The following is a 60,948-nucleotide window of genomic DNA, read 5'->3' as shown; positions in this document are numbered from 1 at the left end:
TAAATATAGCAAAACTTGAGCCCATGCTAGGAGCCCTAAATCTAGTTAAAAACATGCTAAAAGAAGGCACCTCAGCTTTAAAGTTTGCACCTACTGCCTTGACAAAATTAAAAGTTGATGGACTGTATAAGTAAAATTAAAAGAATGGCTGTTGTCTGATATCCTTATGGTTTATTCATCTTTTATTTATATCATTTAGTAAATAATAATATAAGTCAAAGATATAGACCTTCGCATATGGTTAAGTTCTTAGCTATGCGAGTCTTGAGCTTACGTTTGACAGTGGTGAATGGGCTGTCAAAATCTAGTTATATAGCTTTTAGATGTTTTTCGGGAAATTCTTTATTTTATTTTTGTTTTGAGTGACAAGGATGATATGCAAGTGATACTGAACTATTTTATTTGGCATTACATACAGCCATGCATAAGGTCTTATGCCTCGATTATATACTTCGGAATTTGTTCAGCAATAATAGGCTTTGCAATATTCCCTGCAGTCTTGCAAATCATCTACATGAAAAAATGAAAAAGAAAAGTAAACTCTGCAACCGCCAAAAGGAAAAAAAAACTGTTAGGTAGAGAAAGTTTACCTTGTCTAAATAAGGCAACATACAATTTGGTGGTGCGGCATTCATATTCTTTGACAAAAGCTAAGAAGTTTCATCTAATTAGAAACAGACAACTAGCTAGCTAGCAAAATGATGCTTTTACCATCCTACACAACTACACGTCAATTTGCTAATTAAGTACATACATTCCTACAAGGTACAGTATTCCTGCAAGGTACATAAATAAACTCATGAATGCATTCACACCGTTACAAACCAACAACATTTCAATTTCTAGCACAACCGCATTATTTCAACCTATACTCTCCTTGTTTCAACCAACTTCAAGCTAGTATGCATTATTTTTCCTTATAACATTTAACAAATGTACCCTTCTAAAACTAAAATCACAGATTAAAACTTATATTTAAGACCACGTTCTTAAAGAAAGATATGAAATGTATTAAGATCTTATAAAAATAGTATTAAAATTTACATTAATGTAAGAAATGAGACAAAAGAAAAGATCTCAGTGGTATTGATCTCTTTTTCATAGGTAAAAATTAGAACTTTGTAAAATTCTTAGTTAAAGATAATTTATACATGTTATAAATAATAAGTATGAAGATTAGGTAAAAAAGATTGAACTCTAGTGAAAATAATGGTGTTGTATATAATTTTAGCCAACATCTTAAAGTTGCGTAGATTGACTCTAAACATCTAATCATATTTAACCAATCTATATAATTTGTTATCATATTAATATATAATAATATTTAAATTATAGTGAACCAAACTAATATAATTAATACAATCCGAACAAAATCACAGATGAAGACCTATATTTAAGACCAAATTCTTAAAGAAAGATATGACATGTATTAAGATCTTATAAAGATAGTATAAAGATTTACTTTACTGTAAAAAATGAGACAAAAGAAAAGATCTCAGTAGTTGGAGCATTTGAACAAGTATGCTAGTGAAAATTTGTTGCAGGAGCAGAGTGAGGCTAAGGCTATGCTTAATATTCATCATTAGATCATGGTACACGTGCTTTCTTGGTTTGTGAGTTCAATATATCGGTGTACCAAGCTTATATCGTTCTTCATAATTGTCTTAAGTTTTGTGTAAGTGTTTTTAAACTGCATGGATACCATGAACAAACTCATTATATGTACTTCCTCATTTGATACTTTTATTTTGTGTTCTACTTTTAATTTATTAATATAATCGTTTTGAAGTTATCTAATTAAGAGGACTTTTTATTATAAATAATTAATTAATATAGTAAACATTATGCCAAATCATGTATTCCGAAGTGGCCGTGAAAATGTCTTAATATTTTTTATTAAAATCTACATATACCCGTAGATAAAATTGTATGGAGTTATTATAATCATATGATTATAATTATTTTATGTGTTTTGGATTCACGCTAATAATAGATTTCTTCTTCTTCTTTTTTTTTGAAAACTAATCACTAGATTTCCTGAAAATTTTTGGTGAGCCAATGTCATATCATTTAAAAACTTTATTCTTTTAGAAAAGGAAAATATTAATAGTTAGCAATTAGATGACTTTGTATTCACACCATATAAAGGTTCTTGTAGTTCCGAAAAATTATCAAGAGTCTTATATTCTATTCACGTACCTTTGGGTGGATATTGTTATCATCTTTAATAAGACATGGTAAGCTGGTCTAAGATAAAGGGCATGGTAATCCTCGCCACAATGAATACGACATAAAGTAGATAAATATAGCAAAACTTGAGCCCATGCTAGGAGCCCTAAATCTAGTTAAAAACATGCTAAAAGAAGGCACCTCAGCTTTAAAGTTTGCACCTACTGCCTTGAAAAAATTAAAAGTTGATGGACAGTATAAGTAAAATTAAAAGAATGGCTGTTGTCTGATATCCTTATGGTTTATTCATCTTTTATTTATATCATTTAGTAAATAATAATTTAAGTCAAAGATATAAACCTTCGCATATGGTTAAGTTCTTAGCTATGCGAGTCTTGAGAAACAGACAGCTAGCTAGCTAGCAAAATGATGCTTTTACCATCCTACACAACTCACTTTATAGAGAATATTGATAAATAATGCACCTCAGACCTAAATCTAACCGAACCTGGTGGGGCCTCCTGTAAATTGATTCCAAACTACACGTCAATTTGCTAATTAAGTACATACATTCCTACAAGGTACAGCATTCCTGCAGGTACATAAATAAACTAATGAATGCATTCACACCGTTACAAACCAACCGCATTTCAATTTCTAGCACACCCGCATTTCATTTTTTAGTCTTCCATATGTCTGAGCATTCAAAATTATCAATTCAGTGTTTTTTCTACTAGAAGATATACATTTTTTAATTAACTACAATGAGTCCTAAACAGTTGGCTAAAAATTATGCCTCGTGCAGGTTCATATACTTGTGTGGTTTAGCTATCTTCCTCATATCATGTTTTGGTTGCACTGGAGCAGCAACACGTAATGGCTGCTGTCTGTGTTGCGTATCCTTACGGTTTATTCTGCTTTTATTTATATTATTTAGTAAATAATAATATAAGTCTAATGTAATGCTTACATCATATTTGATAATGTGCAAGGCTTCTGTGGTAGTTTGATGGACACATTCTTATTGTTAGGTCTAGATTCTTGTTGTCTGACATATATAGAGAAAACTGGTTTCATCAAAGATATAGACCTTCTCATATGGTTAAGTTCTTGGCTATGCGAGTCTTGAGCTTACTTTTAATAGTGGTGAATGGGCAGTCAAAATATAGTTATATAGCTTTTAAATGTTTTTCGGGAAATTCTTTATTTTATTGTATGTATCGATATTATTGTTTTGAGAGACAAGGATGATATGCAAGTGATACTGAACTATTTTATTTGGCATTACATACAGCCATAAAGTCTTCAGAATTTAGTTATTTGAAAATTGGTTTTTTTAAGATTTGATAGAGTTAATCTTTATGTGACATGATGGGTTGGTATATATTTTGGAGTAGTTAGCTGTAGATTATGTTGGTATGCTACAATTGCTCTTCATAAGTGGTACTCCCTCCGTCCCTTTTAATGGTCACATTTCTGTTTTTGTTGGACAAATTGACTAAATTTTGATCAAAAATTATAAATCACTCTTTCATTATTTTAAAAAACTGAAAATTACGTCTTAAACTAGATTAAAAGTTGTACCTTAAGTCAGTGCACTATTGCTGTTCTTGTTAATCTTAGTACAACTTGGTGTTGCGGGGGCGGATCTGCGGCTGGGCTGTGGTGGGCTCCAGCCCCGGTCACCTCACTGGTTTAAGAAAACTTGCTTCTGTTATCAGACGTAACATGAGATTCAGCCTGGGCAATCTAATGATTTTTGGCTAGGTTTTAACTTGATGGGGCCACAAAAACATGCAGAATCTAATATTATTTATATAATTAGCTATATGTCTAGTTTTGCCGAGTTAATTTAGGTACCTAGCTCAAAATTTTAGTTTTGAGATTATGTTTTTGTTTTTTTCACAAATATTAGAATCATTGCATGATATTCTATTTATTTTGATAATATATTCTCATTTATTTGAACTTTTAAATTTATAGTCTATATTCTCATTTGATTATTAAATTCTGAATAAATTTTTATATAATTTATTAAATTTGTACATTTATATTTATAACCCTTCAAAAATCTAATAATTTTCAAATATCACATGGTTACAATTTAATAAATATTACTTTTATACCAAAAATTTTTTTCACTTGAGATCTATATTATATAGGTCTATCATACTAGGACCGATTTTTTTTTAATTATCTATAAAAAATTTGAAAAATATTAATTCATACAGTCTCTCGACTTTCTTTGAAGATCAATGTCTTTCCATTTTTACCAGAACAAGTGCTGCACAGTGCACCCTCACATAATACAGTTTATGAACATCGTTTGATTTTCCAGAAATTCTAGACTAGCTCGGGGGACCTAGAATGTCTAGATCCGCTCATTCATATTCTTTGACAAAAGCTGGAATTAAAGAAGTAGGTATATACCTTTATTACTTATTATTTTTTGTGAAAAGATCGAGATTGTTTCAAAGATATGTATTGTCTGTTTAGAGAAAAATTATATTTGCTAAATTACATTCCAGACTATTATATTTGCTAAATTACATTCCAGACTTGTAGCTCCTCTTTCTGACTTGCAAGAAAACAAGCTCACCTCAAAACCTAAAATAAATTAGATACATGGAATGTGTGTCAAATCAAGAGTCATTTTTTATTCTTAACGTGAAAGTAAATTTGATGAGAAAATCAAAACTACATACTCCCTCCGTTTTTTTATATGTCACTTTTAACTTGGGCACGTAACTTTAGGTGGGTTGACCGGCTAGTAAAAATTATTTTTTTTAATTGATTTTTTTTTGAATTAAAATTTTGATTATATATTTTTATTCAGAAAAAGAAAATTTTAAAAATAATACTTTTGAATAGCCGGTCAAAGCACTTAAAAGTTTGTGCCAAAAAATCAAATATCATATATTAAAAAACAGAGAGAGTACATTGTATGTCAATTCAAATCAAATAAAATCAGTAGAAAAGTTTGATCAGAAAAGAAAATTACATATATCAAATATCAGCATGTCATTGCTAGTGTCTCGCATTCTTAAAGCGAAGTATTTCCCAGAGGAACATATTTTGACTGCGAGGAAGGGAGCCAAAGGTAGCTTTCTATGGACTAGCATTTGGCAAGCAAAGGAGCTCTTAGCGAATGGTTTTCGGTGGGTCATTGGTGATGGGCAATCAGTAATGGCAACTAGAGATCCTTGGTTAGCTCAGAAGGCAGACTATAAGGTAGATAAGATCCAGATGTATGAGGGAAGGGAAGAGAAAGTCGCAACGTTGTTCCACCCAGGGACCAAATACTGGGATGCTGAAAAAATTCGAGAGTTGTTCAGTGATGTTGATGCCAATGCTATTCTGGCTACGAGTGTGCCGCAACAATCAGTTGATGATAGAATAGTATGGGCCCAGTCTACTAATGGTTTATACAATGTGAAGACAGGGTATAGAGAATGGCAAAATCACTTTGCGGGTAACTCAAGAAGCATTCAATCAGGAGGGTGGAGTCGTCTTTGGAGGTTGTCTATCCCTCACAAAATAAAAATATTCATCTGGAGATTTTGTCGTGATAACCTTCCGGTGCGTATCAGACTTAGTGACAAAGGTGTGTCTCTTCCTATTACTTGCCCCATATGCACTGAGGATGTTGAAAATTTGCTTCACCTATTTTTTGATTGTCCGTTTGCAAGTAGCTGCTGGCTTACGTCTAATCTGGTATATGATATGCACGATGTGCAATCAGCTCCTCAATGGGTGCTCAACAAGTTGGAAACGGCGAAGCATGAAGAGGCAGTAAACATTTGTATAATACTGTGGGGAATCTGGTTCTGGCGCAACAAGAAAGTGTGGAACAATCAAGTGGTGAATCCAGCTATGGCAATGGAACACAGCTTTAATATAGTAAAAGAATGGAGAACAGCTAGACAAAAAACACAGCTCCATTCTTCAAGTAAAAAAGCTGCAGCTACGGAAGATAGAAGATGGAAACCTCCTGCGGTGGGGACTCTCAAGCTCAATGTTGATGCCTCGTTTGATCCGGGAGCGAGCACATTTTCTGTTGGTATGATAATTCGAGATTCTGAGGGGGGTTTTGTAGAAGGGAGAAGCATGACTCTTCCTCGGCCAGCAACTGTCTTTGAAGCTGAATGCATTGGCGTCAGAGAAGCTTTGTCATGGTTGATGAGTTACCAAGATCAGCCAGTTATAGTGGAAACAGACTCCTTATTAACTTTCAGAGCTCTCTTCATGGTAGCAGCAAGAACCTGTTGGAAGTAGGGCACGTCGTTGATCAATGCAAGATGATGCACCAGAATCTGCCTTTAGTTTGTGTTAATCACATAAGGAAGCAAGCCAACAAGGTGGCACATAGCCTAGCTAAAATCCCCTGTTTGTTAAACTGCTTCTTTGTTTTTTCATCTCCTCCAACCCATTTGGTGGAGACTGTTCTGAATGATTTATCTCACTAATGAAATTTGATTGCTTTCAAAAAAAAAAAATATCAGCATGTCATATGCTCCTTGAACCGGTTTTGATAGTCGATTGTCAAGAACCAACATCCAATGTAAAAATATAATAATGTTCTAGAAATGATATCTTTCCTATATTCATATAAAAATCTCGACGAATCAAAATAAATAAATAAATGATATCTTGTCGTTATTGTGTTATTGTGTTTGATCGTTGTTTCAGTAGGTGGGTATATGCTTCGTTAATCCCTCATCAATTCTCTAATCCAAAAATAACACGCACTAAATAAATACATCATGATAGTGTTTACGTTTTACCCGCATCATTATGTGATAATTAATCAAAACTCTCAGAGTCTGAACAGATACTCATCTGTTTTGTTATAATTAGTCCGAGATGTAAAATCAACAAAATATGCTCCCTTAATTCAAAATTACATGTTCAGTTTTCAAATTCTTTTTTTACAAATTGATCCTGCGCAGATTATTTTATTAAATTATAAGTCTCAAAATACAATTTAAAATAAATTATATATATTTATAACAATATAAACTTTTAATTTTATAGTAGGCATAGTTTCGTTTCTTTAATTAAAGCTCAAGTTATCTCTAATATATTAAAAAATTAACCTAAAATTCTCCCCTGCACACAAGTTCACAATGGCAAAGTGGCAAATGGCAAGTGATATAATATCCACAACATGCACTCATCACATTCTATGTTTAGTCACCATCATGTGTGATTGGAACTATGGCAAGACAATAACGGGTTTTACTTGTTCTCGATCGGTTAGTATTATCCTTTCTCTTGCAATAAATTTTAAAACTATTTATCCTCCTTCTCCTTCTCCTCATTATTATTATTATTATTATTATTATTATTTAAAAATAAAATAGTACAACCTTTTAAATTTAATCTATTACCACACCAAAAGCATACTTTATATATATTTTATCCCAAAATTTTAGTTTATATTAAAACTCTATTCATAATAATACATATTAGTCAATAAAATTATTAATTACTAATCAGCGCATACGAAAAAACTCAAAAAAATTTTATCGAATATTTTCCTGTTTCACACTATGCCCAAGCCCAATCATATATTATAAAATTTAATATGATTTTTATATAATATCAGAAGATTTTAACATAAATCCTCTACAACACTCGCCAGAACACTCGCCAAAACACTCGCCATGTTTTTTTTTTTTTTGGTCAAATCAACAATCAGGGTTTTCAGGTATGTCTCAGAAAATTAATTAGGATTCTTAATGTCTAATTGTCTGATTGTTTGCATGTATATGTATACGTTATCAATTTCGCAAATTTAGTGTTTGATAAATTACCTTTGAGAAATCGGAAAGATGATTGTACACTATTTCGGTTTAATTGTGTGTTTTTAATTGAAGTGTATGTTTGTGTGTGATTCTTCACTGTTTGAGTGCTAAAATGCTTGATTTGAGATTTGTATCGGTACATTTGTTGTGTCATTTATGGTTGGTTTGTTAAACATGAGTGACCGATGATGATAACCACAGATAGTGCATCTTCCTCTTCCTATTTTAAGACCCTTAAAATATATAGTTTCACAGCTTGTATTTGATTTTTTTTTCTTTTTTTATAAAAATTTAAATATTAAACTTTTATTCAGAAGAAATGAAGTTCAAAATAATTTATTAAACTATATTTTATGAGAAAATTAAAATGTATGTCGACCTCTCTAATTTTCTTTTTTTGAACAAAAATTTAATATAAATATCAAATTTTCCCCGATACTAATATTTAATTAGTACTCTAGATTTGATCTCCGGTGCCTGATAGCGACCTATGAACATTAGTGCAAAAGTGAGATGATTCGATACGTCCAAATCTAATGAATACGACATAAAATAGATATATAGAGCAAAACGAGAGCCCCTACTAGGAGCCCTAAATCTAGTTGAAAACATGCTAAAAATGGCAGCTAAACATCGACCAATTTAATACTTGACGTATACTTCTTACCCTTACATGTCTATATTATCCGAGTATATATTCTTACCAAAACTGTGGACGGATCCAGAATTTCTGCTCATCTTGGCTAAACCATCTAAGAACATTAGGTACAGTGGATGCGAAAGAAAAAAATTATTCCGTCTCGTCTCGATTTATAGGTTCTTTTTGGAAAAAAATTTGTACCAAAATACTTGTTCCTCTCTTCTTTCAATACAAATTTATCTCTATATTAATTATAAATTTTTTGAAACTCAACATTATTCTAATTTCCCAATGCACTAAATCTCTATATTTATTGTGATTTTTTTGAAACTCAACTCTATTCTCCCTTATCAATGTACTAATTAATGATACATGTGATAAAATTATATCTAACCAACTATTTTCTTAATATGCGTGTTTTTTTCAAAATGGACCTATAAATTATGACGGAGGGAGTATCATATTTTAATGATAGATATAAAATTTAAAAATTTCATGTTATCTTTTTGACGGACTCTCGTATTTTTTTCACTAGTTAATGGATTCCGAATTCATAATATTTATATAATATGATATATATAGATTATATATTTATTTATAAAATTTAAAGTATAAATAATGATTTTACGTTGAATATAAACTTATATAAAAAAATGAAGATTTTAACAAATAAATACGAACATAAAATTATAATATATTGAAAATTAAAATAAATTTTACTTCACAATTGTGTTGACATTTAGATTAACAGAACAAATAATAAAACAAAATGACAAACCTGTTTATATTTTTAATTTTTGTGCAATATTTATATTAGTGTTTTACACCTTAGAAAAAAAATTCATTAATGAGAATACATTACAAAACAAACAATGATAAGTTATGCGCAAAACTACTTACACTTCTAATTATTTACATCGATTAATATAATTATCTTTATTTAGGGTCAAATAAGTAGATTTCTACCTTTTACCATACTGGACTCCATTATTAATTTGATCTACACGTTAAAACCGCAACAATAGATTATATATAAAAATCTTGCTGCTTGGCAAAAGAACAGCATGAACAAGAGTGGCCAAGAGCTTTGTGCATGAAGACATAAAAAGACTCATTATAATACAAGAAAAACTGGGTATTTTTGACCGATTATTTTTTACCGGCTTATTTTTAACCGCTAGCAGTTAAATTTATGGTCAAATTCGTATGATATCAGTTAAAATTGACCGACTATTTCTGACCCCCTTCATATTTGACCAAAACCAGTCAAATTTAACACCAGTCAAATTTATTCGGTCATATTCAGTATACGGTCCCTCAAAAAATAGGAGGGAAATCACTCATGAAGTATTGTAAATCACTCAATGATCTTTCCTATGGTTTGTAAGGTATACACAAGGAGGGCCAATATAAATGAATTACAAAACGGATTAGCAAGATTATTTCCTTCGCCAGGATATCGTGTTAGGTCAGTTAGTTTTTAGACTAAGGGTAATAGTTTTTCTGATGAATGTCCCCCTTGTTATATGTTTAGTTTTCTCGTGCAATAGCGGTGTAGCTCCTTCCAGATGCTTCAGCCTAAACTAAGCTGCTTTAGTCAGCCCAACTCGCACATTGTATAGAATATAGGAAATTTTCACTCAGTAACATAGAATAGGATTAGAGGCATTATATGCAAGCTGGGCAGCTGGATGCCATAGCTCCGGGCTCCAGAGTGAGTGGCAAAAAGAAGATATAAATTATAAGGCAGTGAGGCTTTGTCTATTTTAATTTTGTAGCTCTTATGTTCATGTTTTGTTTATCCCTCTGTGTTTTATAAGAACCCAATCGTTTTATTCTTGGCTTTGCCTCACAATCTCCTAGAAAAACATGAATACAGTCAACCTTAACTTCCTATACACCTTTTGGAGTTACATCATTGTAGAATCCTTGGGGCGTTATCCTAACAGAGGGCAGACCTTGTATTAACATCATCTCATTGTGCATTCTAAATTAATTAATTACTTTTGCAATTTTATTCTCACGGACTCATAGAGAGCATTTAAATATCAGTAGTCACTGTAAAAAGCACCATATTCAACATTGGCGACTCCTAGGGATGTCAATCGGGTCGGTCGAAACGGGTTTCAGAAATACCAAATCCAAACCCGAATTTTTTGACCAAACCTGAACCCGAACCCAAACCCGAAAAAACCCGAACCTTCAAACCCAAACCCGAACCCAATGGATTTGGTACGGGTTCGGGTTTACCCGAAACCCGAAATATATTTGCTACTCAATTTTTTATATTTTTTTAGTCATAATTTGCTACTCAATTGTATTACTGTTAAAAAGAAAAATCTTTTTATGTGAAAGTTTCTCTACATTTCTCCTACTTGATAAAGTTCTCTCAGTTCATAGCTGCGAATAAATCTTAAAGCGTCCCTAATGATCAATATGAGCTAATTATTTGACAAGTCTTGACAGGTTAATTATTTACAAAGTGAATTTGTTGTATACTGTCTTAAATTATACTATCTTCTTATCTATACCTAAGAAGAAAAAACTAATTCTTTTATTCTGTTTGAGTTTCATACTTCTTGTTTAAATAAACTAGGGAGCAGTTTTGAGAATCAAGCACATATATCATACGAAAGCTGTGAGACTTTTATAATTTGGATTATTATATCTAAAATATATATATGAAGTAATAGACATATATTCATATATATATATATATATATATATATATATATATATGGGTTTCGAATCGGGTTCGGGTTTGGATCGGGTTCGGAATGGGTTTCGGTTTTCGGGTCGGGTTCGGGGCGGTATGACCAAAAACCGAACCCAACCCGAAACTAGTTCGGGTTCTAAAAATAAACCCAAACCCAAATCCGAAACCCGAAAGTTCGGATTCGGTAAAACCCAAACGGGTCGGTACGGGTTGGATATCCATCGGATCGGTTTGAATTGCTATCTCTAGCGACGACTCAATCACATAAGAAAGAGAATCTTTAAGATTTTAGTAGAGTAAGACATACAATGAATTTTACGTTTATAGACTATATGTTTGCTTACACGATAATAATGATAATTATTGTTTATGTTGTTATTAATTTAGTTATTGAGTCTAGAATATTTCACAACACGTATCACTTAATTTGATATTTATTAATTATATTTCAATATTAAGGAAATATAAATTGAAAAGGGATTTTAGATAAATTAGAGGAAAATTTGTGTTTATTCTGTGACAAGCCATATCACGAGTTTTAAAAGTCGGATTTGGGTGATATAACAACTCACACAAAGATAACGAAATTTCCTAATATTCTAGATCGGTCCAGGTAGCCAAATCCAATTGCAGCAGCCCATGAGTAGAGGAGAAAAATCAACTACTACAATTTTTCACTTAATGGAGTTATTATAGCATTCATCGTAGAGCAAAAATGTTGACATTGTAGGTTGTAGCATTCTATAGTTTTTAGGAATCTCTTCTTCCGACTAAATTTCATCTTCACTATTATATCTTAAAGATGGGCTTGAGTGTTAGGAGGATCGGAGGATCCACGTAATGCAGCCACACGATTCTCAGAATGCCCCAAACCAAAATGCCTAACTATTAAATGTACAAATAACTTTTTTGGATAGCCAGTATTGACAATAAATAATTTAGGTTTATCTTAGAAGGTCAGGCAGAACTTAAGACTACCTTGCTCGCAGTTCTTCCCTTGAATTCCTGTTTGTAACTTTCTACTATATTCGGGGGCTTCAGCTTGTATTGTTTATGGATCCTGTGTCAATTTCTTTAAACTGGGTTCATGGAGTAGGTGTTTAATTATATAAGAACACGGGCCGGTGACATGCACAGATAGAATTACTGGCAGAACCAAAATTCCAAAAGACCTGGGGATAAAGATTTTAAATGTTAGAATAAATTGCACACAGACAAACCTATAGTTTGGTTCGCGAGGTATTTTATATACTTTGTCGATGGAATAGAGTGGGCAGGCGAATCAAGACATGAACATAAATAAGGTCTTTCGTATGTGTTTGCATCGCCCGGCTTCTGAAAGTACAACTTACTTTTACAAAAGGCGCCTCAACTTATGCTGCCTTCTGACTGCTCTGTATGTTTCTATTTCCGGACACTAAGTGACTAAATATTTCAGCACACTGAAGCTCTTAGGTTGTATTCATAGCAGTAACTTAAGATAAATATAATTTATCAAAAATATCGTTTGAAAAATTGTAAATTGGAATCGCATAGCCCATTGTTGTCAGTTTAAACTTATTTGTTTGGCCTCCCTACTAACATCACACTTCAGACATCAGTTAGAAATTTCTCTGATGTTAAAGATACTTTCAACATCATTTTCACTTAAACTGATGTGTTAAGGTACTTAAGACATCAATTATTTATGCAACTGATGTGTAAGGAACGTGTTTAAAAAAAGTACGTGTTTAAAAAAAGTTTCCACCCTTCCCACCCTCATTTCCCCTTATCAAAAATTTCATTCACTTATAAAATTTCAACTTCCCTCCCTTAAACAATTTCATCTCCCTCCAATATTCATAAAATAAAACTTTAAAATAAAATCATTCAAATACAAACACAGACATATATATATATATATATATATATATATATATATATATAATCAGAAGAAATCATATATATATATATATATATATATAACTTTAACATATTAAAAATCATTAAAATACTCAAATCATATATATTATAACTTTATATTCTAAAAGTAAATATTAAAAATTATACTTATTCAACTAAAATATAAAACTAATTAAAACTACTCACAAATACATAAACTAACATAAAATTATTCCAACACATTACAAATATAAAACATAAAACATAACTACATAAATAATAACTTAAAACATAAAACATACAAATCATTCACACACTCATTTTAAACAAAAATGTCCCGACACAGAGGAGAGCTCAAGAACCCTAGAAATCGGCCGACACTAATCCACCGTCGTTCCTCGGCCTGCTATGTTTGTCGTTCCTTTTGCTGGCTTCCCGCTTCTAGGTATTGTGAACTTACGACGGATATTAGGCTTAATTTCCGTCGTAAATACCCTGTTTTGTTGTAGTGTACCCCCCCTATGTCTTCCCCTCTTGCTCTCTTGTCATGGATTTGTATTAACTCTTTGGGATGGATTTTAGATATCTATTGGAAGAACGAGCATCGTTTGATGTGTACAGGCGAGATCTGCACTGCTGCCGAGAGAGATCGTTATGAGAAAGTCGTAATTATCTCTTTCCCTTAATCATTTGTTTTTATGATTATTTATTAAATTGCACCTTCAATTATTTGAAATGTTGATGTGCCTGTTATGAGTATGTGCCCGAATTTCTAATTGGGGGCTTAGATGTGCTCTTATTAGTTGATTGAATTGATTTTGTTTTGGAGTTTGTGATTTTAGCTTATAAATGGCTGTGTGAACTTAGAACTTGTATATTTGCGGTGAGTTTAAGGTCATCATCAAGTCTGGAATCAAAAGGATCAAGTATAGAGATGTTATGTAGGAATGTCATATGGCCAAAGGAAGGGGGAGGATTTGTTAATGGGAATGGTGGAAAGACAGCTGATCCATCAGATTTGGTGAGTAAACCATGGAGGCCACTCACCCGCAAATTAAAGATACCAGCTGCTGTTATCAGCCCATACAGGTGCAGCTTTTTTTCTTGCTCATTTTTTCTATCTACTTATTGTCCAAGGTTGATCAAATTTATGAAAAATCTCTCAAGTACCAGCTTGCAGAGTCTGTTTAAATGGTAAAACGTAATTACTATGGAAATCTATTTCGGCCATTATCTTAGCATGTTTCTATGCAAATCGACTTAAAGTACACGACATTCAGCTCCCTTTAAAAGATGTCCAACTATAACGAAGAACTCACAGACTTTATGTTGCAAGTTGTGTCTCATATTCCTTACTAAACTGTTCCTGAAGCAGCCTGCCTAGTCTACATAATTTTGTTCTCTTTTTCATATATCTTTGCTATTTATGCATTCGGTTTCTGTAGTCAGATTGTTCTTAAAGTTTACAAATCTACTGACCATTAATCTTTTTCTATATAAAAATTTGTCAAAAGTCAAAAAGCCTGACATGTTTTTTCTTCTCTAGTCACGTTTTGGGCAGGAGTGCAGGAGAAGGGAGTATCTTTGCAATTCCTCGCCGTTCCAAGAGATGGAGAAGGATTTTGACTCCACAATTAAAAGGGAGTGCATCATTTGTCTGTATAATTTACACCTCACTGCTGCAAGTTGTCTGTGTTCGCCAGGAAAGTATTCTTGTTTGCAACATGCAAAGCAGCTTTGTTCTTGTTCTTGGAGTGATCGAGTTTTTTATTTTCGTTATAAGATTCATGACTTGTACCTTCTTGGTGAAGCTTTGGAAGGAAGTCCAGGTGCAGTTTAGTGACAAAAAAAAAAAAGAAATCCAGGTGCAGTTTATAAATGGGCTTCAGCAAATCTGAAAATGAGTATTGATTCCAGAGTTCCATATGATGGCTCACCAAGAGCATCCGTACCTGACAACTTAGTAAAATCAAAGCACACAGAACCTCGAGAACATAATCCATCTGCAGCACGAGCCTCAGATAAGCTGAAAGATGGAGGAAACATAACTTTAGGTACAATAACTATTACAGAGTCTGTTTAAATGAAAATAAAAGGTAATTGCCTATAATATATACCTTGTTTCTACTTTCTAGTATTTTGGTAGGTGCAATAGAAGTTTTTATCTGCGAGTAGTTATCTGTTTTCATTGTTACAATACTGCTCAAGATTATCTTGGGTGTTCTTGTTCGATAATTGAGTGACTTTTTATATATCCCTGACACTAATAAAGGGATGAACACGAGGTGCTTACACTAGAAGAAAAGAAGGAATAACTGGATAAAGATATTGTAAGAGAAACAGAGGTTCGTTTTCATTTCTGTCGCTGCATAAACCTCTGAAATTAGCTTATATCATGTGTTTTGAAATTTAGTCATATTACCTGCTTTGCTGTTACTTTTACAGTTTTGAAAATGGACATCTAAAAGGGCAGGGAGTACTAGACAAGTGTTGCACCCTCACATAATACAGTTTATGAACAATGTTTTGATTTTGAGAAATTCTAGACCAGCCCGGGGACCTGGAATGTCTGGGTCCGTTCATTCATATTCTTTGACAAAAGTTGGAATTAAAGAAGTAGGTATATATCTTATTACTTATTCTTTTTTGTGAAAAGATCGAGATTGTTTCAAAGATCTGTATTGTCTGTTTAGAGAAAAATTATATATGTTAAATTACATTCAAGACTTGTAGCTCCTCTTTCTGACTTGCAAGAAAACAAGCTCACCTCAAAACCTAACCCTTGCTCTTGTGGTGGCCAAACATCATTCATAGTATAAAAGGTAAGTTTGATGGGGAAAATAAATTAGATACATGGAATGTGTGTCAAATCAAGAGTCGTCCTTTATTCTTAACGTGAAAGTAAATTTGATGAGAAAAACAAAACTATATACATTGGATATTCTGGTATGTCAATTCAAATCAAATAAAATCAGTAGAAAAGTTTGATCTGAAAAGGAAATTACATATATCAAATATCAACATGTCATATGCTCCTTGAACCGTTTTTGATAGTCGATTGTCGAGGACCAACATCCAATGTAAAAATATCATAATATTCTAGAAATGATATTTTTCATATATTCATATAAAAATCTCGACGAATCAAAATAAATAAATAAATTTATTTTATCATTTATTGCCCCTCGTGTATTTTTGAATCCTGGTTGCGATAATTGACTGTCTTAAAATTGTGGCAACAAGTCGTTATTGTGTTATGTACGAATCTTAGCGTTGTTTGATCTATTTGTATCTTGTTATGGCCAAATATCAACTCGACAGATGATTGCGTAGACCTCGCCTTAATTCACGGAAAAGACCGATGTCCGGAATCGTCCTCGCCCACTGCATGGACCTCGCCATCTATGTGGCCCAGAAAGTAAAGACCAGCAACAGATGGACTCGGGTCAGCAGAAGGGTCCTCGCCCAGTAAGGGTCTTCGCCCGATATGGACCTTCGTCCTAGGCATGGGTCAGACCTCGCGGCCCAATGACTAGCGGCCCAAGTCTTCAAGGAGTCCTCGCCCATTGTTGAAGGACCTCGCCCAATGCTTACCTTCCTCGCCCAATGCGGAAGGGGCCAAATACGCCTGGTTCTCAGGCATAGTTATTATTGTTTTATCTTGGGCCCAAGCTGTTCGGTGAAATCTACACGCAAGCGCACGTGATCATAAGTAATATATTTGTTCGTTCCCACAGAGACTGGTGAATTAAGAATACGCACCTATGCAACAATGTATGATCAATTATCACTGCTAAGACAATTAACAAGGAATGGTTTCTTTTATACTAATAACTAAAATTACTAATCAAATTCAGAATAGGATAGCACATGGGATTCTAATTTCATTATCGAATTCATCTAGAATTGAAATTACTGATTAACATGCGATTGTTGATCCTAATCAGACAACACGAAAGTAATACATGCCAACTCTCGTTGCACACATATCATACCAATCAAAATCCGCAATTAAGACAGAAATCTCATGGACACCAACAAAGCTCAGACCCTATATCTCTATAGCGGTAGTGTAAGCAGAGAGGTTTAATAACAAGTCGTCTATCGTGATTACACAGGGTGATAAAAATAGTTCAAGTCTATCACAAATTATGCTTCATTCACATAATCCTATGTTTACATGGCAAGGTTCTAAATTCAATCATCCACTCTCGCTTCAGAAAGAATTAACAAACAACTTAGAAGTTAGCTACTCTCCTAAGAAGAATAAGTACGGCTCATGCAAAGAAATCAACGTACATCACAAAATCAATCCAACAATCTCGTTACTAAACTACATCGATAAATCCATTAGAATCCCATGAAGGCGGTTAGTTCATAATCGAACTAATCGACATCATGGGTTCTAATGAAAACATGATAAATAAAAGACAAGAATTAAATGGAATAAAAATGCTTGAATTAATAATAAAGATCACACGTTACAGATTTGACGTTCACGATCTCGCTTGAAACTGTCACTTCCTCGCGAAGAACGATCTAATACAAACTGATAATGTGCTTGAATGATAAACTAAATTACGATATTATTCTCTACTAAAACTACTTCTATACGGCTAGGGTTTTACACACGAGAAATAAAAATACATTGACCAAGTCACACGGGCCTCGACCGCTGCGAAAATCCACTAAAAAGCTGTAAAAATCGGCCCGGGGAAGTTCTGCTGGGCGCGGCCGCGCTAACTTAGCGCAGGCGCGCTAGTGGTTGCAGTCTGTAGCGCGGGCGCGCTAACAAGTAGCGCGGGCGCGCTACTTTCTGCACTGGTGGCCCTGTTTCTTCGTTTCTCGCTCGTTCTCGCGTGTATGTCCTTCCTCGCTTCTAGTACCACTTCCGTAGGTGATCACGGTTGCATTTAGCACATGCAACAAGCCCTTTAAACCCCTAGATAGCTCTAGTGGACGAGTGTGCTCTCGTGAGGGTTTGTAGAAGATGTACCCACAAAATCCCAAGTCGTGAGGAATCCACAATTCTCTATTCTTGCAAATAATGCACCAAAACCAACCTAAAATGATAGAAAATCACTTCATCACCTCAACTCGTGACCTGCACAGAAAAACAATAAAAACACATCAAAAGACACTAAACACTTAAGTACAACCAACCAATTTAAGTGGAAATGAAGGCCTATAAGTGCGTATAAATACCACTTATCACACCCCCAAACTTAAACTGATGCTTGTCCTCAAGCGTCAACGACACTATACAATAATACAATGCAATGCATGAATGCAACTACGTGATGAATGAGTGAACTATGAAGTAATTGCCTTGTCAATTATAATACCTCAGATTGTGCTAATGTTCTCGAATTTCACTTCTCTCGCTACCAAGTCAATTACTCTTCTATTTACAAGTGTGGAGTGCCAGTGTGTGCAAGCATGCTCCTTTATTGAGACAAGACAAAAACTACTACTCCCACAGAATCCCAATCAAGAATCGTAAAAGTTTAAAACTAACACCCCGTCACTCAAGTCCAACTAAAAGCCAAGGTCCCAAAGAATGTCCACACCCTTCTATTTTATTCCTTATAATATTTTTTTTTCTTTTTGTTGGTGTTTAATTGCTCGGTCTAAGGTTAGAGCGCTTCGCAGTGTAAATGCGTTACGAACACCACAAGACTTCACACACCAATTATTCACTTTATTCTAGTGGTTTATTTAACTGTGCAATGGTTGAGATCCCTAAAGATTTATACACTAGTACCCATGTAGCGAGTGTTGGGTCAACAATCCCAAACCACGAAGGGCTTTAGGTTGTTAGGCACAAAGTCCCCTCAGACTTAATTACTCGAGTACTAATGAGCTCAACCTAGTTAATTCTACCACTTATTTTTCTAGTGAATTTATTACTACTAATTTTTCTTTTTTTTCTATCCTTTTTTTTTTCTTTTTCTTTTAGAAAGGTATATCTACTCCTCAGTTCCCCCAAACTTAAGATTTACAGACCTAAGCTGAAGGGTGTTCAATTCAATCCTAGAATTCATGGAATTTCGTCTAAATCCTATCTCAAGAACATATGTGAATTACAATTTCCAACACAAGCAATTTCCAAGTACTAACCTAGCATTGCAATTGAAATTACTAATCAAGAACTACGCACATAACTCATCATAGGCAATTAACTTGGCTTAACTTCATAATTCATGCAAATGCTCGTGATACTAGCTACGACAATTACTACTAAACATGTAAAAATAAAAAAAAAAAAATGAGAAAAATAGAAAAACGTGAGAAATAATCAAAGCAAAATAAATAAAAAAAAACGTGTGAACTACATGAACTAACTAACACATGCAATAATAAACTACATAATAATATGCTCTTCCTTAGATTACCACCCCCAAACTTAAAATTTTCAATGTCCCCATTGAAAGTGATAAAAAGGCTAGAGCACCCACATACCTACTCGGAGTCCGAGTCCTCCCCCTCCTCTGCTGGAGGTGAATCAGGTGGAGTATACTGCATCCCTGCTCCGAATACTGGCCACTGAACTGTGACCCCCTGTGCCTGGAAAGCACTACCTAGAGCCTGTGTCAAGTCAAAAGCAAACCTCTGGTGGATGTCATGCATGGTATCCATCCGTCTCGCTAGGCGGCGATAATGAGCATCTCCCATCGGTTCGGAGCTCCTCTCCGTCTGTGAAGTACCAGCTCCAGAAGCTCTAGGCTGCTCCCTCCTCACAAATGCTGGACGTCCCCCTGGCACCTCATCATATATGTACCCGAGGCCTCGAGGGTGGGGAACTCCTCCATCCCACTCCGTCATCCGACTGATCGCCGAATGATCAATAGGTGTTCCCGGCAACTGTAGTTGCTCGTTGGCTGGCCAACGAACACCGCTTGATCGACAGAGCTTCGTAACAATTGTGCCATATGGAATGGCACCAGTGGTTCCTCCCCGTAAGAACCTCAGCATCCCCTGATGAATAACATGTCCCAGATCAATATACTTGCCTGAGACAATCCCAAAGAGCAGAATCGCTCTATCCACTGTCACCTCATGCCCATGAGAAGATGGCATGATATTAGCACAGATGAAGGCATTCCATGCCTTCGCATACCGGTTCAAAGCGGCTGCAGGAAAAGAAACATGTGCCGGCAAAGGAGGTGCAGTCATCTTCCAATGCATGTCCGGTACACACATGTCATACACCAACCGCTCAAGATCAATCGGATCATCATCAAACCGGCGTTTGGCACGCCCAATCCTCTCAACAACCCAATCTTCTTCATTACGGCGCTTGGCACGCCCCCCAATCACTCTACGGATCGCCTCCGCACTATAATCAACTCGGATTCCCCGCACCACCGTGAATCCATCGCGATTCTCCTTGGCATTAGCATAAAACTCTCGAATAATAGCCAAGGGAACCGCCTCCGGAGCCTCGCAAAAAGACTCCCAACCCCGCTCTTGAACCATGTTCAAAAGCTCACCATCTTCCGCCGTGGGTAAGAATCCCCTCTCCTTGACTAACGACTTATTCATAAGCCGTTGAAACTCGGTTCGTGCTCCATCGGAAGTAAACTCAACCTCACCCATCGAGGAAGAATCGCTAGATGTAGGGGCTTGGGTGCTTGTTCCTTGTGATCTTCGGGCTCTTTTGGGTGCCATTGGTAGAGATTTAGAGTTGCAAGAGATTTGTGTGTAGTGGGTTTGAGAGATTGGATGAAGGTTGTGTGTATGGATGTGTATATATATTAGGGTTTAAAGAATTATAATGGGATTTGGAGATGGGTTTTGTGTTTATATAAGGATTGGAGAGCTGAGTTAGGGTTTAATAAGATGTATTTCGGGCTAGGCATGCAAAATTAGGATTGTGGGCTTTTAAAAACGAAAAGAAAATATTTTTGGGAGAAAATTCGCCAGCCTCTGCAGTCAGTAGCGCGGCCGCGCTAAGTGTAGCGCAGGCGCGCTGTGCAACTTAGCGCGGGCGCGCTGGACACTAGCGCGGGCGCGCTAGTGTCTGACCCCGGAGGCTGATTTTCTCGATTTTCGTGTTTTTGAGGTTTACAATGGTACAATGTGGTTCCAATGCGTGGGTTGCCTCCCACGAAGCGCTTGTTTAACGTCGTTAGCTCGACGTGAAGTCCAGAATTAATCCGATTCCGACGAAGTATCCTGTGGAGGATACCTCGTTCCATAACCAAACGAATCCCAAGTAATATTAACATCTAGTGCCAAGAATGCTTCAGCAAGAGAGTCTGTTAATATATCAGCAAAACGACCAATTCGTTCTTCCACTGCGTCAATACGCCTGATTATCCTTCGGTACTGTGCTTCATTCAATGTTGAATCAGCAGATGTTTGAATTACGGATTGGTTACTTGCATTGGCCGAGAGTAGAGGACAAGTGTCTCCACATGCATTAAAATTTGAGTCTGAGTGAGCTCTAATTCTGTGCCAATTAGTCATCTGATTTTCCTGAGTGACTTCGACCGCTTCATCATTCTCTGATTCTTCCTCTTTTGGAATTTTCCACTTTAGGTCTCTGTGCTCAGCAGCAGTCAGGTTCTCTATCAGTTCGTACGCATCATTGAAGCTTTTACTCCACAAGCTTCCTCCAGCTGCCACGTCTAACTCTGCTCTACATTGATCATTAAGACCCCTGTAGAAATAATGAATTGCCATTCCAGGAGGCATACCATCTTCATCGAGATTTTCGAGAATCTTCTTGAATCGGTCCCAAGCTAAACAAAGATATTCTCCCGAGAATTGAGAGAATTTACTTTCGGTGTTTCTGATAGCTGATACTTTAATTAGAGGATAAAACCTGGTACAGAATATTTTCTCCAACTGGTTCCAGCTATTAGTAGTGCTTGCCGAGAGAGTTAGAAACCACGATCGTGCTACATCACGTAGCGTGAATGGAAAGAGTCTCAGCTTCACCAGATCCTTAGGTCCGATATTGAAATCCAATGCAGTAATGAATTTCTCGAATTTCCTTAAATGCAGATTTGGGTCTTCGAGAACAGAACCCCCGAATTGAATAGTATCTTGCAGCTTAAGAATGATTGATGGCTTGATGCGAATACCACTGGCTGATATCGCTGGTTCAATTGTGTCAGCCTGATTATCATCGATTTTCAAACGAGAAAATTCACGGGACGCCTCACCAACTGCTGTCCTAGCATAATCCATTGTTTCAGAATCAGAAGAAAAAGATGAATTCATTGCTTCTGACGGGGTTGAGAACTCGTTAATATAAACGCGATCCTCGTACCTGAAATAAAGAAAAGAAGAAAAGTGAGAAGAGAATAGAATCCTAGTCAGTGAATTTTAATGCACACTGATGACAAGTACATAAACTAATTAATTAACACCGAGTCCCCGGCAGCGGCGCCAAAAACTTGTTCGGTGAAATCTACACGCAAGCGCACGTGATCATAAGTAATATATTTGTTCGTTCCCACAGAGACTGGTGAATTAAGAATACGCACCTATGCAACAATGTATGATCAATTATCACTGCTAAGACAATTAACAAGGAATGGTTTCTTTTATACTAATAACTAAAATTACTAATCAAATTCAGAATAGGATAGCACATGGGATTCTAATTTCATTATCGAATTCATCTAGAATTGAAATTACTGATTAACATGCGATTGTTGATCCTAATCAGACAACACGAAAGTAATACATGCCAACTCTCGTTGCACACATATCATACCAATCAAAATCCGCAATTAAGACAGAAATCTCATGGACACCAACAAAGCTCAGACCCTATATCTCTATAGCGGTAGTGTAAGCAGAGAGGTTTAATAACAAGTCGTCTATCGTGATTACACAGGGTGATAAAAATAGTTCAAGTCTATCACAAATTATGCTTCATTCACATAATCCTATGTTTACATGGCAAGGTTCTAAATTCAATCATCCACTCTCGCTTCAGAAAGAATTAACAAACAACTTAGAAGTTAGCTACTCTCCTAAGAAGAATAAGTACGGCTCATGCAAAGAAATCAACGTACATCACAAAATCAATCCAACAATCTCGTTACTAAACTACATCGATAAATCCATTAGAATCCCATGAAGGCGGTTAGTTCATAATCGAACTAATCGACATCATGGGTTCTAATGAAAACATGATAAATAAAAGACAAGAATTAAATGGAATAAAAATGCTTGAATTAATAATAAAGATCACACGTTACAGATTTGACGTTCACGATCTCGCTTGAAACTGTCACTTCCTCGCGAAGAACGATCTAATACAAACTGATAATGTGCTTGAATGATAAACTAAATTACGATATTATTCTCTACTAAAACTACTTCTATACGGCTAGGGTTTTACACACGAGAAATAAAAATACATTGACCAAGTCACACGGGCCTCGACCGCTGCGAAAATCCACTAAAAAGCTGTAAAAATCGGCCCGGGGAAGTTCTGCTGGGCGCGGCCGCGCTAACTTAGCGCAGGCGCGCTAGTGGTTGCAGTCTGTAGCGCGGGCGCGCTAACAAGTAGCGCGGGCGCGCTACTTTCTGCACTGGTGGCCCTGTTTCTTCGTTTCTCGCTCGTTCTCGCGTGTATGTCCTTCCTCGCTTCTAGTACCACTTCCGTAGGTGATCACGGTTGCATTTAGCACATGCAACAAGCCCTTTAAACCCCTAGATAGCTCTAGTGGACGAGTGTGCTCTCGTGAGGGTTTGTAGAAGATGTACCCACAAAATCCCAAGTCGTGAGGAATCCACAATTCTCTATTCTTGCAAATAATGCACCAAAACCAACCTAAAATGATAGAAAATCACTTCATCACCTCAACTCGTGACCTGCACAGAAAAACAATAAAAACACATCAAAAGACACTAAACACTTAAGTACAACCAACCAATTTAAGTGGAAATGAAGGCCTATAAGTGCGTATAAATACCACTTATCACAAGCCCACCATCAGCCTCACCCTAAGAGAGGACGGAGGGCTAGCCCATACAGCTGAGTCTGGGGAGGTCCACGTGGGCTAGTGCTGGTCAGCCCACCTGTAATATCCGGGATTTCGACATGTATTTGCTTATGCCAGTATGCGAATATTCTGTGAATATTATGTGAATTAATTGTGAATTATATGTTAAGTGACTTGTTGAATGATCGTTTATGTATGTTATGACTTGTGAAATTATAATTTTTATATGATCAGATCAAAATATGGAGAATTTAGGCACTCATTTGGCGAATTATGGATTATTATATGATTTGATATTTGATTTAAGGATTAATTAAGTATATTATAAAATATTATTATTAAATTGATTTTAAACCCGTTTACTCGATAAGTAAACCCCGGGGGGCTTCCGGGAAAATTTCGCTGGTTTGTTATTTGAGACATTCTGAACCACTTTCGTGTTTTAACTTTTCTAATCTGGTGTACGGATTTACGTGAAAGGATTTCGGAATGATTTTACGAATATTTTATTATTATTTTACCGTATCGATAAACGTGTACGCCGGATATTTTTAACCCCAAATTATTTTGACTAAAGCATTATATTTCTCGTACTTCGTGCCAGACAAAGCTCGGAGCCCCATACGTTTCTCGTAATGTGTGTATTTGATATTTATCTTTAAAATCGGTCCCGAACGGACCAGTTTTATTAATATCTAATGATTAAGAAGTGTATTTTATGTCCGGTATGATCCAAATGGGGGCCAGTTATCTGTAATTATAAATAGGATAATTACTAGTTTATTTTTCATAATTATCATTTCAATACACGAGAATCGAGAGAAACTAGTTATTCGTTTTTCGCGTTCTTGAAGTTCAATCGAAGGTTTGAAGGCGTTATCGATCTCAGAATCAAGCATACAAGTAGTCCAAACGAAGGTATCGACGCGTAGAATCCATATCCAGCATCAAAAACTATCATAGATTCACAGTTTGTAAGTAATTTTACTTTTTAAATTCGAACCAAATAGGGTTTAATTAGGGCTTTTTGATTATGATATGATTTATGTGATTTTATGTTTCCATGATGTAGATAATCTTCTCCTGATCATTTTGGTATATCATATGCATGATTTGGAGTTCAATAACATGTTCAAAATTGAGTTTTATGTTCGAAATTGAAGATTAGGGTTTATATGCGTTTGAATATTTTCAATTGGAATTGGGACTTTTTGATTCATTGATTCTGGGTATAAATTGAAGCCACGAGCATGTTTATCTTATTACAAGCAATCGTTTCATGCTAATTAATTGTGCGTTGGAGGTCGGAATCGACCTCACCGGAGTTGGTAGTGCACGGCGGCGGCGGTGATTTCGTTTGGCTTTTCCGGCCAAACGGCCGCTTGTCTGCCGCCTCTACTGCCTGGGATGGATTCCCAGTGGTCCATAGATGCGATCTGCACCGTATGGACGGATTCTGGGCGTGGCAACGCCGTTTCCGGCGATCCGAGGTGGCCGGCGGCATAACTGCTGCTTGGTCACCGAGGTTTTGGAGATGGTGAAGTGCAAACCTTGCACTTTCGAATTTTGCAGTTTAACCCCTCCCTTAAGTTTTGTTTTCTTACACTTCAAACCCTGAAGTTTCCAAACTTTTAAAACAGTTTTATTTAAATTATTTTAATTTCGAAAATCATTTAATTATTTTCAAAAATAGTTTTTAATTATTTCTTTATTCAAAAACAAATCTAAATTAATTTATTAATTAATTTTAATTAGTAATTAATTATTATAATTAGTCAGTTAATTTAAATATTAATTGATTAATTGTTTTAATTATTTATTAATTGATTTATTAATTAGATTTAATTGTTTTAATTGTTTTAAAAATCCAGAAAAATAGTTTCAAGCTTTAGAGAATTATTCTAAAGTACATTGAAGGTTTGTTAATCGATTTCAAGTGATTTCAAACCTTATTTCGAATATTTGGACTTGTTTATTCAGTTATAACTTGATTCTTTTACCCGTTTTTATTCCGAAAAATGTTTAAAAATTCATAATAAATGCCAGAAAAATCATTTTAACCCCAAACCTTTTCTGAAAAGCTATTTTATTGATTAACTTATGTGTTATGTGCTATGTGTTACTTGATTGATATGTGAAATGCTTATGAGAACATTGTGTGATTGTTTTATTCGTATCTTTTTAATCGTAAGTCGGATTTAAGTGAAACGAAGGGTAGATAGAAGCTTGTTTCGACTATGAAACAAATAGAATGATATGAGATTAAGTATTGATAGATGAATATTGTGATTATCAGAGAAGGACAGGCTTAGAAAGGGAAAGCAAGTAGTATTGGAGTGATTCTGATTAGTAAAAGCTATAGAGAGAAGTAAAGCTTCAGAATAAGGCAAGTGCTCTATTCTCAACTTGTACTTCTGTAAACTCCTTGAGTTACTGTTCTGCATATAATGTTGTTGTTCTGGAAAGATTTGAGAATACATCTGTTGATATATTGTGCTATTGATCCTGATTATTGATAAACCTTATTCAATCCTTTCGACACCTGAATTACAAGCTGAACCTTGACTTTGATTTCAATTGAACTTGTACCTATTTCTTTGAGACCTGGAAACACAAATCATTTACTTGATATTCTTTCATCCATAAATGACCAAACAGTACAAACCTATATGCTACAATACTTCACCAAATTATACAATGTCTTACCAAATACCTATATTACTCTTTCGAAGAATGTTCACACATATACACCCTAACACTTGAATTTCCTTTAAGATAAACATAATTGGAACCCTAAGTCAATCTCAATTGCATTATTTCTTCTACAAACACCAGATTGTCTTCACCATATACTTAATCTTTCTTTCGACTTCAAGCCATTCTTCGAACATATTGTGATGATACTTGAACCTAATTCTGAATTGTCTTTTAATCTTGATAAATATTGCAACCCTCGTTATAATGATTCTGATTTAACGATTATGATTCTGTTTTGGTAATATTGCTTCTGTTCAAATGGTATTGATTCTGGGTTATTGAGATATTGTTGATTTCATTATATTGTTAAACATTTGGATTGTTTTACAAATGTGGACCAGATTCGTGGTCAGACCAGATTCGTGGTCATTAGGCCAATGTGTGCCTTGGATCCAGTGATAGAGCTTGGTATGTACCTGGCTCGGGGTTAGTGCGTGACTGATCAGCAGCCTAACCTTGATTTTTAAATAAAAATATGAATATCCAATTCTAATCACTGCTTTAAAAAGAGATTTGATATCCTGATTCATTCTCATTGATAATTGTTGAACTTCAGTTTATTGTTTATATTGCTTGCTGAGCTGTAAGCTCATTCTTGCGATTCTTTATGTTCTTTTCCAGTGAAGAAAGAGAATACTGTTAGCGAGGACCCGCAGACTAGTCATCAAGCTAAGGTATCAGGATGAGTGTTGGAGAGCCTTGCTAGGAGTTGCTGATATTATGAACTTTTGAGTATCTTTTGTGTGTAAGCACTGCGTTAAGGTTTGTAAGTTGTAAGATATTGATTGGGATTCGATGTATTGTAATATAATTTAAGTTGTGGCTTGTTTCATACTATAACCTGGAGCGGTCCGTGGATGTTTAGGGTCATTGCATATATTATTATTGTTTACAGGTTTATATTGTGGTGTGAACCCCAAGTCTATGACCCGGATTTGGAGGGTGTCACACCACCTAGTTCCATGCATGCTCCTCGGAGGAGGCTGGGCTCCAGAAGCCCATATCCGTCTGATCTATGGCGGTGGCCCATCGCTAGAACCAGGGAATGAGAAACCTATTCTGATTAGGTTACTTGTTCCCCAAGAACTACGTCTGGCTTGATCCCTATAAATAGGGTACGTAGGCACATCGTTTGGGGATAAGTCACAACCCTTGCAAGAACGAATGCTCCTTCGATCTTGTGAGAAACCCTGATTCCCCGAACGATCTCAGCCAAACCCAAAATCACCACCCATACTCCGTCGTCCGCTGTCATCATCCACCACAAGTTCCAGCAACCCTCCCCGAGTCTTGTTATCACCAGATTCCTTCGTTAATAATTGGCGCTAGAAGGAGGGGCTTTTGACATCTATTGGAGGAAGGATGTCTCAGGATATGAAGAACGATGTTATGGATGAGAACCAGAAGGCTAAGGTAGATCCAACCGTCATCGAGATTACTGATGCGCCACCACCGCCACCATCCGACAATCAACAATTCCTACTCAATACTCCCTTGACGACCATACAGGCACCCATCATGATGTCCAACACCCAAATCTTCGACACCTTCGCCGCCTTCACCAATACCACGAAAGCTGTCTCCGCCCGCATGGACTCCATGGAAGAAGTGGTGTGGTCGTTGCCAAGAGACACTGGGAAGCCACACGAGCAGAATCGTCGTCACCACTCAAGAGGAGATAAGAGCAAGGGAAGATCCTCCAGAACCAGCCCGAAAGAAGGCTTTGGTTGATTTTTTTTAATTATGAAAATAATGATTTATTTTTTACAAATATTATATTTATAACCATTATCCCATAAGAGGCCATTTACATAACATATATAGCAACCTAAGAAGCTAAACATTCAGATTTCTTTTCATCTAATTAGAAACAGACAGGTAGCTAGCTAGAAAAATGATGCTTTTACCATCCTACACAACTACACGTCAATTTGCTAATTAAGTACATACATTCTTACAAGGTACAACATTCCTGCAAGGTACATAAATAAACTCATGAATGCATTCAAACCGTTAGAAACTCAATTTCTAGCACAACCGCATTATTTCAACCTATACTCTCCTTGTTTCAACCTACTTCAAGCTAGTATCCATTATTTTTCCGTATAACATTTAATAAATGTACCATTCTAAAACTAAAATCACAGATTAAGACTTATATTTAAGACCACGTTCTTAAAGAAAGATATGACATGTATTAAGATCTTATAAAGATAGTATTAAGATTTACATTACTGTAAGAAATGAGACAAAAGAAAAGATCTCAATAGTATTGATCTCTTTTTCATAGGTAAAAATTAGAACTTTGTAAAATTCTTAGTTAAAGATAATAATTTATACATGTTATAAATAATAATTATGAAGATTAGGTAAAAAAGATTGAACTCTAGTGAAAATAATGGTGTTGTATATAATTTTAGCCAACATCTTAAAGTTGCGTAGATTGACTATAAACATCTAATCATATTTAACCAATCTATATAATTTGTTATCATATTAAAATAATATATTTAATTGATAATAATTTAATATATAATAATATTTAAATTATAGTGAACCAAACTAATATAATTAATACAATCCGAACAAAATCACAGATTAAGACCTATATTTAAGACCAAATTCTTAAAGAAAGATATGACATGTATTAAGATTTTATAAAAATAGTATAAAGATTTACTTTACTGTAAAAAATGAGACAAAAGAAAAGATCTCAGTAGTTAGAGCATTTGAACAAGTATGCTAGTGAGAATTTGTTGCTGGAGCAGAGTGAGGCTAAGGCTATGCTTAATATTCATCGTTACATCATGGTACACGTGCTTTCTTGGTTTGCGAGTTCAATATATCGGTGTACCAATCTTTTATCGTTCTTCATACTCCCTCTGTCCCCCTCATTTGTTTACAATTTTTTCAAACTGCTCGACACGTATTTCAAGACGCATATAAAACATAGTTCTACAGCTTATTTCAAAAAATTTTCTTTTTTGTATAAAAAATTAAACATCAAATTTTTATTCAGAATAAAAAAAAGTTCAAAATAATTTATCAAACTACGTTTTACGAGCGCATTAAAATGTGTGCCGAGCCCCCGTCCCCCAATGTAAACAAATGAGGGGGACGGAGGGAGTAATTGTCTTAAGTTTTGTGTAAGTGTTTTTAAACTGCATGGACACCATGAACAAACTCATTATATGTACTTCCTTATTTGATACTTTTATTTTGTGTTCTACTTTTAATTTATTAATATAATCGTTTTGAAGTTATTATTAATTAATATAGTAAACATTATGCCAAATCAAGTATTCCGAAGTGGCGGTGAAAAGGTCTTAATATTTTTTATTGAAATCTACATATACCCGTAGATAAAATTGTATTGAGTTATTATAATCATATGATTATAATTATTTTATGTGTTTTGAATTCACGCTAATAATAGATTTCTTCTTCTTCTTTTTTTGAAAACTAATCACTAGATTTCTTGAAAATTGTTGGTGAGCCAATGCCATATCATTTAAAAACTTTATTCTTTTAGAAAAGGAAAATATTAATAGTTAGCAATTAGATGACTTTGTATTCACACCATATAAAGGTTCTTGTAGTTCCGAAAAATTGTCAAGAGTCTTATATTCTATTCACGTACCTTTGGGTGGATATTGTTATCATGACATGGTAAGCTGGTCTAAGATAAAGGGCATGGTAATCCTGGCCACAATGAATACGACATAAAGTAGATAAATGTAGCAAAACTAAAGCCCATGCTAGGAGTCCTAAATCTAGTTAAAAACATGCTAAAAGAAGGCACCTCAGCTTTAAACTTTGCACCTACTGCCTTGACAAAATTAAAAGTTGATGGACTGTATAAGTAAAATTAAAAGAATGGTTGTTGTCTGATATCCTTATGGTTTATTCATCTTTTATTTATATCATTTAGTAAATAATAATATAAGCCAAAGATATAGACCTTCGCATATGGTTAAGTTCTTAGCTATGCGAGTCTTGAGCTTACGTTTGACAGTGGTGAATGGGCAGTCAAAATCTAGTTATATAGCTTTTAGATGTTTTTCGGTAAATTCTTTATTTTATTATTGTTTTGAGAGACAAGGATGATATGCAAGTGATACTGAACTATTTTATTTGGCATTACATACAGCCATGCATAAGGTCTTATGCCTCGATTATATACTTCGGAATTTGTTCAGAGATAATAGGCTTTGCAATATTCCCTGCAGTCTTGCAAATTTTCTACATGAAAAAATGAAAAAAAAAAAAGTAAACTCTGCAACCGCCAAAAGGAAAAAAAAAACTGTTAGGTATAGAAAGTTTACCTTGTCTAAATAAGGCAACATACAACTTGGTGGTGCGGCATTCATATTCTTTGACAAAAGCTAAGAAGATAAGAAGCTAAACATTCAGATTTCTTTTCATCTAATTAGAAACAGACAGCTAGCTAGCTAGCAAAATGATGCTTTTACCATCCTACACAACTCATTTTATAGAGAATATTGATAAATAATGCACCTCAGACCACTACGCCATAGATGGGCAAATAAGACACTCAAAATCTGTTACCTTAGACACGTTTTATGTTACAATAGGGCTAATATAACGCAAATTTACCATTTCATCCGCTAGTGCTACCATTGCTATCTAATGTAATACTTGTTATATCAAGTGTAACACACCCAAAAGCAATACGTTAGAGATATAGAGTAACATTTATTTAACCAAACGTAACAGTTATTCAGTGTTACATCAGCTTGTGAGATTCTCAGGTGGGGCCCACATGAATAGACTGTCACGTAGACAACCACGTCATAATGTGGGACCCACAGTGGAAGCCACGTCACCAGGTGACGTCTGCGCAACGTGTCAGCCACGTAAGCATGTGGGTCCCACAAGGTGGGGCCACAGAAGTGGGGCCAACAGAGGTGGGTCCCAGACACCCTGGCAGCCACGTCAGCATGTGGGGCCCAGCCACGTCAGCATGTGGGGCCCAGCCACGTCAGCATGTGGGGCCCATCCACGTCAGCATGTGGGACCCGGCCACGTCAGCATGTGGGTCTAGCCACGTCATAGAATTTGTGGGTCCCACATGCCACATCAGCAAACGGGACCCACTCCCATTTTTTTTGTTGGTAATGTAACACTTTATTAGTCTAATGTAACACTTATAATTTGCAAAAGCGACACAATTTAGTTTTCTGCAACAGTAATAATACTAGCTAATGTAACAGTAAATAGAAAAAATTCTGAAATACACTTTTCATAATACAATAAATTCCATAATTCCATCAACAACCCAACAAATCCACCAACCAAAATACAATTTCCCCAACCAAAGTAATCTTTATACACCATTTCACCAGGATAATTCTACCATTCACTTCGCCCAAAACAGTACCAACAACCAAACAAATCCAAAATCCACACAATCCCAACCAAAACATCAACCGCAACCCCATTTTAACTAAGTACCAAAAGTTGTAAACCCACAATTTAAAGGCAAGATTAAATATTCGTCCATACTAATTACATAAAAAGCTAAGAAGTCCCGGCTGTCCCGGAAGTCCCTGCAGTCCCGGCAGTCCTGGCACTGAATGGTGTACCATTTTCATCATCCTCGCTTGCAATAGTAGCACCAACTCCTCCGATGTCCATATTCAGACCGGGATTAGCCTCTGCCATCTTTTTGAGGATCATGGACAAGTTATCCTGGACTTTCTTGGAAACCTTTTCTTCCAATTCAACCTCAAGTTTTCCCCTGATCTTTGTGGTCAAATCATCCAAATAAGTGTCTGCAGGAGCCGAATCTGATTCCATCACTTTCTTGTTCTTTCTCTACAAGAAAAAGTTTGTAAAATATTAATCAAGTTTACCATAGAATTATACAACAGAACTGTCTACAGGTTTGCATTTGGGTTTGCATTTATTGTACTGTCCACAAAAAAATAAAGTACTTACGCATCTTTTTTTCGATCCAGCTGTAGTCTTGTATTTTCGGCCATCTTCTCGCTCACGAGATTCCAGATATATATCAGCTTTTGATGGCGAGGCAAGATTAGGATCACCTTTTTTCTATCATAAAGCAAAAAAAAAAAAGGTTATCCTTGCTCATAGTTATGCACAAAATCCAATAACAAAGGTTAGTAGCTATTATTTTGAGGGCATTTTAACAACACAATTAAATAATCAGGATCACTAAGGCAAAAAAACATCTCAGATGAAATCCATAAAAAAAACAAGGAGAGACACATACCAACTTCTCTCCAACTTTTGCACTACTGTTGGCACCTAGAGTGTGTGGGTCAGTTAATGAAGAGCAGTGATCTTTGTTATCATCCGCTAATACCTGTAAAAAAAATATTGCACAGTCCAGTTCTGGTGATCTTTCAAATCACAAAAACCATGTTGAAAAAATGTATGTAATGTACCTTAACTGACTCGTCTCCCCAGTACTTCACCAACATTTCAAAATCCTCGAGCGGAATATCCTTGGGCCTATTTTCCATCCTTTCCTTATCAGTGGCATGCTGCGTGTAGTGCTTGGTCTTCATTCGAGACTTGTAAGTCCTCCAGCATCTATTAATGGTCTCGTAAACCCAATGCTCAGCTTCGTTCGGAATAATATAATGGTCCTAATATATAATTAACTCAAAATCAATAATTTCAGTGAGTAAACATAAAGATAATTGAAAATGAGGTTTAGGCAATAGAATTATTCTTTTTGTCAGGATTTTAGGCAATAGAATTTACCCGAGTATAGTCCCACATTTTCTTCTTCAGTTGTTCAGGAACCACTTTCCAGTTGACATAAGTCAGCGAGACATTGTCCTTTGCAAGTGTCCCGAGAAAATTACTCAGCTCTCTAGTTAGTTTTGGGTTACTCGCAACAGGTACATTTTTTTTGTTCAAAAAAATAACAGGTCTTTCATCACGTGTCCTTGCGTGAACAGAAACCATTTTTGTCCTTCATCTCCATTTTCTGGGCTTTGGTACTTCATATTACATGCACACAGTAAAAACAAAATTAAATTACTACTTTTTTTAATCTTGAAATTAATCAATAAAGTACATAATGAAACAGAATATATATGTGCCTACAGATTTTAACAACTTAACAACAATTTCATATAATCTAATTATATCTAACACACCGATCCTACAGATGTTAACAACTGAACAACAATTTCACACTAAGCTCCATAATCTAAATTAAACCCAACTTAATTTAACATTCGATGCATGATATTAACAGATGGCCAATAAGACAAAAACTAATTCAATCTAATCACATCACAACAAATCTCAAAACTCAAACAGAAAACAGACATGATTAATTTCATCAAATTAGACATGAAAATATTAAATTACCCGTTATTTTACCTGATTCAGTTTCTTCCTCAACAACATTTTCCAAATTAGAAGTGTCGACATTCTCGGGTGTTGGAGGAGGGATACCCTGCTTCTGACGTTCCCGCAGTGCCAAATAAGAAGCTACAGTGCCACATGGTTCTGAATTGCTTGCTGATTTTAAAATTTTGCTGCAAGTTGGTTTCAGGGGCTTAAATGAACTAGTCATTTTCTTCCCAGATGTTTTACCAGCTTGCGGTTGTTCATTATCTGTTGCAGCTGTTTCAGCCGTGACATTAGCTCTCGAACGAGTTCTTGGTCCAAGGGGGCCATGAATTAGCTTCTTTTTCTTCACAACAGTCATTTTCTATAATTATTAGGAGTTTATTATTAGGTTGACAAATTTAATGTGATGCCAAAGCACTAAGGATAAAATAGAGAGTAACATATCCATAACTAACACCAGTTCAGATTAATATATCATCAACCATTTATATTTTATTAATATATCCTTATATCTTAATTTAATTAAACCAATAAATAAAAACTACATCACAAACACTCCTTCCCGATAAATGAAGCAATCAAACTTAACAGCTATCATCACTACTATCTTCAGATTAAATACTACTATCATCACTACTATCATCAAATTAAATACCACATCACTACTATCTTAATTTAATTAAACCAATAAATAAAAAAAATAGAGAGATTTTTAAATACATCTATACCTCAGATGTATCATCACTACCATCTTCGTCCTCATTTTCCGGAATATATTCATCATCGCCATCCGGAGAAACTTTGTCTCTGTCATTGGATTGCTGCATAATGGCCGTTTGTCCTTTCAACTTAACAACTAAGTTTTTGATCCCAAGTTCTTCCAACTTTCTTTCATTTTCCATCATTTGAGCGATTCTTTCTTGTTCATATTCTGACAGCGGTGGTGGTGGGGGGGGCACCTGCAACAAATCAAGATAGTATTCAGGTATAGCAAGTACAAGGAGTGTATTTAAATATTTGAAAGGAGTGTTTGTGATTTTTACGTGTGAATCTCTTGTTTTTGAAAAAATGATGAAAATTGAGAAAATTAATTAACTACATCTGTCTCAGGTATAGCAAGTACAAGGGAACATCTTACTTGAGAAGCGTCACCAACTGGCTGATCTTTCGTTTTGTCATTTTTTTGAATTTTGCGGGGTTTGTTCCGTTTGGTTTCAGTCGGCTGTGGTGGTGGGAGCAACTGCAACAATTGATGAGGACAATGTCAGTGATTCAATTGGCACACCACAACAATAACTATTATAACTTATGTTTTTAAGAAAATTGAAAAAAATACCTCTTTCTCTCTTATAATTGATTCTTGTAACTGCAGTTTCCTTCTTGCAGAGCCTTTATCCTTCACTTGCGTAGGAGATGCATCTTGTTGACTAGGCAACAGAGTTGGCGATGATCTTAATGCATACCTCTGTCCGGCCTCAGGTGTCTTCTTCACAGTCTTCCTTGAATTTTGCTGCTGCTGCTGGAGTTCACGTGTGGTAATATATTTCCGCTTTTGTATTTTCTTTGGTGAAACTGTATTCATGCAAGAAATAATCCAAAGGCAAACAATTATCAAGTCTGCTAATATGCAACCAATTTTGGGTGACAATAATTTGATGTATTTTATTCAGAAATATAACATAAGTAATGTGGATCAGATGGAGCATTTCTTAAAAATGTATTTTGCTTAAAAATATTGAAATCAGATTTAAGAAGTATGGAGAAAGCAGAAAAAATATTTTTTTAGATAACAGAGTGTATACCTTGAAACAGGCTTTTCCTTGGCCTTACAATCACGTGTGGCTGCATTTGATACAACGGCTCATTTGAAGGGTCAACAATCGTGTCCACATAAAATTTTACCTCTTCTCCATTATTGCATTTTTCTATCTCTTCAATGATGTCCAGGTCATTCGTCATTAGCTTCCAACCACCATGCTTTCCTTCTTTTGCATAAACTCCTCCGATTTCGGTTAGTTTGAGGAGATCTTTAATCTCCTGCATCAGATCATTGTAAGCAAATGTATCAGCATCTTCATTGCAAACAAGTATACGATCTCCGCCACAGTAATTTGTCCTCCGAAACTCCCCACCGTAGTACAATCCAATATTCACACGTTTTTCTCCCATCCTGCACAAATTTAATAAACATATCAGTGGCAAGTCATTATAAATAAACAAGTGTATCAACATACTAGATATGCATTTATCAATCAAAATAGAAGGCATAAAAGGCAAAAATCAATTTTAAATCAGAAATCATTGTATAGAAGGCATAGAGGGCAAGAATCAGGTTTACATATACACATCCATAATATAACTTTACTAGTGTAAACAAATATTAAACTTAATAATATTAAACTTAAGCAGTTTGATTGCTTCATTTATCGGGAATGAGAACTCTTGTTGTGGGGATATCATCTCTACACCAACTCAATTCATCAACATGAGTTTGCAGTCCATGAACAAATTCTGTGTCACGTAAATCAGCCTCGTTCACATCTTCCTCATGTAAATCCACGTTTCCAGTATCACACCACTCCCTCGGCAGTTTGTTAATTGCGTAATGTATATTCTTTTCAGTTGGATCTTCCACATAAAACACTTGTTGCACTTGTTTAGCCAGGACATGAGGATCAGATTTGTGGCATATCCTATTGAAATTTACTCGATTGAAACTGTGCGGATCTTTCTCTTGTTGGTACCAGCAACACTTAAACAGGACGACAGTAAATTCTCCCCAGTAATCAAGTTCTATGATTTCTTCTATCGATCCGTAGTAGCTGACATCTCCAACTATCGGGTTCTCGTCTCTTGAATTAGCTAAACTTGTTGTTTGTGCAGTCAAATATACGCCACTATTTTGTGTTGTACATCGAGAATCTCTATCACTTGTGTGGAATCGATAACCATTAACAACATAGCCTGTAAACCTTCTAGCTGTTCGATTAGGCCCCAATGCAAGCACCTCCAATTCAGTTGAAGCCTCCACCATTTTTCGAACCTCTTCTTTTAACCAGTCCCCAAAATCTTGTGTGTGCATTCGTGCCCTCTTGTATCTTTTCGTATTTGCGTGACTGTCCACTAAGGCTTGATGTTCCCTAAAATAATACCAAGTTAACACAGTCCAGGACACTTAAAGGTTATAAATTCTGAAATTAAATTGCTTAAAGAGCTTACTGAACTTACTTGAGCAACCTCTCCACTTCTTTATTACCACTACTGAACAAAACATAGCGATGACCTGCCTTCCAATCAACATCTTCCAAATGAATCATAATTCCATCTTTATTCCTTCTTGTTCCGATATGATATTCCGCTTGTGTTGGCCCTCTTTCGAAAACTGTCGAGCACATGGTGTTTTTTGTTGTTTCATCACCACCCAAAAATCTCGAACAAAAAGTCACACATTCTTCGGCTATGTAACCCTCTGCAATAGAACCTTCTGGTTTACTTCTGTTACGAACGTATGATTTTAACTTCGCAAGATATCGCTCTATACCGAACATGTTTCGAACGTGCTCAGGTCCCCCAACTTCAGCTTCGTTGGTTAGATGAATAAGCAAGTGCACCATTATGTCGAAGAAGGCAGATGGAAAAATCATCTCAAATTGACAAAGTACCTCGACGATTTCTGTTTGCAACTTTTTAAACTCCTCCAAATCAATCACCTTGCTCCATAGAGCTCTAAGGAACGCACTCAATCTCATCAACGGTACTGCAACCTCAGCCTTTAAGGTTTTCTTGACAGCAAACTGCAACATGTAGTGGAGTATGAAATGAGCATCATGGCTCTTATACCCCGCTACTTTCCTCTCCTTTGTGTGCACATATCGACTAATGTTAGAAGCACAGCCGTATGGCAGTTTAGTATTTTTCAGAACTGAGCAGAACACATCCTTCTCTTTATTCGACAAGTCAAAAATTGCTGCTTTGATTTCATGGTGTGTTCCGTCTTCTGATAGAACAGGATGAAGGGTTTTTCTTATTCCCATTTCTTGTAAGTCTTTACGAGCAGCAACATGATTTTCTGTCTTGCCACTCATATTGAGTAAAGTACCCAATATGTTATCACACACATTCTTCTCTATGTGCATGGCGTCAAGGTTATGTCGAAGTGGATTATGTTTCCAATAGGGCAAATCGAAGAAGATTGACTTTTTTTTGAAAGGGCAACCTTTTTGACTGTTACCCTTTTTCTTCTTCAGCCCAAACTGGTTTACATACCCAAACAACAACTCTTCGATGTCTGTTCCAGTTAAAATTGGAGGAGTATGCCCCTTTTCAATTATGCCATCAAATCTTTTAGTATCCATTCTCCACTTGTGTGCATTATCGAGAAACTTCCTATGGTTCATATAGCACATCTTCTTGCTATGTTTTAAATAATGTGATGAAGTTTCATAATGGCAGACAGGACACGCTAGTTTTCCTTTTGTGCTCCAGCCGGATAACATAGCATATCCCGGAAAATCGCTAATAGTCCATAGCACTCTAGCACGCAAATTAAAATCTTCATCAGCCAAGGCATCATACGTTTGGACGCCGACCTCCCACATTTCTTTCAACTCCGCAATTAAAGGTTGCATATACATGTCAATACTATTACGTGGTGATTCTGGACCAGATATTAGTGTTGAGAGAATTAGGTTTTCTAGTTTCATGCATAACCAAGGCGGGAGGTTGTAATTAACCAATATAATTGGCCAAGTACTGTGACTTAGATTCATTGAACGATAAGGGTTGAATCCATCTGCGGCTACCCCTAAACTAATGTTCCGATTTTCTGATGAAAAATCAGGATATATGGCATCCATCGTCTTCCAAGACTGAGCATCAGCAGGATGTCTTAGCTTCCCATCCTTTTGTCGTCCCACGGCATGCCATGTCATTAGTTTTGAATAGTCCTTGCACATGAAAAACCTCTGCAATCTAGGTTTCAGAGGGAAGTACCTCATCACATTCGCTGGGACTTTGCGGATAACTTGCCCCGCATGACTAGCATCACTGCCTTTCTTTTCTGGTAACACCCACCTAGAAACACCGCAATTATCACATTCTTCTTTGTCTTTATTGTCTCCCCAATACAACATGCAACTGTTTCGGCAGGCATGTATTTTTTCATAATGTAGACCTAAATCCTTGATCATGTTTTTCGCGGCATTCAGAGACAAAGGTAGGTGTGCATCAGGAAAGGCATCTTTTATTAACTGTAGTAGTTCCCCAAAGGCAGACTCGGAAATTCCGTGAGCACATTTTAAATGATAAAGTTTAATAAGGAAACTTAACCGAGAGAATTTAGTGCAACCGGGATATAGTGGTTGTTTACCCTCCCTAACATGGCGATAAAACTTTCTAGCCTCTGCATTTGTTAGACTTTCATAGTCATTTTTTAAATCTCGGAACTTTTTACCCGTACACTTGAACATTTCCCCTAAATTATCTTCAAAACCCTCCATGACGTCATTACTACCGTCTACTTTGGTATGTGAAACCTCACAGATCTATTTCATATGTAATGGAGATGGGCCACTACATATGAGATGATCATAGATAACAGTTTGAAGGTGCCAGTAACGGTTCACACATACTTTGCAGGGACACTTCATTTCTTGTCCTTTAGCATAAATTGGAAATGCATTTTCCAAAAATGCCTTTATTCCTGCTACATACTCTTTACTAGATTTCGGAAATTCTATCCAACTACAATAATCATCGTCCATTATAACACTCAATGATATAACCTGCCAAGTTAAAAGATTATAAGTCTAGGCATACTTAGATTGCCCTAATGCGATGAAAACACTAATAGGGCAGCTAGTTTATATGCCTGATAAGATGAAAAAACTTAAACCAAAGGCATGCGCACAGTATAAACTCAAAGGCATACTCAGAGTATAAGATATTTCTAACATAACCCTATATATTTAAACATTCAAACTGCGGACAAATTGCAGATAAAATACATAATACACATAGTGACCAATGCACTATAAACAGACACATAGTGACCAGTTAATAATTAATAATTACATGTAAATCTATAACTATAAACAGAGCATATCATCCAATACATACATACAGATAAATACGAGAGAGGGAGAGATACAGAAGGAGAGAGAGAGAGAGAGACAGAAGGAGAGAGAGGATACCCTAATTGTGCGCAATCGAACCCTAAACTCCAATTGAAGCTCTGAACTCCAACCCCCAAATTCCGAAACCCTAATTCCAAAACCCTAATTCTGAAACCCTAATTTGTAACCCTAATTCCGAACTTGGTGAGGTGAGGGTGAGGGTGAGGTGAGAGTAGGGTGCGGTGAGCGGTGAGAGTGGGGTGCGGTGAGGAGATGGTGTGTCGGGGAGAGAGAGGGACAAGACTTGTCAATTTTGAGATAAGACTTAGCAATTTTGGGGGGAAAATATGCCGCCTATATTTTCACACACAATGTGTCAATTTTTTACATTTTTCCATAAATTTAGAAATAAATCAACATTTTATGTTACGATCCGACTACGATCCGGGCATTATATTTTTTGATTATTTTTTTTCCAACATTAAAAAAGTCGTTTATTAACATCCGTACAGTTGGATCGTCCAAAAAATCGATTAAAAAAATGGAACAGTGCATATGTGAGTTGACCCGTTAACTGAACCCTATCCTGTCACACGAAAATAGTTACGATCCGACTACGATCCGGACATTATATTTTTTGATTATTTTTTTCCAACATTAAAAAGGTCGTTTATTAACATCCGTACGGTTGGATCGTCCAAAAAATCGATTAAAAAATCGAACAGTGAATATGTGAGTTGACCCGTTAACCGAACCTTATCCTGTCACACGAAAACAGTTACGATCCGACTACGATCCGGGCATTATATTTTTTGATTATTTTTTCCCAACATTAAAAAGGTCGTTTATTAACATCCGTACGGTTGGATCGTCCAAAAAATAGATTAAAAAAATCGAACAGTGAATATGTGAGTTGACCCGTTAACAAAATTATATCCTGTCACACGAAAATAGTTACGATCCGACTATGATCGGGGCATTATATTTTTTAATTATTTTTTTCCAACATTAAAAAGGTCGTATATTAACATCCGTACGGTTGGATCGTCCAAAAAACCGATTAAAAAAATCGAACAGTGAATATGTGAGTTGACCCGTTAACAGAATCATATCCTGTCACACGAAAACAGTTACGATCCGACTACGATCCGGACATTATATTTTTTGATTATTTTTTCCCAACATTAAAAAGGTCGTTCATTAACATCCGTACGGTTGGATCGTCAAGAAAATCGATTAAAAAAATCGAACAACAAATATGTGAGTCGTCCCGTTAACTTGAAAATAGTTCGACATTTTATGTTACAATCCGACTACGATCTGGGCATTATTTTTTTGATTATTTTTCCCCGACACAAGTGCCACATCAGCAGAAGTGGGACCCACATGTGGGGACCACCGGCCACATCAGCACATGTGGGCCCCACTTCCGCTATAAATATCTTCGTTGCTCATCTGTTAAAACACACACCCCGAGCCCAATTTTTTCTTTTATCATTTCCTTTTCTCATTTTTGTTTTTCATTTATTCATTTCCCCTCTTCGCTTCCGAGCTTCAACTCTTCGCTCCCGAGCTTCTTCTCCCAATTTATTCATTTTCTCATGTTTGAATTTACTTTTCTCATGTTTGAATTTGATTATAACTGCTTCGTTTGAGATTTATTGCAGGGGAACTCAGATGTTTCAGCGAAGCTCAAAACTTAGATTGGAATGGAGCGGATCGAAGCTCAAAACTCAGAGTTGACCAAGTGAGTCTCATGAGGTCCAAACCATGAGCCCAGGTGAGTTTCAATTTATGTGCTAATTGAATTCAATTTCAATTTATTCGAATTTGATTTCAATTTAGGTGCTAATTATTCATTCGAATTTGATTTCAATTTTTGTGCTAATTTGAGTCGACTGAGTTGTGATTGATTGATTTTTGTGCTAATTTTTCGTTCGAATTCGATTTTAATTTTTGTGCTAATTTGAATTCGAATTGGCATAAATTGATTGAGTTAAGTCGAGAAGGTGTTGTAATTTATGTTAATTCGAATTCGCATAAACTGAGTAGTGCTGTAATTTGTGTAAAGCTTGTGTTGTAAAGCTTGTGTGTAAAGCTAATTTATGTTCTGTTGTTTTTTAAGAAATATGTGTGAAATTTGTGTTGGTGCTAATTGTGTAAAGCTTGTTTAAGAAATTCATTGAAAAACTGGAAACATATAACCAATGAATTTAATCAGTTCAAGTGCTACTCATGAATTTAACCATTACAAACCATATAACCAAACACTAACTACCAATGGTACTGGAAAATTTAAGCATTAAAAACCAAACACTAACTTACCAATGGTACTGGAAAATTGGATGCTACTGGAAAACACTAACTACTAGAAAATTGGATGCTAGTAAAAAACCACTTTTTGGTTGTGTGTCTAAATGGAACTAGAGGAAAATTGGATGCTACTGGAGAGGGTTGAGTTTAAATTTTTGGAGAGGGTTGAGTCTAAATTGGATGCTAGTAAAAACCCACTTTTTGGTTGTGTGTCATTTTTGGTAAAAACCCACCTTTTGGTCTAAATGGCTACTGTCTAAATCAACTTGAACCAAAAAACCCACTTTTTGCTTTTACTGGCCAACAGAACTGAGAAACAAAAGACCTAAAACATACTTAAAACTACATGCTTAAAACCTAAACAACAAAAGTCAGATGCTTAAAACCATACTAAAACCGGATGCTTAAAACTAGATGCTTAAAACCCAACAAAAGTCAGTTAAAACCCATACTTAAAACATACTTAAAATCATCAAATCACCAACATACTTAAAATCACCAACATACTTATCAACATACATACTTCAAACATACCGCCTTAAAACGTCTTAAAACCACCATACAAACTTGAATCAAAAGTCTTAAAACCATACAAACTTAAAGTCTTAAATCAAAAGATTCAAACATACTTAAAACGATAAAATCAAAAGATTCATACTTTTGATAATCAAAAGTCTTCAAACAAACAGACTTTTGATCATCCCCGCCCATGACGCAGACGCCGGACCAGTTCCGCCTGCTCCACCATCACAGCTTTCAGATCGTCCTCGAGCAGCTCCACCATCTTGTTCAGGGTAGCAGCCAACTGGTTCAGCTCCACCATCTGTTCACGGAGAGTCGCCAGGTGACCGTTCAGGTTGCTCAACGATTTCTCCACGTTCTCGGTATACACGGGCTGTGTTACCGAGTTAGAGGCAGAGTGATTGCTAGGAAAAAGAAAAAAATAGAACCCTCGAGTTAGATGCTTGAGAAAAATGAAAGGAAACGAAAATGAAACATGCATAAAGTAGAAGATGAAAAAAGATTACCTTGAAGACGCCATTTTCAAAGGATGAAAAATTAAACCCTCGAGTTAGATGCTTGAGAAAAATGAAAGATGAAGATGAAGAGGCCCTCGACTTTGCTTGAGAAAGATGAAAAATGACTCCCTCGGCTGGAGGGTTTATATAAAGGCAGTGAAAAAACCCTCGGCTGTGGTGCATTCACCAATTACACACGACATATTAATCACACTCGGTGCCTCTTCGTTTTTTTTTGCAACATTAGTTTTTTTTTGTTTGAAGGCAACGTGATTTAAACACTGCACATTTAAATACATTAAACCCAATTGATATGTTTTTTAAAATTGTATTACAATTATTTTTAAATACATAAAATATTTTTACAATGCTTCAATAAATTAAATCCGATTTATGTTTTTTAAAATTATATTACAATATATTATATTTAAATACATAAAATATTTTTACAATGCTTCAATAAATTAAACCCAATTGATATGTTTTTTAAAATTATATTACAATTATTCTTAAAATAAATCATGGCAGACTTTTGAAAAATTAATCTGGATTATTTTAAACAAAGCAAATAATTTTTTTAAACAAATCAAAGAATTTTTTAAACCAAAAAGCGAAACAGATGACAAGGGTTTAAACAAATTGAATAGGCTGGACTTTAATCAAATTGAAATACGGTGATGGATGAAATGGGCCAGATAAGTGGGGAGCCCAGCAAAGAAAGGAACCAGATATAAACTAGTTATGCGAAATTTTAAGCAAATGAAATGTTGCTATAGTGGTTTGCAACGAATTTTGTTAAGTGTGAGGTCAAGGGTTCGATTCCCTTGGCCTTCAAAATTTTGTTGATATCTTTTTAATCAAAGATGGGACCCCGGCTGTGGGGCCCACCACTGACTCGTCAGCAGCCGTGGGACCCAACACTGCCACATCAGCAGCAGTGGGTCCCACCACCGCCACGTCAGCAGTGGTGGGACCCACCACCGCCACGTCAGCGGATGTGGGGCCCATATGTGGGCCCACCACTGACACGTCAGCAGTCAGAGATTTGCCAAGGTACATAAATAAACTGATGAATGCATTCACACCGTTACAAACCAACCGCATTTCAATTTCTAGCACACTCGCATTTCATTTTTTAGTCTTCCATATGTCTGAGCATTCAAAATTATCAATTCAGTGTTTTTTCTACTAGAACATATACATTTTTTAATTAACTACAATGAGTCCTAAACAGTTGGCTAAAAATTATGCCTCGTGTAGGTTCATATGCTTGTGTGGTTTAGCTATCTTCCTCGTATCATGTTTTGGTTGCATTGGAGCAGCAACACGTAATGGCTGCTGTCTGTGTTGCGTATCCTTACGGTTTATTCTGCTTTTATTTATATTATTTAGTAAATAATAATATAAGTCTAATGTAACGCTTACATCATATTTGATAATGTGCAAGGCTTCTGTGGTAGTTTGATGGACACATTCTTATTGTTAGGTCTAGATTCTTGTTGTCTGACATATATAGAGAAAACTGGTTTCATCAAAGATATAGATCTTCGCATATGGTTAAGTTCTTGGCTATGCGAGTCTTGAGCTTACTTTTAACAGTGGTGAATGGGCAGTCAAAATATAGTTATATAGCTTTTAGATGTTTTTCGGGAAATTCTTTATTTTATTGTATGTATCGATATTATTGTTTTGAGAGACAAGGATGATATGCAAGTGATACTCAACTATTTTATTTGGCATTACATACAGCCATAAGGTCTTTAGAATTTAGTTATTTGAAAATTGGTTTTTTTAAGATTTGATAGAGTTAATCTTTATGTGACATGATGAGTTGGTATATATTTTGGAGTAGTCAGCTGTAGATTATGTTAGTATGCTATATACAATTGCTCTTCATAAGTGATAAGTGGCGTGGTCACATTTCTGTTTTTGTTGGACAAATTGACTAAGTTTTGATCAAAAATTATAAATCACTCTTTCATTATTTTAAACTTTTTAATTTATAGTCCATATCTTCATTTGATTATTAAATTCTAAATAAATTTTTATATAATTTATTAAATTTGTACATTTATATTTATAATCCTTCAAAAATCTAATAATTTTCAAATATCACATGGTTACAATTTAATAAATATTATTTTTATACCAAAATCTTTTTTCACTTGAAATCTATATTATATCGGTCTATCATACTAGGACCGTAAAATTTTTTAATTATCTATAAAAAAGTTGAAAAATATTAATTCATACAGTCTCTCCACTTTCTTTGAAGATCAATGTCTTTCCATTTTTACCACAGACAAGTGTTGCACCCTCACATAATACAGTTTATGAACAGTGTTTGATTTTCCAGAAATTCTAGACTAGCCCGGGGGACCTGGAACGTCTAGGTCCGCTCATTCATATTCTTTGACAAAAGCTGGAATTAAAGAAGTAGATATATATATATATATATATATATATATATATATATATATATATATATATATATTACTTTTTTTTTGTGAAAAGATCGAGATTGTTTCGAAGATATGTATTGTCTGTTTAGAGAAAAATTATATTTGCTAAATTACATTCCAGACTTGTAGCTCCTCTTTCTGACTTGCAAGAAAACAAGCTCACCTCAAAAGCTAACCCTTGCCCTGGTCGTGGCCAAACATAAATCATAGTGTGAAAGATAAGTTTGATGGGGAAAATAAATTAGATATATGGAATGTGTGTCAAATCAAGAGTCGTCCTTTATTCATAATGTGAAAGTAAATTTGATGAGAAAAACAAACTACATACATTGGATATTCTGGTATGTCAATTCAAATCAAATAAAATCAGTAGAAAAGTTTGATCAGAAAAGGAATTACATATATCAAATGTACTGTTTAAGTGACATATGCTTTCTGAGTTGTTGGATGAATATCTGACTGTTAGATTTATAATAATTTTTTAACTTGTCAATCACTTTTTAATCAACATATTAAAATTTTGTTATAATCCATCCAACGGCCCAAAAATCATATGCTCATTAAACCGTGTTTGATATATGGTCGATTGTCAAGGACCAACATCCAATGTAAAAATACAATAAAATTCTAGAAATGATATCTTTCTTATATTCATATAAAAATCTCGACGAATCAAAATAAATAAATAATTTTTTTTATCATTTATTGCCCCTCGTGTATTTTCGAATCCTAGTTGCGATAATTGACTGTCTTAAAATTGTGGCAACAAGTCGTTATTGTGTTATGTACGAATCTTAGCGTTGTTTGATCTATTTGTATCTTGTTATGGCCAAATATCAACTCGACAGATGATTGCGTAGACCTCGCCTTAATTCACGGAAAAGACCGATCTTCAGAATCGTCCTCGCCCACTGCATGGACCTCTCCATCTATGTGGCCCAGAAAGTAAAGACCAGCAACAAATGGACCCGGGTCAGCAGAAGGGTCCTCGCCCAGTAAGGGTCTTCGCCCGATATGGACCTTCGTCCTAGGAATGGGTCAGACCTCGCGGCCCAATGACTAGCGGCCCAAGTCTTCAAGGAGTCCTCGCCCATTGTTGAAGGACCTCGCCCAATGCTTACCTTCCTCGCCCAATGCGGAAGGGGCCAAATACGCCTGGTTCTCAGGCATAGTTATTATTGTTTTATCTTGGGCTCAAGCCCACCATCAGCCTCGCCCTAAGAGAGGACGGAGGGCTAGCCCATACAGCTGAGTCTGGGGAGGTCCACGTGGGCTAGTGCTGGTCAGCCCACCTAGTTCCATGCATGCTCCTCGGAGGAGGCTGGGCTCCAGAAGCCCATATCCGTCTGATCTAAGGCGGTGGTCAATCGCTAGAACCAGGGAATGAGAAAGCTATTCTGATTAGGTTACTTGTTCCCCAAGAACTACGTCTGGCTTGATCCCTATAAATAGGGTACGTAGGCACATCGTTTGGGGATAAGTCACAACCCTTGCAAGAACGAATGCTCCTTCGATCTTGTGAGAAACCCTGATTCCCCGAACGATCTCAGCCAAACCCAAAATCACCACCCATACTCCGTCGTCCGCTGTCATCGTCCACCACAAGTTCCTGCAACCCTCCCCAAATCTTGTTATCACCAGATTCCTCCGTTAACTATTGGCGCTAGAAGGAAGGGCTTTTGACATCTATTGGAGGAAGGATGTCTCAGGATATGAAGAACGACGCTATGGATGAGAACCAGAAGGCTAAGGTAGATCCTACCGTCATCGAGATTACTGATGTGCCACCACTATCACCATCCGACAATCAACAATCCCTACTAAATACTCCCTTGACACCTTCGCCACCTTCACCAGTACCACGAAAGCTATCTCCGCCCGCATGGACTCCATGGAAGAAGTGGTACGGTCGTTGCCAAGAGACACCGGGAAGCCATACGAGCAGAATCGTCGTCACCACTCTGGACGAGATAAGAGCAAGGGAAGATCCTCCCATGCGACACATCGCCAGGGAAAAGAACCAGCCCGAAAGAAGGCTTTTGAAAGGCATATGTTCAGCCTATTTGTATTTAAAGAGGTACAACTCAACTCAGATCAGAAAGCTCAGTAAATAGCAAGTCATCGGAATCAGTACGAAGAACGTCAAATGATTTATGGAAATCATATGTCAGATAAGTTCCAGGATGCTGCTGCACGCCACTGAAAGAAGTTCATTAATATGTTCAAGCCTCAGTGCACAAATAATCTTTTGTGGCACGTCCAGGAATTCAGAAGACATAAAGTTTCTATACTTTATTTCATCAGAAGATTCCATTTAATGAAGATGTACGTACAAGACGAAGACTCGACGAACTAACCAAATTCTTATTGTTTATTTGACGAAGAATATTTGATTTAACTAGATACAGATGAACCAGACAGTACATCTGTGTATCAGTTATTCAAATTAAATATTTGAAGTCAAGCAGAAGTGGTAGTTCGTTCGTTCGACAAATCAAGAAGAAGTTATTCAAGTTTAAAGAAGACCGGAAGCTGTTCTACTGAAGATTGTGTGATTAAATATTTTAATAGACTATTATTTCACTTCTCAAATAATTATATTAATTATGTAATTTATTTATTAAATTAATTCACTCTCGAATTAATTTAATTTATGAATTTATATGATTAAATTAATTAAGTGAATAATTTTCTATTTTAATATACTATTTTATTTCTTTATTTAATCACAAAAACCACCTCAGCAAGACAATTCTGGATTGTCTTGCCGAGTGGCTTCACTTTGCTTCCAAGACAATTCTCCATTGTCTGCCTGGGTCTTGGTTGAATCAGCAAGACAATTTCTAATTGTCTTGCCGATTCATTTCAGTGGTTCAATGGTGTGCAAGACAATTCTTGTGAATTGTCTTGCCGAAGGTATGAGTATGACAGCAAGACAATCTCTTTGTCTTGTCTTGCCGAGTCAAGTGGTTGGTGTGCAAGACAATCCTGGATTGTCTTGCCGATTCTGGCAGTTGTCTTACTGGCAGTGCAATTGTCTTCCCTTCCCCTTTGATTGTCTTTCTGACTTGGTTAAAGCTTGGTAGACAATCTGTGATTGTCTTCCCTTGCCCCTTTTTGTCTTGCCCAAGCCTAGATTGTCTTACCCTTCTTGTAATTGTCTTTGCTAGCTTGTAATTGTCTTGTCTAGTGATTGTCTTGCATGTACAATGCTTTGCCTATAAATATGGCATCCATTCTTCATTTTCAAGTGTTCATTCACTTTGTATTCAAAGCATTTGTAAAGCTTTCAAGTTGTTTGTAACTTGCTTGATCGTTATATCCACAGTTTTCTGTGCTTTGATAACCCGGTTGTTTTAATCACTAAATCTAGAATATACCCTGTCGAATTTATTCTACGAACTTTAGTGGACATTAAAACTGAACCATTTTAATTATATAACGACTTCAAACATTGTTATATTAATTAATTATAATCTGATTAACAAATCATATTCAATCAGATTCTCTTCCGCGACGATTTGGTACTGATTGTATTCACCCCCCCCCCCTTCTACAATCATATCTGGACCTAACAGTTGGCATCAGAGCGGTTGATACCATTTTACCGTATCAGATCCTATACAAACTCTGTAACGTCCAAATATTTTTTATTCGAATTAATTTTATTCCAAAAATTAATTTTGATTAAAAATATTTTTCTTTCAAAAATCCAAATCTCTCCAAACACTATTCACATCAAATCCAAATATTTTTTAATTCGAATTAATTTTTTTTTAAAATTAATTTTGATTTAAAATATTTTTCTTTCAAAAATCCAAATCTCTCCAAACACTATTCACTTTAAATTCTTAAAAAAATGAGTACGCAAAAGATCAGTAGCATTAAAATCCCACCGTTCAGCCAGGAACACTTTGGCCTATGGAAAAGGCACATGTTCCTATTCCTCCGAACAGCGAACAGAAAATACATCGGGATTTTAGACAAAGGTGTTACTACTCCGATGAATGTAATATTAGCACACGAAGAGGATGGTGTGTTGATACCTCATCAGGTCATTCCGAAAGAACTTTCTGAGTACACAGATGAAGAGAGTGAACAGATGAACTTAGATGATGCTCTTCAACTAATCTTGGTTGAATCTCTAAATCCAGTGATGTACAATGCTGTTGTAAATTGTACAAACGCCAAGCAAATCTGGGATACATTTGAGATTATCAATGAAGGCTCAGAGGAAGTTAGGGAAAACAAGAAAGAGATACTGATGGCTCAGTATGAACAGTTTGGTTCCAATCCCGGAGAAGGGATTTCAGAAGTGTTTATCAGACTTAATAATTTGATAAATAATTTAAATCTGAATGGGAAATTCTATGACAAGAAAGAGGTCAACATGAAGTTTCTCTTAACACTTCCTGAACATCTGGAACACAGAATCACTGCCATCAGGGAAAGCAGAGATCTGAATGAGATTTCTCTGGAAAGACTCTACGGAGTTTTGAAAACTTATGAACTGGAGCAAGTTCAGAGTAAACAGAGATATGGCTGGGGTAAAACACAGAACCATTCGAGAGCTCTAGTTGTTCAGTCACCTGTACTGGAAGAAAAGAAGAAGGATGTTGTTGTTCCTTCTAAGACTACTCAGGAATTTGTTGTACCTGAGATTGGTCAAACTGCTTCTTCCAGTGGTGACGAAGAGTTCTATACAATGGAAGAGCTTGAACAGTTAGAAGATCAATCTCTATCACTGTTTGCCAAGAAGTTTGGAAACATGAGATTCCGGAAGAACCCTTACTATAAATACAAACCTACTGTTAGTAAGTTTCAGAAGGGAGGCTATTCATCTTCTACAAGCAAAGGAGGATACAAGACTGGGATGGTGGACAGAAGCAAGTTCAAATGCTTCAATTGTGGTGAACCTGGACACTTTGCAACTGAATGCAAACAGCCCAAGGTTCAAGGAAAAAGAAAAGATTCGTATGATGAGCTGAAGCAGAAGTATGATGCACTGGTTAGAAAGCATCATGGTACTTCTGGAAGTCAAAGTTTCAAAAGCAAATCTTATCTGGCAGAAGGCAAAAGCTGGGATGATACAGATAGTGATGAAGAGGAGCAGCTAGGGAATGTTGCTTTCATGGCTAATACTGGATCATCTTCACCTCCTCCTGCTGGAAGCTTTCAGGTAGATCCTACATGCCCTAAACTGTTTATGCAATTAGGACTTGAAAGAGATGATGCTATTAAAAAGATGAAAGCTGCCAATCTTAAAATTGATACTTTAGTCTTAGAAATTCATGCTTATAAGATGAATGAGATGAAAGTATTAAAACCTAAAATAGAACAATTGACTATGGACTTAGGATTACAATGTGCTAAAGTCAAAGTTCTAGAGAAAGGTGAGATTGCTTTAAGACTTCAGCTAGACGAAGAGAAAGTTAAGTGTAAAGCCTTTAAGGATGCCTCCACTGTTAGGTCCAAAGTATCGTAGAAGGGGGGGTTGAATACGATACTCACTACAATTTAAAATTCTTTCGAATCTTGCGGATAAACAAATTGCAGTCCTGTAATGGGTTTCGTGTTCCGGATATTTATTGGGTCGGTTTCTGAGGATATGAAAATATTAAACCAACACACAATATTTTCCAAGGTATATCTGTATATTGATAAATACCTCGAAGGTGCTATAAATCCAAACCCGAAGGTTGGCTGCAGAGACTACAATACACTCTACACACAAACGCCTATCAAAACAGATCTTCTATCTAAGCTCTCGTATGTGTGTAGTGTGTGCCCTTTACAAAGTGTGTAATGTGGGTAGTTGTAGTTGTGTGTTCAAAATGAAACACAAAGCCTCTATTTATAGACTTTGGGATTCAACACTCAGCTGGTGCATGTTCTTGGCGCAAGGAAGCTTTCAACCAATCAAATTCAAGCTTCCTCGTTCCATCCTTCCTCGTTCTTGCGCCAAAACAATTCAGAAGAATTGTTAAAATGATTTAAATGGCGCAAGGAGGAAATTAAGGACAATTTCCTTCCTCGTTCCATTCAAAACAATTCACAGAGTTGTTATTAAATAACTTGGCGCAAGGAAACAAATTGTTTCCTTGTTCCATTTTGGCGCAAGAAAAAATGGCAGAATAAGGACTTGGCGCAAGGAGGAATTTAAATACTAAATCCTTCCTTGTTCCATTTTGGCGCAAGGAGAAATGGCTGGCTGATGAATTTGGAGCAAGGAAGAATTATAATAAATAATTCTTTCCTTGTTCCACTCTTGGCGCAAGGAAGAATTAATATTAATTCCTTCCTTGTTCCAATCTTGGCGCAAGGAAGAATTAATAATTAATTCCTTCCTTGTTCCAATCTTGGCGCAAGGAGAAATTAAAATTATTAATTCCTTCCTTGTTCCATTCCTTCCTTGTTCTTTTCTAGCTTGCTCCATTTATTCCTTGTTCCTCTCTAGCTTGCTCCATTTCTTCCTTGTTCCTCTCTAGCTTGCTCCATTTCTTCCTTGTTCCTCCTTCAACTTGCGCCAAAACAATTCAGATGAATTGTTTAATTGATTATGCATGAATGTGTGGCGCAAGGAAGAGAAATGGCCAGTACTTCCTTCCTTGTTCCAACCAAATCAATTCTAAAGAATTGATTAAGTTGTTTTAAAGAAATCTTGGCGCAAGGAAGGTTTTTGAATAAACCAAAAGCTTCCTTATACATATACATATATGTTACACATATATACATATAAGTGTTTACTAGTTAAATTGGAGGTCGCTTTGCCTTGACTTGATTAAGTTATCCTTGATTGAATCCTTCAAATTCAATTCACACGTACTGACGTCCTGTGCACTGGTCTGGTTCACGAACGACTAATACAGAATTGATTCTCCGTCTTCTTTTCTTGACAACGTACTTAATCAGTCACACCAGACTTGAGTATTGCTTCAATTTATTGATTATAAATAACCAACCAAGATATCCTGAAATATCTTGCTTCAGGGGTTGCACTGAAATCTTTCGAGTACTTGGACAACATCTTCATTACTTCCACAATCTTGAATACTTCAATCTTTATTCTTCACTGAGGCATGAACATATTAATGAACTTCTTCCAGTGAACTTATTCCTTCAAGACTGTAGATGGCTTCTTCAACCTTTGTCTTTGTATCATCCGATTCCGGTGCAGACGTAGTGTTATTTGCTTGTCCTGTTCTATTGTTGAGTTATCATCCCTATGTAACAGATAGGGTTGTCTTTACATTTAGACTTACAATCTCCCCCTATTTGTTTGTTAATCATAACAAGCAAATCCTCTGGAGGATAACTCAACTAACACTAGAAAAAGTAAAGTCCTGGACTAGTAAATAATACTACAATGTTTCTGGATCATATAATACATTTCCAGATTTCATGAACAGAAATAACAGATGTGCATATCACCTTTATTTCTCTGGCCCTTTCTTACCTGCCAGATAATCCTCATAGTTTGTCTTGAAGAGAATTCAAAACATTCCATTATGCAAAGAACAATCAGCAGCTTCTTTAAATTTTTCAGTGGTAATGAATAAGTTCCTGTGTACCACTTTCTGAAGAATAAATGTATCACCATGATTCCTCAAAAGTAAAGAAACAAGTCTTTGCTTATGCTTCCCCCTCTGACAAAGATAGTGGTGAATTAATACCACTACTTCTTAGGAATCATACCACGTACCACCTGAATAAGAATGCAATACAGTGGTGAGGTGTACATGAGTTTTTATTACTTCTCCTCCCATTACCTTGATCAGGTACCCCTTGGTGATAAGTAGCAATCTCCCCTTAGATGAAAGATGAATCTCCTCCTCCGTATTACACAGCTAAAGAGTAGTTTACTCCCCCTTAGTTGTAGACAGCAGAAGAAAGCTAACTTACTTTTTCTTCCCCCTTTCATATATTCTCCCCCTTTCATATATTCTCCCCCTTAGTTGTGGAATCCTCCGAGGATATGTGGTATCAAATATGGTCAAGGAATGTGTACAATACTTCCTGTACCAAAAGATAATCTCCCCATAGAGAACTAAACAACGCTAAAGTTGGGGTCGAAGAAAGAGTTCAGAAGAAGGGTTTACTTTGATTGTGTTGGTCCTGTTAGTATTGGTATCCTAGAGACAATACTATTGTGTTCTATCGTAGACATTTATGGATTATGTTATATTGATTATGGAATAAATATTTATTGTGTCTTTATTTACTGCGTAATAAATTGAAAGCATAATAAATGTCCTTGGAATATTATATGTAATTCTATATCTCTAAGTACGTGACTTAGAAATGAGATTATGAGAATAATATCAATATTCCTAAATGTCCCTAGTCGAGTATCATTGTTAAGGGACAATAATGATGCATTAAGACTAGTATGTTTGTTGACTGATGATCACATCTCATTGATCATAGGTATAGTGATGCTAAAGTCAAGAACATAAGTGCATGTATCGACACATGGCACTGGAATGACCCATCGTGAGATTTTACATGTTAATAAGTGTCATTAGAAATTCTCACTGTGATAATGATGTAATGATCCTCTGACTTGATATCATTATATTTCTATATGAGAATTAATATACTTTGGTTGCACTAAAAGTTACCTTTGACCGGGTAATGATGAAATGTACATTGGGTATATTATGAATCGTATGAGAAATATGAATGATCTAGAAAGGATTTAACCCTCCTATTTTAGGAGTGATATTATTGGCCTCTTGATTGAGTGAGACTATAAAATGCATGGCCGTGCTCAAATATTGATTTGTTTAATAGTCTACTCATTGATCAAGGAAATTCGGATTAGACGATGAAGAGGATGACACAATACATGCCTTGAGTCTGATCTATAATATAAGGTTAAAGGGATTATATTACATTGTACATTATTCACAAAAGGTTCAATTGAATCACCAATTATTATTATTACTTGGGTAGCAATGATGTATTACTAGATGCCGCTCATTGTTTATAATTTTATTATTGGATATTAAAATTATTGCCAGCGTAATAATAACCTAAAGGGTCACACACTTTGAACGTTTAAAGGAGTTTTAATTTAAATTCTGAATTTAAATTAAATGATTAAGTTCGAAATAAATTATTTCATTGAGCCAGTCTTAATTAAGTAATTAGAATTTCGAATTTAATATTAAAACCAAAATCGGATTAGGTTTGGAGAAGCCCAAATCCGATTAGGGTTTGGCCCATCTATCTCTCTTCCCTATAAATACATAATGATGTATTGTTTTAGGGTTAAGTAACATAAAATTCATTTTATTATAAAACCCTAGCAGCTCTACATCAAGAGAGGCTAGAGAGAGAGAGAGAGGGGCTGCATTCGGCTAGTACCGGCTCCGGTGATCTTTGGCGATCAGACGTTCGTGTGGACTGCTTAGAGACGCGATCCTTAGACGAGGGCTGCGTGGTGATTGCTTGTTCCGGACCTCCATCTTTCGCTAACGTAAAGCTTCAACAAGGTATTATTTCGTATCTCCATGGTCAGCCGTTCTTTATAGATGGATTCTCGGGTTAGGGTTTCGGATTTTTTTTATTTTACGTCGATTATCCGCTGCGTTTGTTGCCCCGAAACCCAACAGTGGTATCAGAGCTACGTCTATAAGGGGCTGATTTGGTTACGTCTTTACAGTATTCGATGCATGTATGCATGTTTTATGAATCTGCCTTGATATGGTTTTGAGATATGTTGATTATAACATGCTATATTGATCATATATGATTCCGTTATGTTAAATATAGTGATATGATGATACTAGCATGATTATGATTTGCCATGACTGATTAGTATGCGATTTGTATGTTCTGCATATGATGTGTTGTTTATATAATGATATAAACTGTTCAACAAGATGGTGTATGGACATGATCTGGTCACTGGGGAATGATCAGCATGTATATGATATATGCTTCTGAAACTGCATATGATGCAGTAGCGGCAGAAGGTAACAGATATGATCTGTTGTTCCGAAATTGATGATTTTTGTATAGCTGCCGCCCCCGGACCCCCGCCCGGTGGCTGCCGCCCCCGGACCCCCGCCCAGGGGCTGCCGCCCCCGGACCCCCGCTTTGTATGGTTATGTGTTCTTGTTTGTTTACTTGAGCATGGTGCTGGTTATGGCCTTAAGGACCCCTAGTTTAATGTTTTTTGGTTTTGGTTGTATAAATACGACTTGCATGTCGTGATATTCATTCTTGTAATTTTAATCTCGAATGTAACTCGAGTTTTCTCATGTAAGTACATTAGAATAGGTTGTATTCAATTATTCATTGTAATGTACTTGAAGATTGAAGGATGATCCACAAGGAGGGGCAATCAAGGAGCATGAAGACTTGTAATAGTTATACATCTTCACCATAGATTGACCTAGATTCTTTCATTAGCTTGAAAGAATCATATAGGATAAAGGCCATAACCATGCACGTTTACATACTGCACTTTACATATATGATGCATGAGATGATGATATGTATGCGTAGTTATAGAGATGCATGCTTAATTAGATTAAGATGTATGTATTCGATACGACACCCATGCCATGCTTGTTTAAACAAGATAAAATCTGTAACGACTCAAGATTTTAAAAAGGAATACAACGATCATGAGATTCTCGTGTTTATGAAACACGGAATTAATTATGGATTTTCGATATTCAATGAGAGGAAGATTCCGTCGGATTTGGGGTTTTTAAGTATAGCCGTTGTGCCAACACCTCAGGTCGGGTTTTCAACCAATCAAAGAGTATTGATTTGAAATATTTGATTCAAGGAAAAATTGAGGATCTCTTTATGACAGGATCATGGTCGTTTTAATAAAATCCCTAATTAAAATATTAAGTTAATCAGATGCCTTCCAATGATTAATACTCGTCAAGATCTAGATTGAAAGAAGTAGGTTTGCCAAAGCAAAGTGCTTTAATCAATCATGGGAAGACGTGATAAGTAAATGTACTTAGTTATTGAATTATTGGGTCTAACTTAACTAAACCATCACAATAGGATTGTGGGTTTAGAGGCATGGAGTTTGGTGAGATTTATTACATAAATATGTGCAAAGGGTTGCTCCACCAAACTATCCAAGAGTTATATTTGATATAATTGACAAATGTTGTCTACCTAAATAGTCATGTTTTGAGAGTATTAGCCCACGCTAACTTAAAACATGGATGAAATATGGATCTTGGCTCACTAGAAAGATTTGCAGAAATGCTTTCCGAATTAATAGTTAGGGCTATTGATTTGAACAAAATAGTGGGAGATATATATTTTGAATATATATTTATAATCACTTGAACATAATTTAATAAACATCTGTAGACTAATTTATCTTATGCATTTGAAAATATTGTAGATATCCAATGGCAAATAATTCAAACAACTTCTCTGTACGATCAGTCCTTGAGAAGGACAAGCTGACAGGAACCAACTTCCTTGACTGGCAAAGGAATTTGAGGATTGTCCTCAAACAAGAGCGCAAGCTCTATGTCATAGATATTCCTCGCCCTACACCTCTCGCTGAAGGATCAACCCGTGCTCAGCATACTGCTTATCAGAAGCATATCGATGATGACACGGATGTTCAATGTCTCATGTTAGCGACCATGAGTGCTGAACTTCAGAAACAACATGAGAATATGGATTCTTATGATATGATTGAGCACCTTAAGCGTATGTTTGAGGGACAGGCTCGTCAGGAGAGGTTTGATACTTTCAAATCTTTGAATGCTTGTAAGCAGGGTGAACGTGATCCGGTAGGACCGCATGTTCTGAAGATGATAGGGTATATTGATTATCTTGAAAAATTGGGTGCCCCGATTGGTCCTGAGCACCAAATTGATCTGATCTTGCAATCTCTAAACAATAACTATTCTCAGTTTGTAATGAATTACAATATGAATGAGATAAACAAGAACCCCGCCGAATTGTTGGCAATGTTGAAAACTGCTGAAACCAACATTCAGAAGGCGTCCCCTACTCCCATATTGATGGTGAATAAGGGGAAGGCCAAAGGAAAGGGTAAATGGAAAGGCAAGAAGAAGATGGGATCTAATTCTAATGCCAATCCGAAACCTGGTCCAACTAAGGCCTTGAAGCCAAAAGGTGGTGTTCAGAAGGAGGGTGATTGTCACTATTGCAAGAAACCAGGTCATTGGAAGAGGAACTGTCATGCTTATTTGGAGGATCTGAAGAAGAAGAAGGCTGCTGCCGCTTCTGATTCAGGTATTTATGTTATAGAAGTCAATTTGTCTACTTCAACATCTTGGGTATTAGATACTGGATGTGGTTCTCACATTTGTATGAATGTGCAGGAGCTACAGGGAAGTAGGACGTTGGCAAAGGGAGAAGTCGACCTACGAGTTGGCAATGGAGCAAAAGTTGCTGCTATAGCTGTAGGGACTTATCATTTATCGTTGCCCACTGGGCTTATTTTAGAACTTGAGAATTGTTTTTACGTGCCTGCAATTTGCAGAAACATTATTTCAGTTTCTTGTTTGGACAAGAAAGGTTTTGCTTTTTCAATTCAGAACAATAGTTGTTCCTTTTCTTTGAATAATGTTACCTATGGGGTTGCACGTTTATTTAACGGTTTATATGTTCTTGACTTGGATACTCCCATCTATAATGTGAATAATAAACGACTTAAAACTGATGACTCAAATAAAACATACCTCTGGCACTGTCGTTTAGGCCATATAAATGAGAAGCGCATTTCCAAGTTACATAAGGATGGATACTTGGATAAGTTTGATTTTGAATCATACGAAGCATGCGAACCATGTCTCATTGGAAAAATGACTAAAGCACCTTTCACAGGACAAGGTGAGAGGGCCACTGAGAGATTGGAACTAATACATAGTGATGTATGTGGTCCAATGCGAACTATGGCAAGAGGTGGCTTTTACTACTTCATAACATTTACTGATGATTTCAGTAGATATGGATATGTGTATCTTATGAAGAATAAATCCGATTCTTTTGAAAAGTTCAAAGAGTACAAAGCTGAAGTAGAAAAGCAAACTACCAAAAGTATTAAGACTCTACGATCAGATCGTGGAGGTGAATACTTAAGCCAAGAATTTAAGAATTTCTTAAAAGAGTGTGGTATTGTATCACAACTTACTCCTCCTGGAACACCACAATGGAATGGAGTTTCCGAGAGGAGAAATCGTACCTTGTTGGACATGGTGCGATCAATGATGAGTCATGCAGATCTTCCAATTAGTTTTTGGGGCTATGCCCTAGAGACGGCTGCCTATACACTTAACCGAGTTCCTACTAAAACGGTCCAGAACACTCCATATGAGATATGGACTGAGAAACGTCATAGAATGTCATTTATGAAAATTTGGGGATGTGAGGCGTTTGTGAAACGTCAAAATTCTGACAAGCTAGGACCTAAGTCTGATAAATGTAATTTTGTGGGATACCCAATTGAAACAAGAGGTTATTCATTCTATAATCCTTCTGAGAACAAAGTGTTTGTTGCTCGAACCGCTGTGTTCCTTGAAAGAGAGATGCTTTCTAAGAAAAACAGTGGGAGGATAATAGATCTCGATGAAGTTCGAGAACCACATGATAACATTGAACCAGAGCAGGAACCTGAGCAGGATGTACATCAAAATATTGAGAGTAATCCTGTTCCGGAAACACAGGTTGTTCGTAGATCTAGTAGGGTTCGCCATGAGCCAGAGAGATATTATGGTTTTCTCTTGACTCAAACTGGTGATGTGATGCTTATGGATAATGATGAGCCTCTAACCTACAAAGATGCTAAGAACACTCCAGATTCCAAGAGATGGCTTGATGCCATGAAATCTGAGATGGATTCCATGTATGAAAACCAAGTATGGACTTTGGTTGATTTACCCGAGGGAGTTAAACCTATTGAGTGTAAATGGGTTTTCAAAAGGAAAACCGACATGGATGGAAATGTTCAGACCTATAAGGCACGACTAGTTGCAAAAGGTTTTAGACAGATTCATGGTATTGACTATGATGAAACCTTCTCACCAGTTGCTATGGTCAAATCCATCAGGATTTTGCTTGCAATAGCTGCTTACTATGACTACGAAATCTGGCAGATGGATGTCAAAACCGCCTTCTTGAATGGAAGCCTAGAAGAGGATGTGTATATGACACAACCTGAAGGTTTTGTCAATCCGAGATTTCCCAAAATGGTTTGTAAGTTGCGACGATCTATATACGGATTGAAGCAAGCCTCAAGGAGATGGAATATTCGTTTTGATGAAACAGTCAAAGAGTTTGGCTTCATTCAAAATGAAGATGAGCCTTGTGTTTACAAGAAAGTGAGTGGGAGCCATGTGGCATTCCTAGTGCTATATGTGGATGACATATTACTAATGGGGAATGACATACCTTCTTTACAGGATGTTAAGACTTGGTTGAGCAAAAATTTCTCGATGAAAGACTTGGGCGATGCGACCTATATATTAGGGATCAGGATCTATAGAGATAAATCAAGAAGACTAATCGGCCTAAGTCAGAGTACATACATTGATAAGGTATTGCATCGATTTGGGATGCAAGAGGCAAAAAGGGGATATGTCCCAATGTCTCACGGGATATTGATCTCGAAAGAAAACAGTCCGAAATCATTGGATGATAAGGACCGTATGAGCAAAGTCCCATATGCTTCGGCAATTGGTTCCATAATGTATGCAATGATATGTACTCGTCCTGATGTCTCGT

General features: G+C 36.1%; 1 protein-coding gene and 1 long non-coding RNA gene across 3 annotated transcripts; one reads left to right on the top strand and one right to left on the bottom strand.

The window, feature by feature from the left end:
* The first annotated feature begins 13,521 nt into the window (after positions 1 to 13,521).
* On the top strand, positions 13,522 to 15,935 carry LOC135153021 (uncharacterized). Of its 2 annotated transcripts, none has more exons than XR_010292504.1 (5): positions 13,522 to 13,658; positions 13,796 to 14,302; positions 14,760 to 15,267; positions 15,499 to 15,558; positions 15,659 to 15,935. It is a non-coding gene; the product is annotated as an uncharacterized LOC135153021 (long non-coding RNA). The 2 variants fall into 2 exon arrangements; XR_010292503.1 differs by having other exon boundaries at positions 15,486 to 15,558.
* Positions 15,936 to 32,481: 16,546 nt separating this feature from the next.
* LOC135152712 (uncharacterized) lies at positions 32,482 to 33,900 on the bottom strand. Its single transcript, XM_064093786.1, has 5 exons — positions 33,694 to 33,900; positions 33,372 to 33,575; positions 33,197 to 33,289; positions 32,902 to 33,015; positions 32,482 to 32,778 (listed from the first exon to the last, which is right to left on the bottom strand). The coding sequence occupies exons 1-5, from the start codon at positions 33,898 to 33,900 to the stop codon at positions 32,482 to 32,484; spliced, it is 915 nt and encodes a 304-aa protein (XP_063949856.1).
* Between the last annotated feature and the right edge of the window lie 27,048 nt (positions 33,901 to 60,948).

The sequence above is a fragment of the Daucus carota genome, chromosome 5, assembly GCF_001625215.2.
Source record: "Daucus carota subsp. sativus chromosome 5, DH1 v3.0, whole genome shotgun sequence".
Classification (NCBI taxonomy): domain Eukaryota; kingdom Viridiplantae; phylum Streptophyta; class Magnoliopsida; order Apiales; family Apiaceae; genus Daucus; species Daucus carota.
Note: the sequence above shows the minus strand (reverse complement) of the source record. Positions and strands in the feature narration are given on the sequence as shown.

Excerpts from the sequence above, each read along its gene's own strand:
- LOC135152712 (XM_064093786.1), bottom strand. The coding sequence starts at position 33,900 with ATGGTTTCTGTTCACGCAAGGACACGTGATGAAAGACCTGTTATTTTT. Across the intron at positions 33,576-33,693 it reads AAATGTGGGACTATACTCGG|GACCATTATATTATTCCGAA; the intron begins GTAAATTCTATT and ends ATTATATATTAG. Across the intron at positions 33,016-33,196 it reads CAAAAGTTGGAGAGAAGTTG|AAAAAAGGTGATCCTAATCT; the intron begins GTATGTGTCTCT and ends GCTTTATGATAG.